General features: G+C 47.4%; 1 protein-coding gene and 1 pseudogene across 2 annotated transcripts; one reads left to right on the top strand and one right to left on the bottom strand.

Moving 5' to 3' along the window:
- The first annotated feature begins 21,590 nt into the window (after nucleotides 1-21,590).
- Nucleotides 21,591-66,854, top strand: LOC139268008 (netrin-G1-like). Of its 2 annotated transcripts, none has more exons than XM_070885973.1 (7): nucleotides 21,591-21,994; nucleotides 53,785-54,428; nucleotides 59,029-59,201; nucleotides 63,080-63,106; nucleotides 63,537-63,704; nucleotides 65,155-65,289; nucleotides 66,625-66,854. In XM_070885973.1, the coding sequence occupies exons 1-7, from the start codon at nucleotides 21,752-21,754 to the stop codon at nucleotides 66,852-66,854; spliced, it is 1,620 nt and encodes a 539-aa protein (XP_070742074.1). In that variant the 5' UTR covers nucleotides 21,591-21,751. The 2 variants fall into 2 exon arrangements, with proteins under 2 accessions (XP_070742074.1, XP_070742075.1); XM_070885974.1 differs by lacking the exon at nucleotides 63,080-63,106 and adding an exon at nucleotides 60,179-60,198 and having other exon boundaries at nucleotides 59,029-59,205.
- LOC139269897 (U2 spliceosomal RNA) lies at nucleotides 62,654-62,826 on the bottom strand (annotated as a pseudogene).
- Nucleotides 66,855-72,089: the final 5,235 nt, after the last annotated feature.

Genomic DNA, 72,089 nt, shown 5'->3' with positions numbered 1-72,089 from the left:
GCCCTGGGAGTGCTGATGGGACAGTGTAGAGGGAGCGTTACTCTGTATCTGACCACATGCTGTGCCTGCCCTGGGAGTGTTTGATGGGACAGTGTAGAGGGAGCTTTACCCTGTATCTAACCTATGCTGTACCTGCCCTGGGAGTGTGTGATGCTGACATTGGGTGATGACGTGGGGAAGTGTTCCTGTCCCAGCACCAACATCTACAACAACAACAACAACTTGTATTTATATAGCACCTTTAACGTAGTGAAATATTCCTAGGCGCTTCACAGGGGTATTATGAGACAAAAGGTTTGACACCGAACCACATAAGGAGAAATTAGCGCAGGTGACTAAAAGCTTGGTCAAAGAGGTAGGTTTTAAGGAGCGTCTTGAAGGAGGAAAGAGAGGTAGAGAGGCGGAGAGGTTTAGTCAGGGAGTTCCAGAGTTTAGGGCCCAGGCAACAGAGGCTCGGCTACCAATGGTTGAGCGATTATAGTCAGGGATGCTCAAGACAGCAGAATTGGAGGAGTGCAGACATCTCAGGGATGATGTGGGGCTGGAGGAGATTACTGAGATAGGGAGGGACAAGGGCATGAAGGGATTTGAAAACAAAGATGAGAATTTTTAAATCGAGGTGTTGCTTCGGAAGCCAATGTAGGTCAGCGAGCACAGTGGTGAGGGTGAGTGGGACTTGGTGTGATTTGGGACATGGGCAGTGAGTTTTGCATCTCCTCTAATTTACATAGGGTAGAATGTGGGAGGCGAGCCAGGAGTGCTTTAGAATAGTCAAGTCTAGAAGTCATCATCATCATAGACAGTCTCTCAAATCGAGGATGACTTACTTCCACGTAAAAAGTTCACAGGTGTTTTAGATAAGGACCTAAAATTCCAGCTCCCAAACTAAATCTTGAAGGGTGGAAGATGTCTGTGCATGGATTTTTTAAATGTGTGGTGGCCGTTGCACACCAGCCACCACACGGGCTTGACAGAGCTAGCTCTTGGTCCAGTGGCAAGGATTAACCAAGACGACTGGAGACCAGCTCTGCTGCATGGACGTAGTGCACACACAAATCGCAGTGTGGGCTGGCCAGTGCTGTCCCTGGGCCGTGCTTCTTCTGGGCCTGTAACTCACCCCTCCCCTGGGCCCCGATCACATCCCTCTACAATCTCTCGTCGCTCCTTCGCCTCGAGCTTGCCGCTCCTGCTGTACCTGCCCATGCTCCAATCACCGACCTGGATCTTGGTGATGTCCCTCTTCACTTCCGTTGCTCTCCTGCGCCAGCACGTGCTGCTCCCTGGAGTGGTATGCCACCACGCTTTTACTTCCACTCCCCGGCCTGTTCCGATGGTGCTCGCAGACCGGGGGCCGCTCAGCCTGCTGGGTAACAGGCATGGATGAGGGCTTCAGCAGCAGATGAGTTGAGACAAGGGTGGGGATGGGCGATGTTACAGAGGTGGAAATAGACAGTCTTAGTTATGCTGTGCAAATGTTCACCTTCACCTTTGGAGCACAAAAGGAATGAAAAAAGCTCCAGATTCTTGTCTGACAACAATGCAATGTGACTTTATTCAAATTTCCAGACCATAAATAATTCATTCCTTTATCCGCAAACATTCATTGCGTGAGAGCTCTGCTTGTGACTGGAGCTCTGCAGAATGATGGTAAACTGGTTACTCTCGGTCACTCTAATTACAGGGTGTCTGTGGGACACAGCCCAGTATCCCAGCACAGCACCCCATTCCCCTGTGGACACAGCTCAGGTTCTGTAAATATAGGGTTAATGTATACAGATATTAAAATTAGCACACACACACACATACTCACACACACACATGTCCACACACACACACACAGACACACATACAAAAATGCACACACGCCCACACACACACACACACATACACAGACACTCACATACACACACACACGCTCACACACACCCACACACACACAGCGTGTCTGTGGATCACAAGCCCATACTGCCGCCCTTGTGCCCACATACAGGACTCTGCCCCTCACTCATTCCCCTGTAACACTGCCGGGATCCAGCCTGAGGAAGGGGATTTGCAGGGAGAGTGAGAGCACTGTCTCAGGGTGAGTGCGGGGCTGCTCATTGATTGCAGGCTCCAGTTATTGATCACTGTGTATTGATCTCCCAGCCACCTGCCCACAGGCAGTGTGTGCAAAGCTTTCACAGGCCAGCATTGACACTGAATGAATGGGCTGCGCGGCTCCAATCTGCCCAGTGACCAGCTTCCCCTGTTGGCTCATTCAGTGCGGATTCTGCTATGGATCCGGGGCTGGACGTGTCGAGCTGTCGAGAGAAGGGAACCTTCGGCCGTTTCTAGTGAACACACGACTCTCAGAAACCAACCTCACTCAAACTGTGAGCTTTAAAGTGGGGCTGGGTCGGTGCAATAAGTCCCTGAAATAATTCGTGCAGGAAATAACCTTCAGAAATAGGCGGTGAGTGAGAGAGAAATCGGGGGCTCCGGGCAGGTGGGTCTAGATATTGTAGCTTAAAACCATCAATTTATTACAGTGTGTAAACAGAGTACAACCCACATCAACAACAACAACCTGCATTTGTATAGCGCCTTTAACTAGTATAACCTCCCAATGCGCTGCACAGGACACGGTAATTGTATATTGTTCCTTTGAGTAGAATTTCGAAGCTCTGTTTATATTTGGATCGATTTCTTTGTCCTCAGATATCTTTTAAATCTAATCTGAGGATCAGTTTACAGAACTCTTTCTAAATACCAATCAATGCCCAGTTATTGCTGGTGTTGTTCTGGGGTTTATCAAACGGACACGTTAATTGTTGAACATTGTTCCTTGGGAGCAGAGTGTGGAGCAGAGTTTGGGAGAGAATTCCTTTGGCCGTTTCTAACCGCACGGCCGAAGGTTTGATCGAGTCGATGGTCCAGCCAGCGATCTCAAGCAGCTGGATGTGGGCGTGTGGCGACGCTCTGATCCCGATTCACGGCCTGAGGATTTGCTGCTGCAACAATTGAGATGCCTGAAGGACAGAAGTTTATTGGGCGAGTCTCTGCGATCGGGGCACTGGGCGTGTTGGTCACTGAGGCTTCGGAGCGGCAAATGTGCGGATGGTCCCAGATTGGGAGGTGTGGGGAGTGGTTCAGGTCCTAGGGCCCGGCACAGGGACATTATGGGATGGCTAATGGGTGGGACAGGGACACAGGGACATTATGGGATGGCCAATGGGTGCGTCCGGCACAGGGACATTATGGGATGGGCAATGGGCTGGACAAGGGCACAGGAATATTATGGGATTGGGACTGGGACGGGGACAGAGGGAATTCAATGTCAGTCAGTATGAGGTGATATATTTGCGTTAAATTAACAAGAGCAGTGATTATACTGTGAATGGGAGTGGGCTCGGGGCTGGGGGAGCAATGGGATTTGGGGAACAGGGCCACAGGTCATTAAAGGCAGCACCTCAGGGGTTAATGCTGTGAAAAATGTCAATGGCATTCTAGGTTTTATCTCGAGGTATAGAATATAAAAGCCCAGAGGTAACAATGAGTTTGTCTAAAACCTCAATAACTCTCAGTTCGAGCACTGTGTGCAGTATTGGGCTCCACACTATAGGGAGAGTAGTGAGGCTTTACAGAGGGAACAGCACAGATTCACTCGGATGCTGCCTGGTGTGAGGGAATACAAATATGGAGCAAGACTTGGAAAATGGCTCTCTGTTTTTCTCTACCTGTGTCTCTGTCGGTCTCTCTGTACCTCTGTCTGTTTTCTCGCTCTCTCTCTTTGTCTGTTTCTGTATGTGTCTCTGTTTCTCAGTCTCACTATATCTGTCTCCGTTTCTCTGTTTCTGTATCCCTGTATCTGTATCTGTGCCTGTCTATCTATCTACTTCTCTCTATTTATCCCTTTCTCTTTCCCTCTCTCTCTCTATCTCTCTGGGGATGAATGAGATGGGATCTTACCGATCCCAGGTTAGTCCCCAGTCACTATGTGAAGTTAAGCGGTGACTGCTGGGACAAGGAGACACAGGGACAGACTGGGAAAAGGCAGGATCAGGACTGGTGTCAGGAGACACTGTACACTGACATGTGAAATGGGCCCGGGGCAGGGAGTGGGATTAAAACCTCTGGGGCAATTCACAAGGGTCAGTGGGAGGCTATAATGGGCGGGGCTGGGGGATTTGTAGCATTTCTGGGAAAATTGGGCTGGATGGGCTGAACGGCCTCCCTCTGCGTCTCTCTTAAAGCTGCCGGACTTGTCTTCATTTCTCGAGTTAAATGTTGCAGGCACGAAGGGTCCAAGAACCTCTCACCCCAAGGTTTATGTGTTTAATCCTTCCACAGAATCTCACAGCACAGAAGGAGGCCATTCGGCCCATCGTGCATGTGCCGGCTCTTTGAAAGAGCGATCCGATCAGTCCCCCTTCCTGCCCTTTCCCCAAAGCCCTGTATAGATGGAACATTAGTCAGCTCTCCCGGGAAGATTGTAAACAGAAACAGGATAGATCCCTGAAGCAGGACAGGACAGAACCTGATCTCTCCTCCCCTCCCCCATATTATTAAACCTGTAATTACCGCATTTCATTTGGGTTTTATATAAAAATAACAGCAGAACACTTTTCACCGCCCAAACCGTGCTGAATATCCGAGTCATTGTGATTGGGGCAGACGAGTGTTAAAGGAATGGGACAGTGTAACCGGACGGGCTTTAAGACCGCGCGGAATGCTGAGCTGGGACGTTCCAAGTCTGAGCCCCTCGATTGAGATTTCATTTTTCTCTCTGTGAATCTCGGGATCTCTATCTCTCTCTCTCTCTCTCTCTCGTTTTCTTTCCCCCTTTTCTCTTTCTCTATTTCTCTCTCTCTCCCAATCAAATTTTCTCTTTCTGTTTCTCATTCCCTTTACTCACTTCTATCCATTTCTCCTTTCTCTTTTGCTCTCTTCCCTCACTCCCTCTCCCTCCCTCTCAATCTTTCTCCCTCTCCCTCTCTGTCTCCCGCTCCCTCTCTCTCTTTCTCCCCATCTCTCCCCCTCCCTCTCTCTCTCTCTCCCTATCTCTCCCTCCCTCCTTCTCTCTCTCCCCCCCCCCCTCCCCCCTCTCTCACTCCCTCTCTCCCTACCTCCCCCGAATGCGGATTCTGGGCTAAACTCCTCGGGTCCATTGAAGAGGCTCCTGGACTTGTTGCTGAGCAATGCGGAGCTAGCTCCGGGATCTCGCCCCGTCCGGAGCTCGCTGATCTCCCCTAGAGTGAGTCAGACTCTGTCCCGAGATGAATTGTATAGGGAGGCTGTGAATTGTATAGGGGAGCTGTGACTTTTATAGGGGGCTGTATGCATTCTATAGAATGAGTGATCGCATTGTACTACAACTTGCATTTAACGTAAGTAAATCGTTCGAAGGAGCTTCACAGGAGCGTAAATCAGATACACTTTGACACCGAGCCACGTAAGGAGAGATTAGGACAGATGATCAAAAGCTCGGTCAAAGAGGGAGGTTTTATGGTGCGTCTTAAAAGAGGAGAGAGGTAGAGAGGTTTAGGGAGGGAATAGCAGAATTTAGTGCCCAGGCAGCTGAAGGCACGGCTGCCAATGGTGGAGTGGAGGAACTGGGGGAATGGACAAGAGGCCAGAATTGGAGGAGCGCAGAGATCTCGGTGGGTGTCGGGCTGGAGGGGAATCCAGTGATAGGGAGGGGCGAGGTCATGGAGGGATTTGAAAACAGGGAGCCAATGTGGGTCAGTGGCACAAGGGTGATGGGTGAATGGGACTTGGTGCGAGTTTTGGATGAGCTCATGTTTATGTCGGGTGGAGATGTGAGGCCAGCCAGGAGAACATTGGAATAGTCGAGTCTGGAGGTAACAAAGGCATGGATGGGGGTTTCAGCAGCAGATGAGCTGAGACAGGCGCGGAGACGGGCGATGTTACGGAGATGGAAGTATGCAGTCTTGTTATTGGCGAGTCTATGGGGTCGGAAGCTCTTCTCGGGGTAAAATACAACACCAAGGGTATGAACAGCCTGGTTCAGCATCAGACAGTTGGCAGGGAGAGGGATGGAGTCGGTGAATAGGGAACGGAGTTTGTGGCGGGGACCGAAGATAATGGATTTGGTCTTCTCAATATTTAGTTGGAGGAAATTTCTCCTCATTCATTTCTTGATGTTTGTAAAAGAGGATTACATGCATTGTAAAGGGGGCTGTGTGCATTGTATAGGGGGTATGTATTGTATAGGAGATGTTTGCATTGTATCGGGGACATGTACATTGTATAGGGGATTGTGCATTGTATAGGGGATGTGTGTATTGTATAGGAAATGTGTGCATTGTATATTGTGTGCGTTGTATAGGGGATGTGTGTATTGTATAGGCGATGTGTGCATTGTATAGGGGATGTGTGCATTGTACAGGGGATGTGTGCATTGTACAGGGGATATGTGTATTTTATAGGAGATGTGTGCATTTTATAGGGGATATATGCATTGTATATTGTGTGCATTGTATAGGCAGATGTGTGCATTGTATATGGGACGTATGCATTTTATAGGGGTGTGAGTGCATTGTATATGGGGCTGTGTACATTGTATAGGAGCTGTGTACATTGTATGGGGGAATGTGCGCATTGTATAGGGGATGTGTGCATTGTATCGGGGGATGTGTGCATTGTATGGGAAGCTGTGAGCAGTGCAGGGTGAGTTATACTGCTTCCTGCAATCTGCCAATCACCAACACTCCCAGAGTCACATTCCCATTCACCCTGGGATGGAGCGGCTGGAACACTGAACAGCGCCCCCTGCCACTCGGGCCCTGTCTCACACCCTGGACCACTCCCAGTGTTGGGGCCAATTGGCTCTCACTGAGCCTCTCCCCACTCACTCATTCCCACATTGTCAGACTTTCGAAACAATCAGAGATGCAGAAATAGCTTTCTTTGTTTCATGGTTAATGAAGAAATAATTTTGCACACACAAACACTGAGATTGGATGAGTCTTAAATCAGCGCTGATGGAAATGAATTTTTGATGAAGAGCCTGACCCTGAACTTGTTCTGTTTCCCCGCCATGTGTTTAATGCTCCTGTCTGGCATCAGATTCACTTTCCCCCACATTTCATTTAATGTCGAAATCAGAGAGTGTCCAGAGTGAGGGCATCACACCAGCCCACATCCCAGAACCACACACTGGACAAGATTCAAACTCCCCTCAGCTCTGAGCTCTCTATAAATTCAAACCCAACTGACCAGTTCCCAACGTGTCATTATTTATATTGATCTGCAGCTTGTGAAGATAATGTGATCACTGAAAATAATCTCCCCTCAACTAGGCAGAAAATATCACCATCTCATCAAACTCTAGTGATGTCTGACTGTGAGAACATCAGCCCTACAACCCCTCGAGATCTCTGCACTCCTCCAATTCTGGCCTCTTGTGCATCCCCCACTCCCTTCGCCCCACCATTGGCGGCTGTGCCTTCAGCTGCCTGCGCCCTAAACTCTGGAATTCCCTCCCTAAATCTCTCTCCTGTTCTTCAGACCCACCTTAAAACCTACCTCTTTCACTAAGAACATAAGAAATAGGAGCAGGAGTAGGCCATATGGCCCCTCAAGCTTGCTCCGCCATTTAATACAATCTTGGCTGATCTGATCATGGACTCAGGTCCACTTTCCTGCCCGCTCCCCCTAACCCCTTATTCCCGTCTCGGTTAAGAAACTGTCTATCTCTATCTTAAATTTATTCAATGTCCTAGCTTCCACAGCTCTCTGAGGCAGCGAATTCCACAGATTTACAACCCTCTGAGAAAAGAAATTTCTCCTCATCTCAGTTTTAAATGGGTAGCCCCTCATTCTAAGATTATGCTTCCTAGTTCTAGTCTCCCCCATCAGTGGAAACATTCTCTCTGCATCCACCATGTCAAGCCCCCTCATAATCTTATATGTTTTGTTAGGATCGCCTCTCAATCTTCTGAATTCCAATGAGTAGAGGCCCAACCTACTCAACCTTTTCTCATAAGTCAAACACCTTATCTCGGAATCAACCGAGTGAACCTTGTTTGAACTGCCGCCAAAGCAAGTATATCCTTTCGTAAATATGGAAACCAAACTGCATGCAGTATTCCAGGTGTGGCCTCACCAATACCCTGTCTAACTGTAGCAAGACTTCCCTGCTTTTATACTTCATCCCTTTGCAATAAAGGCCAAGATTCCATTGGCCGCCTTGATCACTTGCTGTAACTGCATACTCTTCTTTTGCATTTCATGCACAAGTACCCCCAGGTCCCGCTGTACTAGAGCACTTTACAATCATTCTCCATTTAAATAATAACTTGCTCTTTCATTTTTTTCTGCCAATGTGCATGACCGCACACTTTCCAACATTATACTCCATCTGCCAAATTTTTGCCCACTCACTTAGCCTGTCTATGCCCTTTTGTAAATTTTGTGTGTCCTTCTCACACATTGCTTCTCCTCTCATCTTTGTATTGTCAGCAAACTTGGCTACGTTACACTCGGTCCCTTCTTCCAAGTCGTTAATACAGATTGTTAATAGTTGGGTCCCAGCACTGATCCCTGCGGCACCCCACTAGTTACTCATTGCCAACGCGAGAATGAACCATTTATCCCGACTCTCTATTTTCTGTTCATTAACCAATCCTCTATCCATGCTAATATATTACCCCCAACCCCGTGAACTTTTAGCTTGTGCAGGAACATTTTATGTGGCACCTTGTCCAATGCCTCCTGCAAGTCCAAATACACCACATCCACTGGTTCCCCTTTATCCACCCTCTTCGTTACATCCTCAAAGAATTCCAACAAATTTGTCAAACTTGACTTCCCCTTCATAAATTCATGCTGACTCAGCCTGACTGAATTATGCTTTTCAAAATATCCTGCTACTGCTTCTTTAATAATGGACTCCAACATTTTCCCAACCACAGATGTTATGCTAACTGGTCTATAGTTTCCTGCTTTTAGTCTGCCTCCTTTTTTAAATAGGGGTGTTACATTTGCAGTTCCAATCTGCTGGGACCTCCCCAGAATCCAGGGAATTTTGGTAAATTACATCCAGTGCATCTATTATCCCTGCCACTACTTCTCTTAAGATCCTAGGATGCAAGCCATCAGGTCCAGAAATTTATCTGCCTTAGTCCCATTATCTTATGGATTATGACCTCTTTAGTGATTGTGATTGTGTTAAGTTCCTCCCCCCATAGCCCCTTGACTATCCACTGTTGGGATATTGTTAGTGTCCTCTACCATAAAGACTGATACAAAATATTTGTTCAGAGTTTCTGCCAGCTCCATGTTCACTTTTACTAATTCTCCGGTTTCGTCCTCTAAGGACCAACATTTACTTTTGCCACTCTTTTCATTTTTATATACCTATAGAAACTTTTTCTATCTGTTTTTATATTTTGTGCTAGTTTACTTTCGTAGTCTATCTTCCCTTTCTAAATCATCTTTTTAAATCATTCTTTGCTGGCTTTTAAAAGCTTCCCAATCTTCTGTCCTCCCACTAGTTTTGGCCACTTTGTATGCCCTTGTTTTTAATTGGATACCGTCCTTTATTTCTTTAGTTAACCAGGGATGGCTATCTTTTCTGTTACACTCTTTCTTCCTCACTGGAATATATTTTTCTTGAGAGTTGTGAAATATCTCCTTAAATGTACACTACTGTTCATCAACCGTCCTACACTTTAATCTATTTTCCCAGTCCACTTTAGCCAACTCTGCCCTCACACCTTCATAGTCTCCTTTATTTCAGCTTAGTATGCTGGTTCGAGATCCAACTTTCTCACCTTCTATCTGAATTTGAAATTCAATCATGCTATGATCACTCATTCCAAGTGGATCCTTTATTAGGAGATTGTTTATTAATCCTGTCTCATTACACAGGACCAGATCTAAGATAGCCTGCCCCCTGGTTCCATTTCATACTGCTCAAGGAACCCATCCCTTATGCACTCTATGACCTCTTCTAAAGGCTACCCTGACCAATTTGATTTGTCCAATCAATACAGGTCACCTGTCCTAATATCTCCAGACACGTCGCAGTGAAACATTTTATCAGATTTATGCGCCTGTGAAGCACCTTGGGGCGTGTTACTATGATAAAGGCGCTATATAAGGCAAGTTTTTGTTGGGTGCATGACTGGAGATGGTGACTGTGTGTTGGGGTGTGACTGGAGATGGTGAGTGTGTGTTGGTGAGACCGGCGATGGTGAATCCTATGATATATTCCTTACGACATCACAAACACATAAGACTCCAAAGATGGCTGTTAACTCAGGAACTTTTCAGGTGACCTAACACCTGATGTCTTTATTGCAATGGCTGCATTACCACAGTAGTCCACTAGGCGGAATTATGACCCTGAAATCCCGGTCTTCTGCTGCCCCCGGGCACTCGCCAGAAAATGGCTAAAAAGATCTGCATCTAGCTTTTCCTGCTGCACTCACCAGAGATCCCGGACTCAAGGCATCGTCCTCTTGCGCAACGGAGCGCATTCACTTTGGGACATCCGGAGGAGACATGTGGGCCTGGACACTCAGTCAGGTTACAATATTTTCTCATTCATATTAATCGAAGTTTTGTAAGTTTCGTAAGTACTGTGAACGAAAAACATCCCCCAAACATCCAAACACTACATAAAAAATTTTAAAACACTTTATCTAAATACATTATAGAAATTAAAGTTGAAAGAAATTGTCATGTATCTTACATTATTATATATAACTGTATCCTAACATGCTATACATGACTGTAATAAGATAGGACCTGTAACCACCAGCATACCTTACCACCAGGGGTGCACTTGCAAGAGACAGGTATATAAGGACAGGGCTCAGGCAAGTGCAGCATTCCAGAGCTGTGAAATAAAGGTGCAGGTCCAGAGTGACCTTGACTTCACTACATGCCTCGCGTGAATCTGTACTGAGGGGACAGAACTTTACAGAAATGTTTTTGAAAAAGATATATTTGCCGATTTTAAAAAACATTTTAATTATGGTTTAAAATAAACTTGCCTTCGTGGGCAGGGTTTTTAAACATTAAAATGTGTTTTAAAAATGTTATTTTTATATGTTTTTGGATGTTTTAAAACTCTTACGCTGGTAACAGTAGGCTTTGGGCCTGCTTTTTCCAGGCACAAGAGTTTTAAGAACATTCGCAGCGCAGGAAATGGGCAAATAGCCCAATCTCTGCCGTGTGAATGTTCTTCTCCCCGAGATGCATGCCATCTGTCCAGCCAGAAACTTGACAGATTGGAAAAGCCGGTTTTCGGCGCATGCGCATTGCATGCCGAAAACCAACTTTTGCGATGCCTTCCCGGTTCCATACACACTCCGTACGGACCCGGGGAGGCCAGAATTTCAAGGCCAATATATTACACTTCTCCCTCCTTAATGGAGAATTAATTATAACAAACAATCATCACACATAACTTGCATGGTTATATAAAACAAAATATATGGACATATTTTGCCATATTTAGTAATCATACTTAACCATTGGTTTTCTGTTTCAAAGAGGATACCATCATTCTCGAACAGAACTTTCCAAACAGGGTGTCGAACTTAGACTCATTCGAGGCTGATCCTGAGGAAAGTTTTCCTCCAAGGGATGCCCTTGATCTACATTTGAACTCTCTACAACTTCAGACTGTTTGTCTGCCTGACTCGGACTCAGATTAAACTCTGACTTTCTCTTGGACTTGTTTCTAGTACATTTGATGTAAGATTTGCTATTGGTACTTTAATTGTAATAAGACTATCTGGTGAGTCAGAAGTAATCGAATCATTCCAACTTTCAACTCCTTCCACATCTGTAGGTAAAATATGATCAATGTGAACAAACCTAACCAGTCCACGATCAAACATCTTGAGCAAATATGTATGAGGACCACATATCTTCACCACTTTTCCTGGTAACTACCTTAACCATTTATGGTGATGGTTCTTCACTTTCAACTTCTGATTTAATTTCACACTTCTCTCTCTTACTCTACCTCTATCATGGTTCCATTTAGATACTTCATAGTGGACTAACATGGTGCTCTCTATCAACTGGCTTTTACACTGCTTGAGTGCTGCATCACATTCTTCTGACCACTTCCAATGGATTTGATTTTTTCAACAGCTCATTCAGTGGATGTAACTCTGTAGCCAAATTTGGTAGGAACTTCTCATAATAGTTCAGAAGACAAAAAAAAGATCGAAGTTCAATGACATTCTTGAGAGTGGATGCATTTCTAATTGCATCCAGTTTTCCCTTGGTTGGATGTAAACCATCTTTGTCTACTCTGCCCTAAGTACTCCACTGAGTTTTGAAATAACTCACACTTGTGAGCAGTCACTCGTACTATGTGCTTCTCTAGCCATTTGAGCACTTCATTCAATATGTTATTATGGGTTTGCCTATTTGGTGCTGAAATTAGTATGTCATTTAAATAACATACTACACCTTCAATGCCTTGCAAAATCTGGTTCGTTACTCCTTGGAATATGGCAGGGGCGGAAGACACTCCAAATGGTAGCCCATTAAATTGATATAGGCCTAGATGAGTATTTATAGTCGAGCATGACTTGGACTTTTCATTTGGCTCCAATTGTAAGTCAGCATTTGTAAGATCTAACTTTGAGAAGACCTAACCACCTGTCAGTGTTGTGAACAAATCTTCTACATTTGGCAATGTATTGAGGAGATTACCCTCTAGAACCTGGTTTACAGTTACTTTATAATCACCACACAACCTTAGCTTACCATCGGACTTATGTACAACAAGAGTAGGTGCAGCTCAATTACATCGATCTATCTTAGAGATACTGTTCTCAGTCTCTAGTCTTTTGAGTTCTTGCTCAACTTTCTCCTTGAGTAAATATGCTATGGGACGTTGCTCGCAGTAAACTGGTCTAGAATCCTTCTGTACCCTGACATTCGCCTCGAAGCCTTGGATCGGACTATCTGTTTTGCAGAAAACCTTCGGATACTTCATGATGACATCATCCTTTGATGCAAATCTCATTTCAACACGAAAAATCTCGCTCCAATCCAGCTTCAGTGATCCCAACCAATTTCTACCTAGTAAGGCAGGCTTGTCTGCTGCCACTACTAAGAGAGGCAAACTCTGAAATTGAACCTTGTATTTCACCGGTATGGTAATACGACAAACCACAGGAATGTTCTCTCCTGAGTAGCCTCGCAGTTCTATCTTGGATTTCTCCAATGGGAAAATATGCAATTTGACGAGATATAGCGATTCTGGTACTACACTCACGGATGCACCAGTGTTGATTTCCATGGGTATCTTGGTTCCTGCAACATCTACTTGGATGGTGATGCATTTCGAATCGCTATCAGATAACTTCGTGATCCTGATGACATGTATCTCCTCGTCCTGTTGCTTTTCTTCCGTGCTATGTAGTCTCTGGGGATTTCTACTTAAAGCCTTGAAAGTTGGTTTACTCTTCAGTCGGCATGCCTTCGCAAGATGCCCAGTTTTCCTGCAGAAAAAACACTCTGCCTTCACATATGGGTAACTTTGAGCAATGTGTTGTCCCAGGCACCAATAGCATGACTTCAATATATTGTTACTTTGGACAGTTGCTGAGGCCTTGGGGCCCAACTGCCTTTTACTTTTAACCTGCAGACGATTCACTTCGGTTGTCTGACGACTGGAAATTATTGTGTTACTAACACAGATGAGGCTGCACACAGGGAAGTTAAAGTAACAGTGACCTCAGTCTTTAATAAGACACTCCAGAGTGAGGAACAGGCCTTAGGGGCCGGCTTATATATAGAGCTCACAAGGGATGCTGGGATCCCTTGGGACTTCAGGGGATGAGCTCTCTGGTGGCGGAACATGGGAGTGCATACTTTACAGATACACAACATCACTCACCCCCCAAATTCAAAGTGAAAACTATTTACAAGGTGAGGTGGTTGGGCGCCTCTTTCCCTGGTGGACCTCCTCGATACAAATGTCTGTTCTGGTGTGTTGGCTGTGCCCTCGCTGGGCTGGCGTGTTGTTGGCCCTGCAGGGCTGCTAGGTGAGCCTGGCCTTGCTGGGCTGTTGGGCATGATGGGTTCGATTTCCTGGTCCGGCGTGGTGTCGTTGATCCTTTGGGTGTGTGTTGTGGGCTCGAAAAAGGTGACGTCTGCTGTGGGTTGTTCAGGACAGTTTGTGAACCGCAGCCTCGTTTGGTCCAGGTGCTTTCTGCAAATTTGTCCATTGTCTAGTTTGACTACAAACACCCTACTCCCTTCTTTAGTTATCACCGTGCCCATGATCCACTTGGGACCATGTCCCTAGTTTAGCACATACAGATCAATTTCCCGTGACACAGTGGCGCGACCATCGTTTACATTTTGTTGCTGCCGCCTGCTCTCTACCTGATCATGCAGGTTCGGGTGAACCAGCGAGAGTCTGGTTTTAAGTGTCCTTTTCATGAGTAGCTCAGCCAGGGGCACCCCTGTGAGCAAGTGGGGTCTCGTGCGGTAGCTGAGCAGTACTCGGGACAGGTGGGTTTGGAGTGAGCCTTCTTTGACTCGTTTAAGGCTCTGTTTGATGGTTTGTACTACCCACTCTGCCTGCCCATTGGAGGCTGGTTTAAACGGGGCTGAGGTGACATGTTTGATCCCATTGCGGGTCATGAATTTTTTAAATTTGGCACTGGTGAAACATGGCCCCTTGTCACTGACCAGTATGTCAGACAGGCCGTGGGTGGCAAACATGGCCCTCAGGCTTTCAATGGTGGTGGTGGCGGTGCTTACTGATATTATTTCACATTCAATCCATTTTGAAAAAGAATCCACCATCACCAGGAACATTTTACCAAGAAACTGGCCCACATAGTCGACATGGATCATCGACCATGGTCTGGAGGGCCAGGACCACAAACTTAGTGGTGCCTCTCTGGGCGCGTTGCTCAACTGAGCACATACGCTGCATTGCCGTACACAGGACTCTAAGTCAGAGTCGGTACCAGGCCATCACACGTGGGATCTGGCTATCGCTTTCATCATTACTATACCCGGGTGTGTGCTGTGGAGATCCGAGATGAACGTCTCCCTGCCCTTTTTTTATCCCACAACAGGCAGTCTGCCTGAATGGACAGCTCGTCCTTTCGCCGCTGTAACGGCTTGATTAGCTCTTGCATTTCAACGGGGATGCTGGCCCAGATCCCATGCAGTACACAGTTTTTTACTAGGGACAGCAGACGATCTTGGCTGGTCCAAGTCCTAATCTGGCGGGCAGTGACAGGTGATTTATCATTTTCAAACACTTCCATGACCATTAACACGTCTGTGGGCTGCGTCACCATCAACAAGTTTGCAGGCTGCGCCATTTCCACCCCCTTGGTGGGCAATGGTAGCCGACCGAGAGCATCCGCACAGTTCTCGGTGCCTAACCTGTGGCGGATGGTATAGTTATACGCTGATAGCGCGAGTACCCACCTTTATATGTGGGCTGAGGCATTCGTATTTATCCCCTTGTTTTCAGCGAACAGGGATGTGAAGGGCTTGTGATCGGTTTCCAGCTCACATTTGAGGCCAAACAGGTACTGATGCATTTTCTTTACCCCGAACATATACGCTAATGCCTCTTTCTCAATCATGCTGTAGGCCCTCTCGGCTTTGGACAAGCTCCTGGAAGCACAGGCGAGAGGTTGCAACTTCCCTGCAACGTTAGCTTGTTGTAATATACACCCGACTCCGTACTACGACACGTCACTTGCTAGCACAAGTCTTTTACACGGGTTATATAATACAAGCAGTTTGTTGGACCATAAAATGTTTCTGGCTTTCTCAAAAGCAATTTCTTGGTTCTTTTCTCCACACCCAGTTCTCACCTTTGCGCAATAACTCTAAGAGGGTGCTTAACCCTGGTAGGAAATTACCTAAATAGTTGAGGAGTTCCAGGAACGACCGCAGCTCCGTGACGTTCTGTGTCCTGGGCGCATTCATGATAGCCTCTGTCTTGGCGTCTATGGGCCGAATGCCGTCAGCCGCGATCTTTCTTCCCAAAAACTCCATTCTGTTGCCATGAAGACGCATTTCGACCTCTTCAGCCACAGCCCTATGCGATCCAGTCGCTGGACGACCTCCTCCAGGTTTTGTAGGTGCTCGACGGTGTCGACCCATGACCAATATGTCGTCCTGAAAGACCACCGTGCATGGTACCGACTTGAGCATGCTCTCCATGTTTCTCTGGAAGATCGCTGCAGCCGACCAAATTCCAAACGGGCATCTGTTGTAGATGAACAGTCCCTTGTGCGTGTTGATGCAGGTGAGGCCCTTCAATGACACCTCCAGCTCCAGCGTCATGTAGGCCGAAGTCAGGTCAAGTTTGGTGAAATGTCTTGCCTCCTGCCAGCGTCGCAAATAGGTTGTCTGCCTTAGATAGCGGGTATTGGTCCTGTAGGGAGAAACGATTAATAGTTACTTTATAATCGCCGCAAATCCTGACCATGCCATCACTTTTGAGTACTGGAACAATCGGGCTGGCCCACTCGCTGATTTCCACTGGGGAGATGATGCCCTCGTGTTGCAGCCTGTCCAGCTCGATTTCCACTCTCTCCCTCATCATGTGAGGTACCGCTCGCGCCTTGTGGTGAATGGGTCGTGCCTCTTGGACCAAGTGGATCCGCAACTTCGCCCCAGAAAAGTTTCCAATGCCTGACTCAAAAAGGGAAGGAAATTTGTTAAGAACCTGGGTACATGAGGCCTCATCGACATGTGATAGCGCTCGAATGTCATCCCAGTTCCAGCGGATTTTGCCCAGCCAGCTCCTTCCAAGCAGTGTGGGGCCATCGCCTGGGTCAATCCAGAGTGGCAGTTCGTGCACCGTGCCCTCGTAGGTGATCTTGACCATGGTGCTGCCCAGGTCAGTGATAAACTCTTTGGTATACGTTCTCAGTTCCGTGTGGATAGGGCTCAGGGCTGGTCTGAATGCCTTGTTGCACCACAGTCTCTCAAACATCTTTTTACTCATGATGGATTGGCTAGCGCCAGTGTCCTGTTCCATGGCTACGGGTAAGCCATTCAGTTTTACGTTTAGCATTATATGTGGACATTTTGTCAAAAATGTGTGCACCCCGTGTACTTCAGCATCTGCCTTCTCTCTCTGGGGCTCAAAATTCCTTTGATCCACCATGGACCGATCTTGCTCTGCCAAGTGGTGGTTATTAGGTTTTGCAAAGCTTGCAGCTCGTTTGCAAGCTCGTTGGAGGTGCCCCATTATTCTACAGCTCTTGCAAACATACCCTTTGAAGCGGCATGAATAGGCTGAATGGAAGCCTCCACAACGCCAATAAGGTGTGAACTGCCTTGCATTCATCCTTTATTGGGGACTCTGAGTCATCTGGGTCATCTGAGGCCTGCTGGCAATTGCAGACTCGTAGTTTCTGCCCTATACATTTCTGCTCACGAGCACAGTTCCAGTTAATTTATGAACATTGCTAGCACTTGTGTGCTGAGAGATTTGTTTGGTGTTATCACTGGTGGATATAAATGCCTGTGCTATCGCAATAGCCTTACTGAGGGTCGGTGTCTCTACAGTCAAAAGTTTTCGTAGGATGGTCTCGTGGCCAATGCCCAGTACAAAAAAGTCTCTGAGCATTTGCTCCAGGTAGCCATCAAACTCACATTGTCCTGCAAGTCGCCTTAGCTCGGTGACGTAGCTCGCCACTTCCTGACCTTCAGATCGATGTTACGTGTGGAACTGATACCTCGCCATCAGCATTCTCTCCCTTGTGTTAAGATGCTCCTGAACCAGTGTACACAGCTCCTCATACGACTTATCTGTGGTTTTCACTGGAGTCAGAAGATTCTTCATGAGGCTGTAGGTCGGTGCCCCGCAGACTGTGAGAAGGACCGCTCTCCTTTTTGCAGTGCTTCCTTCTCCGTCCAGCTCATTGGCTACAAAATACTGGTCTAGCCATTCGACATAGGCTTCCCAGTCCTCACCCTCCGAGAACTTCTCCAGGATGCCCACAGTTTGCTGCATCTTTGCATTGGATTCGTATTCTCGTTGCCAGTTATTGTGTCCCTAACACAGATGAGGCTGCACACAGGGAGGTTAAAGTAACAGTGACCTCAGTCTTTAATAAGACACTCCAGTGTGAGGAAAAGGCCTGAGGGGCCGGCTTACATACAGTGCTCCCAAGGGATGCTGGGATCCCTTGGGTCTTCAGGGGATGAGCTCCCTGGTGGCGGAACATGGGAGTGCATGCTTTACAGATACACAACAGAAATGGTATGACATTCTCTGGAATATTGGTCAGCCTTTTCCATTGACATAACTATCTGACAAGCTAAATCAAAAGTCAAGTTAGGAGTTGTCAACAACTTTTTTCTGATTGTTTCATTTTTCATCCCACAAACAAAGTGGTCATGCAATGCTCGGTCCTGAAAGTTTATGAAATGACAGTGAATGGATAGCTTTTTTTAATGCTCCAATGTACTGACTGATATTTTAGTCAATTACCTGATCTCATGTTCGAAACTGATAAATTTCAGCAATTTCCAGGGCCTCAGGACTTTAATGCTGTTCTAACTTCCTTAGAATCTCCATAAGTGAGGTATCCTTTGGTTTGACGTGCACAAGCAACTTTTTAAGGGTTTCATACAACTCGGGGCCTTCTTCAGACAGGAAACTAGCCCGTTCTCTTTCCAACACCACCTGGCTATGGTTTTCATCATCGAGGACTTCAATGATACTATTCATAGTGAAAAACATTTCTAGCTGCTCCTCATACGCTCTGATAGTTTCATGGTCGCATTGAAACTCCCCCAAGTGCCCTATTATACCCATAGGCGTGGATATTTGGACGCTGGCAGTTCAGCCAAGTGTGCTTGTAATTTACCTTGGACATTCACCAACAAAAATATCAGCTAGGAAATCAAGAAATCCTATCGTTGTCGCCAATGTGATATATTCCTTACAATATCACAAACACTCAAAACTCCAAAGATGGCTGTTAACGCTGGAACTTGTCAGGTGACGTATTAGAATGGATAGAGGATTGGCTAACTAACAGAAAACAGAGAGTCACGATAAATGGTTCATTCTCTGGTTGGCAATCAGTAACTAGTGGGGTGCCGCAGGGATCAGTTCTGGGACCCCAACTATTTACAATCTATATTGATGACTTGGAAGAAGGAACTGAGTGCAATATAGCCAAGTTTGCTGACAATACAAAGATGGGAGGAGAAGCAATGTGTGAGGAGGACACACAAAATCTGCAAAAGGACATAGACAGGCTAAGTGAGTGGGCAAAAATTTGGCAGATGGAGTATAATGTTGGAAAGTGTGAGGTCATGCACTTTGGCAGAAATGATCAAAGAGCAAGTTATTATTTAAATGGAGAAAGATTGCAAAGTGCTGCAGTACAGCGGGACCTGGGGGTACTTGTGCATGAAACATAAAAGGATAGTATGCAGGTAGAGCAAGTGATCAGGAAAGCCAATGCAATCTTGGTCTTTATTGCAAAGGGGATGGAGTATAAAAGCAGGGAAGTCTTGCTGCAGTTATACAGGGTATTGTTGAGGCCACACCTGGAATACTGCGTGTAGTTTTGGTTTCCGTATTTACGAAAGGATATACTTGCTTTGGAGGCACTTCAGAGAAGGTTCACTAGGTTGATTCCGGTGATGAGGTGGTTGACTTATGAGGAAAGGTTGCGTAGGTTGGGCCTCTACTCAATGGAATTCAGAAGAGTGAATGGTGATCTTATTGAAACAGATAAGATTATGAGGGGGCTTGACAAGGTGGATGCACAGAGGATGTTTCCACTGATAGGGGAGACTAGAGCTAGGGGGCATAATCTTTGAATAAGGGGCCGCCCATTTAAAACTGAGATGAGGAGAAATTTCTTCTCTGAGGGTTGTAAATCTGTGGAATTCGCTGCCTCAGAGAGCTGTGGAAGCTGGGTCATTGAACATCTTTAAGACAGAAATAGACTGTTGCTTAAACGATAAGGCGATATGGGGAGCGGGCAGGGAGCTGGACCTGAGTCCATGATTGGACTGGCCATGATCGCAGGCTTGAGGGGCCGTATGGCCTACTCCTGCTCCTATTTCTTATGTTGTTATGTTCTTATGTCAATGTTGAATTTACAGCAATGGCTGCATTACCAGATATTACAAGTTTGTATTGGGGGTGTGATTGGTGATGATGAGTGTGTGTTGATGTGACTGGAGATGGTGAGTGTATGTTGGTGTGACTGGAGATGGTGAGTGTGTGTTGGGGGTGTGATTGGTGATGATGAGTGTGTGTTGATGTGACTGGAGATGGTGAGTGTATGCTGTGGGTGTGACTGGAGATGGTGAGTGTGTGTTGGTGTGACTGGAGATGGTGAGTGTGAGTTGGGGGTGTGACTGGAGATGGTGAGTGTGTGTTGGTGTGACTGAAGATGGTGAGTGTATGTTGAGGGTTTGAGCAGGAGGAGTGACGTCAGGTCCAGAAGGTGACTGTGGATTGTGATGCTCGAGCTGAAGGGGAACAGCATTGTAGCAGTTTGTAAAAGCCCGTGGTATTTATTACAGAAACTGGGTTATAAATATCCCCATTACTCGTCTGTATATCAGTCACAGCCCAGAGTAACATCTTGTGTCATAAAACAGGCCGTGGGAGAGTCACCAAACTCGGAGTGTATCAGTGTTTAAAGGGGAATTTTAAAAATCAATAATTACAATAATTTTGTTTTTCCAGTGTGAGTTATGGCTGAGATTGAGGTGAGATGATGGAGGAAGGAGAATAGATTTTGCTTTTGCAGTTCCTCCCCCTCCCCTGTAGGAGCTGACTCAATCCCACTCCAGAGACTCGAGCCTAGAATCCAGGGAGTGCTGCACTGTCAGAGGGGCAGTACTGAGGGAGTGCTACACTGTCGGAGGGTAAGTACTGAGGGAGTGGTGCACTGTCGGAGGGGCAGTACTGAGGGAGTGCTGCACTGTCGGAGGGTAAGTATTGAGGGAGTGCTGCACTGTCAGAGGGTAAGTACTGAGGGAGTGGTGCACTGTCGGAGGGGCAGTACTGAGGGAGCTCTACACTGTCTGAGGTGCCATCTTTTGCATGAGGCATTAAACTTAGGCTCCGTCTGCCCTCTCTGGTGGATGTAAAAGATCCCATGGCCCTATTTTGAAGAAGAACAGGGAATTTCTCCCCGGTGTTGGCCAATATTTGTCCCTCAACCAACGTCAATAAATATAGGATAATTGGCCATTTGTCTCTTTAGGGATCATAACGACTGTCAGTTAGCCGCTTCCTGTTGGCTGCTATGATTCTTAGCTGGCGATTATTCCTGCAGCCAATGGGAGTCAGAGTCTGAGATTGGGGATTGAAGGTCAAAGGTCAGGAGCAGCACCTGTTCTCAAATGCATTGATTTTATTTCTCCCCTAACAGGGAACTGATGCCAGAAGGAAGAGATGATCGATGGGAAACAGACTCTGGTCAGGAGACAGTCATCTCATTTGGTCCCAGTACTGACTGACCAACCAATCAGAACATCTATCTGACACAGTGAACAGCTGGGGAAAATAGCTGGAGTCCCAACACCCGGCACATCTGCACCGACACTGGGAAAATAGCTGGAATCCCAAGACCTCAAACATCTGCACCAACACTGGGAAAACAGTTGGAATCCCAACACCTGGAACACCTACAAGCACCGAGATGGCCTCTCTCTGAGCGGGGTCCAGTCGGAGTGGAGACTCCCTGGAATCACCCCCAGATGGACCGAGAACCCCCTCGCTGAGCGGGGTCCAGTCAGAGCGATGCGTCTGTCCGGTTTGTTGCCTCTTCAGGCCCTTTGGGCGGCTCTGTCTCTCGCCGCGCAGCACTTCCCGTCCTGGGGTCACTATGACCTGTGTAAGGCTCAGCTTCACTGGGACCAGGGGATGAGTTGGGATTACATGGCTTGCCAGCCCGAGGCCACCCTGCTCACCAGGTTCCTGAAGGTCAGCTTGGATCCCGCCGACAGTACATGTGGAGAGACTCCCGAGATGTACTGCTCGCTGGTGAGTAGAAGCCTTTCTGAGACAGCCTCTGTTGTGTGTGTGGTGCTGTGAATGGACGCTCACTGAACGGTCTTTATCAAAGTCAATTCCATCCAAACTCCTATATTTGCTTCATTAACAGAGGCATCGAGTTCAAAAGCAAGGGAGTTATGGTGAACCTTTACAAATCACTGGTTAGGCCCCAGCTGGAGTATTGTGTCCAATTCTGGGCAGCGCACTTTAGGAAGGATGTCAAGACCTTGGAGAGGGTGCAGAGAGGATTTACCAGAATGGTACCCAGGAAGTGAGACGTTAGTTATGTCGAGAGACTGGAGAAGCTGGGATTTTTCTCCTTCGAGCAGAGAAGGTTAGGGGGAGATTTAATAGAGGTGTTTAAAATCATGAAGAGATTTGATCGAGTAAATAAGGAGAAACTGTTTCCAGTGGCAGGAGGGTCGGTAACCAGAGGACACAGATTGAAGGTAATTGACAAAAAAGCCACGGGGGGAGATGAGAATTTTTTCAAGCAGCGAGTTTTTATGATCTGGAATGTGCTTAAAGGGAATTGTAAGCAGATTGAATAATAACAGTCACAAGGGAATTGGATAAATACTGGAAAAGGAGATGTTTGGAGAGCATTGGGGTAAGAGCAGGAGAGTGGGACTAATTGGATATTTCTGAGCTAGTGGCAGAGAGAGACGATATTAATGGGAGGAGGATACAGAGATTGGGATGTGTGTAGGGCTGGAGGGGGTTACAGGGATAGGGAGGGGAGTAGGGTGAGAGGGGGTTACAGGGATAGGGATGAGTGTAGGGTGGGAGGAGGTTACAGGGATATGGTGGAGTGTAGGGTGGGAGGGGTTTATAGCGATAGGGAGGGTTGTAGGGTGGGAGGAGTTACAGGGTTAGGGAGGGGTGTAGAGTGGGAGGGGTTACAGGGGTAGGGAGGGGTGTAGGGTGGGAGGGGTTACAGAGATAGGGAGGGGTATAGGATTGTAGGGGGTTACAGAGATAGGGAGAGGTATATGGCTGGATGGGGTTACAAAGATAGGGAGGGCTTTTGGGCTGGAGGGGGTTACAGAGTTAGGGAGGAGTTTAGGGCTGGAGAGGGTTACAGAGATAGGGAGGGGTGAGGCTATGCATTGATTTCAAAATGAGGATGAGAATTTTAGAATTGAAGCGTTGCTGGACTGGAGGCCAATGTCGGTCAGCGAGCACAGGGGTGATGGGTGAACGGGACTTGGTGTGTGTCAGGATATGGGCAGCAGAGTTTTGGATGAACGTACAGAGGGAACACGGTGGGACGCCGGCTGGGAGAGTGTTGGAATAGTCGGGTTGAGAGGTAACAAAGGCAAGGATGAGGGTTTAAGCAGCAGTTGAGGAAGGGGCAGAGATGGGCGATGTGACTGAGGTGTAAGTAGGTGGTCTTGGTGAAGGAGGAGATATGGGGATGGAATAACAGTCTGATAAGTTGCATTTAGTGGAACAGTGAGGAGATGCAACACTGCTGGACTGAACAGGAAAGGTCAGGACAGTTAAACCCCAAAACTCACTGCTTCCCAGTGTCGCACCGTAAGGGGGGCAGTGTTTGTAAAATTAGACACGGTAATAGATGTGAGGAGGGTGGTCCAATGTTTATAAACACCCCCGAGAGCCCCTGACCCTGTGTCTGAGCCCTGTCCCATATCCCCAGTTGGAAATATGTCATTGAGATGTAAATTCAGGCCTGTTTCTAAATGTTAATTATCCTCTTGGTGAGTTAATCGTCTCCTCAGGATAAATGGTTCCGACATCACTGTTAGAGGGAAAACTCCTTGTTTAATAACCAGCTGTATGTTTCAGCAATAATTGAAATGTATAATTTATTGCAGAACATGCAGTTTATCGGAGGGAATTATTCTCCAGCTCAATTAGTGATCTGTTATAAAAACTATCCAAGTCTTTGATGTAAACCTTCCAACTGTTGCATATTGCACTACGTGTGTGTGAAACACTGTCCGGACCCAGTGAGACCAGACTAGGTGTTACTGTGTCAATCTCACACCCCAGGACATCCCAAAGCTTCACAGCTAATGAGGGACTGTGTGAATTGGCAATCTTTTTCGTTCATCGATAAAAACGATCTGAATTTATGGGCCTTTATCCCGTGGTTTGCATAGTTTAATATGGAGCAGTTTTTGACACGTGTACTCGCTGCTTCTTTGCCAATCTGTTCCATCTCCGGAACTTCTATTCCCTGATTCTGTATTCACTGTGAGTGGGTGAGTGAGACGGAAAGACTCCAGGGTGAGAGTGGATTCAGACTGTGGCTGTAACCTTGGTGCAAAGACACGAACTCCTGCTCAGATGCTGCTGTGTCGAACGTACAGGGGTGTGGTGGGACAGCGCTTCATAGAAACAGAAAATTTACAGCGCGGAAGGAAGATATTTCGGCCCATCTTGTCCATGCCGGCCAACAAAGAGCTTTCCAACCAAATCCCACTTTCCAGCTCTTGGTCCGTAGCCCTGTAGGTTATGGCACTTCAAGTGCACTTCCAAATATTTTTAAATGTGGTGAGGTTTTCTGCCTCTATCACCCTTTCAGACAGTGAGTTCCAGATCCCCACCTCCATCTGGGTGAAAATTTGGCCCCTCAAATCCCCTCTAAATCTCCTACCAATTACTTTAAATCTATGTAAAAAAAGGGATGAGGTCCTACGAAACGAATTTAAGGAGCTAGGAGCTAAATTAAAAAGTAGGACCTCAAAAGTAGTAATCTCGGGATTGCTACCAGTGCCACGTGCTAGTCAGAGTAGGAATCGCAGGATAGCGCAGATGAATACATGGCTTGAGCAGTGGTGCAGCAGGGAGGGATTCAAATTCCTGGGGCATTGGAACCGGTTCTGGGGGAGGTGGGACCAGTACAAACCGAACGGTCTGCACCTGGGCAGGACCGGAACCAATGTCCTAGGGGGAGTGTTTGCTAGTGCTGTTGGGGAGGAGTTAAACTAATATGGCAGGGGGATGGGAACCAATGCAGGGAGACAGAGGGAGACAAAAAGGAGGCAAAAGCAAAAGACAGAAAGGAGATGAGGAAAAATGGAGGGCAGAGAAACCTAAGGCAAAGAACAAAAAGGGCCACTGTACAGCAAAATTTTAAACGGACAAAGGGTGTTAAAAAAATAAGCCTGAAGGCTTTATGTCTTAATGCAAGGAGTATCCGCAATAAGGTGGATGAATTAACTGTGCAAATAGACGTTAACAAATATGATGTGATTAGGATTACGGAGACGTGGCTCCATGATGATCAGGGCTGGGAACTCAACATCCAGGGGTATTCAACATTCAGGAAGGATAGAATAAAAGGAAAAGGAGGTGGGGTAGCATTGCTGGTTGAAGAGGAGATTAATGCAATAGTTAGGAAAGACATTAGATTGGATGATGTGGAATCTATATGGGTAGAGCTGCAGAATACCAAAGCGCAAAAAACGTTCGTGGGATTTGTGTACAGACCTCCAAACAGTAGTAGTGATGTTGGGGAGGGCATCAAACAGGAAGTTAGGGGTGCATGCAATAAAGGTGCAGCAGTTACAATGGGTGACTTTAATATGCACATAGATTGGGCTAGCCAAACTGGAAGCAATACGGTGGAGGAGGATTTCCTGGAGTGCATAAGGGATGGTTTTCTAGACCAATATATCGAGAAACCAACAAGGGGGGAGGCCATCTTAGACTGGGTGTTGTGTAATGAGAGAGGATTAATTAGCAATCTCATTGTGCGAGGCCCCTTGGGGAAGAGTGACCATAATATGGTGGAATTCTGCATTAGGATGGAGAATGAAACAGTTAATTCAGAGACCATGGTGCAGAACTTAAAGAAGGGTAACTTTGAAGGTATGAGGCGTGAATTGGCTAGGATAGATTGGCGAATGATACTTAAGGGGTTGACTGTGGATGGGCAATGGCAGACATTTAGAGACCGCATGGATGAATTACAACAAATATACATTCCTGTCTGGCGTAAAAATAAAAAAGGGAAGGTGGCTCAACCGTGGCTATCTAGGGAAATCAGGGATAGTATTAAAACCAAGGAAGTGGCATACAAATTGGCCAGAAATAGCAGCGAACCCGGGGACTGGGAGAAATTTAGAACTCAGCAGAGGAGGACAAAGGGTTTGATTAGGGCAGGAAAAATGGAGTACGAGAAGAAGCTTGCAGGGAACGTTAAGGCGGATTGCAAAAGTTTCTAAAGGTATGTAAAGAGAAAAAGGTTAGTAAAGACAAACGTAGGTCCCCAGCAGTCAGAATCAGGGAAAGTCATAACGGGGAACAAAGAAATGGCAGACCAATTGAACAAGTACTTTGGTTCGGTATTCACTAAGGAGGACACAAACAACCTTCCGGATATAAAAGGGGTCAGAGGGTCTAGTAAGGAGGAGGAACTGAGGGAAATCTTTATTAGTCGGGAAATTGTGTTGAAGGCCGATAAATCCCCAGGGCCTGATGGACTGCATCCCAGAGTACTTAAGGAGGTGGCCTTGGAAATAGCGGATGCATTGACAGTCATTTTCCAACATTCCATTGACTCTGGATCAGTTCCTATCGAGTGGAGGGTAGCCAATGTAACCCCACTTTTTAAAAAAGGAGGGAGAGAGAAAACAGGGAATTATAGACCGATCAGCCTGACCTCAGTAGTGGGTAAATTATGGAATCAATTATTAAGGATGTCATAGCAGCGCATTTGGAAAATGGTGACATGATAGGTCCAAGTCAGCATGGATTTGTGAAAGGGAAATCATGCTTGACAAATCTTCTGGAATTTTTTGAGGATGTTTCCAGTAAAGTGGACAAAGGAGAACCAGTTGATGTGGTATATTTGGACTTTCAGAAGGCTTTCGACAAGGTCCCACACAAGAAATTAATGTGCAATGTTAAAGCACATGGGATTGGGGGTAGTGTGCTGATGTGGATTGAGAACGGGTTGTCAGACAGGAAGCAAAGTGTCGGAGTAAATGGGTACTTTTCAGAATGGCAGGCGGTGACTAGTGGGGTACTGCAAGGTTCTGTGCTGGGGCCCCAGCTGTTTACATTGTACATTAATGATTTAGACGAGGGGATTAAATGTAGTATCTCCAAATTTGCGGATGACACTAAGTTGGGTGGCAGTGTGAGCTGCGAGGAGGATGCTATGAGGCTGCAGAGTGACTTGGATAGGTTAGGTGAGTGGGCAAATGCATGGCAGATGAACGATAATGTGGATAAATGTGAGGTTATCCACTTTGGTGGTAAAAACAGAGAGACAGACTATTATCTGACTGGTGACAGATTAGGAAAAGGGAAGGTGCAACAAGACCTGGGTGTCATGGTACATCAGTCATTGAAGGTTGGCATGCAGGTACAGCAGGCGGTTAAGAAAGCAAGTGGCATGTTGGCCTTCATAGCGAGGGAATTTGAGTACAGGGGCAGCGAGGTGTTGCTACAGTTGTACAGGGCCTTGGTGAGGCCACACCTGGAGTATTGTGTACAGTTTTGTTCTCCTAACTTGAGGAAGGACATTCTTGCTATTGAAGGAGTGCAGCGAAGATTCACCAGACTGATTCCCGGGATGGTGGGACTGACCTATCAAGAAAGACTGGATCAACTGGGCTTGTATTCACTGGAGTTCAGAAGAATGAGATGGGACCTCATAGAAACGTTTAAAATTCTGACGGGTTTAGACAGGTTAGATGCAGGAAGAATGTTCCCAATGTTGGGGAAGTCCAGAACCAGGGGTCACAGTCTGAGGATAAGGGGTAAGCCATTTAGGACCGAGATGAGGAGAAACCTCTTCACCCAGAGAGTGGTGAACCTGTGGAATTCTCTACCACAGAAAGTAGTTGAGGCCAATTCACTAAATATATTCAAAAGGGAGTTAGATGAAGTCCTTACTACTCGGGGGATCAAGGGGTATGGCGAGAAAGCAGGAAGGGGCTACTGAAGTTTCACGTTCAGCCATGAACTCATTGAATGACGGTGCAGGCTAGAAGGGCTGAATGGCCTGCTCCTGCACCTATTTTCTATGTTTCTATGTTTCTATGTAATCTACGTCCCCTGGTTGTTGACCCCCCTACTAAGAGAAATAGGTCCTTCCTATCCACCCAATGTAAGCTCCTCAATTTTATATACTTCAATAAGGTCTCCCCTCCACCTCCTCTGTTCCAAGGAAAACAACACCAGCTGATCCAATCTGTCCTCATGGCTAAAATTCTCCAGTCCATGCAACATTCTCGTAAAACTCCACTGTACCCTCACTAGTGCAGTCACAGCTTTCCTGTAATGTGCTGACCAGAACTGCACACAGTACTCTAGCTCGGTTTTAAGTGGCGTTTTATATAGTTCAGGCATAACCTCACTGCACTTGTATTCTAAGGGAATTATTCCGTATGCCTTCTCAAACACCTTATCTACCTGGCCTGCTACCTTCAGGATCTGTGGACATGCACTCCAAGGTTGCTTTGTTCCTCTACACTGCTCAGTGTCCTACCATTTAATGTGTATGCCCTTGCCTTTTTCGACCTCACACTTCTCCGGATTGAATTCTATTTAGAAACATAGAAACATAGAAAATAGGTGAAGGAGTAGGCAATTCGGCCCTTCGAGCCTGCACCACCATTCAATATGATCATGGCTGATCATTCACCTCAGTACTCCTTTCCCGCTTTCTCTCCATACCCCTTGATCCCTTTAGCCATAAGGGCCATATCTAACTCCCTCTTGAATATATCCAATGAACTGGCATCAACAACTCTCTGTGGCTGGGAATTCCACAGGTTAACAACTCTCTAAAAGTGAAGAAGTTTCTCCTCATCTCAATCCGAAATGGCCTACCAGTTATCCTCAGACTGTGTCCCCTAGTTCTGGACTTGCCCAACATACAGAACGTTCTTTCCGCATCTAACCTGTCCAGTCCTGTCAGAATCTTATACGTTTCTATGAGATCCCCTCTCATCCTTCGAAACTCCAGTGTATAAAGGCCCAGTTGATCCAGTCTCTCCAGCCATCCCTGGAATCAGTCTAGTGAACCTTCGCTGCACTCCCTCAACAGCAAAAACGTCCTTCCTCAGATTAGGAGACCAAAACTGAACACAATATTCCAGGTGAGGTCTCACCAAGGCCCTGTACAACTGCAGTAAGACCTCCCTGCTCCTATACTCAAATCCCCTAGCTATGAAGGCCAACATTCCATTTGCCTTCCTCACTGCCTGCTGTACCTGCATGCCAACTTTCAATGACTGATGAACCATGACACCCAGGTCTCGTTGCACCTCCCCTTTTCCTAATCTGCCGCAATTCAGATAATATTCTGTCTTCGTGTTTTTGCCCCCAAAGTGGATAACCTCACATTTATCCACATTATACTGCATCTGCCATGCATTTGCCCACTCACCTAACCTGTCCAAGTCACCCTGCAGCCTCTTAGTATCCTCCTCACAGCTCACACCGCCACCCAGTTTAGTGTCATCTACAAACTTGGAGATATTACACTCTATTCCTTCATCTAAATCATTCATGTATGTTTAAAGAGCTGGGGTCCCAGCACTGAGCCCTGCGGCACTTCACTAGTCACTGCCCGCCATTCTGAAAAGGACCCGTTTATCCCGACTCTCGGCCTCCTGTCTGCCAACCAGTTCTCTATCACCGCAGTAGATTACCCCCAACACCATGTGCTTTGATGTTGCACACCAATCTCTTGTGTGGGATCTTGTCAAAAGGCTTTTGAAAGTCCAAATACACCTCATCCACTGGTTCTCCCTTGTTCACCCTGCTAGTTACATCCTCAAAAATACTCCAGAAGATACGTCAAGCATGATTTCCCTTTCACACATTCATGCTGACTTGGACCGATCCTGTCACTGCTTTCCAAATGTGCTGCTATTTCATTCTTAATGATTGATTCCAACATTTTCCCCAGTACTGATGTCAGGCTAACTGGTCTATAATTACCTGTTTTCTCTCTCCCTCCTTTTTTAAAAAGTGCTGTTACATGTGCTACCCTCCAGTCCATAGGAACTGATCCAGAGTCGATAGACTGTTTAAAATGATCACTAATGCATCCACTATTTCTAGGGCCACTTCCTTAAGTACTCTGGGATGCAGGCTCTCAAGCCCCGGGGATTTATCGGCCTTCAATCCCATCAATTTCCCTAAAACAATTTCCCGCCTAATAAGGATATCCTTCAGTTCCTCCTTCTCACTACAACCTCGGTCCCCTAGTACCTCCGGAAGGTTATTTGTGTCTTCCGTCGTGAAGACAGAACCAAAGTATTTGTTCAATTGGTCTGCTATTTCTTTGTTCCCCATTATAATTGCACCTGAATCCGACTGCAAGGGATCTACGTTTGTCTTCACTAATCTTTTTCTCTCTACAGATCTATAGAAGCTTTTGCAGTCAGTTTTTATGTTCCCGGCAAGCTTCCCCTCGTATTCTTATTTTCCCCCTCTTAATTAAACCTTTATTCCTCCTCTGCTGAATTCTAAATTTCTCCCAGTCCTCAGGTTTGCTGCTTTTTCTGGCTTATTTATATGCCTCTTCCTTGGATTTAACACTATCCTTAATTTCCCTTGTTAGCCACGGTTGAGACGCCTTCCCCATTTTATTTTTACTCCAGACCGGGATGTACAATTGTTGAAGTTCAGCCATGTGATCTTTAAATGTTTGCCATTGGCTATCCACCGTCAACCTTTTAAGTATCATTTGCCTGTCTATTCTAGCCAATTCACGTCTCATACCATCCAAGTTACCTTTCCTTAAGTTCAGGACCCTAGTTTCCGAATTAACTGTGTCACTCACCATCTTGATAAAGAATTCTACCATATTATGGTCACTCTTCCCCAAGGGACCATGCACAACAAGATTGCTAATTAGTCCCATCTCATCACACATCACCCAGTCTAGGATGGCCAGTTCTCTAGTTGGTTCCTCGACAAATTGGTCTAGAAAACCATCCCTAATACACTCCAGGAAATCCTCCTCCACCGCATTGCTACCAGTTTGGTTAGCCCAATCAATATGTAGATTAAAGTCGCCCATGATAACTGCTGTACCTTTATTGCACACCTCCCTTATTTCTTGTTTGATGCTGTCCCCAACCTCACTACTACTGATTGGTGGCCTGTGCACAACTCCCACTAGCATTTTCTGCCCATTGGTATTCCGCAGCTCCACCCATACCGATTCCACATCATCCAAGCTAATGTCCCTCCTTACTATTGCATTAATTTCCTCGTTAACCAGCAACGCCACTTCGCTTCCTTTTCCTTTCTGTCTATCCTTCCTAAATGTTTGAATACCCTTGGATGTTGAGTTCCTAGCCTTGGTCACCCTGGAGCCATGTCTCCATGAGGCCAATTACATCATATCCGTTAACTGCTATCTGCGCAGTTAATTCGTCCACCGTATTCCGAATACTCCTCGTATTGAGGGACAGAGCCTTCCAGCTTGTCTTTTTAACATACTTTGCCCCTTTAGAATTTTGCTATAATGTGGCCCTTTTTGTTTTTTGCCTTGGGATTCCCTGCCCTCCAATTTTACTATTCTCCTTTCTAGCTTTTGCTTCTGCCTCCAGTTTATATCCCTCTATCTCCCTGCATGGGTTCCCATCCCCCTGCCATATTAGTTTAACTCCTCCCCAACAGCACGAGCAAACACTTCCCCTAGGACATTGGTTCTGGTCCTGCCCAGCTGCAGACTGTCCGGTTTGTACTGGTCCCACCTTCCCCAGAACCAATTCCAACGCCCCAGGAATTTGAATCCCTCCCTTCTGCACCACTCCTCAAGCCACTTATTTATCTGAGCTATCCTGCGATTCCTACTCTGACGAGCACGTGGCACTGGTAGCAATCCTGAGATTACTACTTTTGAGGTCCTACTGTTTAATTTAGCTCCGAGCTCCCTAAATTCGTCTCGTAGGACCTCATCCCGTTTTTTACCTATATCATTGGTACCAAAATGTACCACAACAACTGGCTGTTCACCCTCCCTTTTCAGAATGTCCTGCACCTTCTCCGAGACACGTGTGTGGGAAGCGTATCCGCCTGCAGCTCCTGACAGACCACGTTGTGGCCCTGGAGCTGCGGGTAGATGAACTCTGGAGCATCTATGATGCTGAGAATGACGTGTAGAGCACGTTTAGTAAGTTGGTCTTATCGCAGCTAAAGGGTACACAACCATATAGTAAATGGATGACCAACAGGAAGAGCAGTGCAAGGAAGGTAGTGCAGGGGTCCCCTGCGGACATCCCCCTGCAAAACAGATGCACTGCTTTGAGTACTGTTGAGAGGGATGACTCATCAGGGGAGGACAGCAACAGCCAAGTTCATGGCACCATGGGTGGCTCTGCTGCACAGGAGGGCAGGAAAAAGATTGGGAGAGTGATAGTGATAGGAGATTCAATTGTAAGGGGAATAGATAGGCATTTCTGCGGCCGCAACTGAGACTCCAGGATGGTATTTTGCCTCCCTGGTGCAAGGGTCAAGGATGTCTCGGAGCAGGTGCAGGACATTCTGAAAAGGGAGGGTGAACAGCCAGTTGTCGTGGTGCACATAGGTACCAACGATATAGGTAAAAAACGGGATGAGGTCCTACGAGATGAATTTAGGGAGCTGGGAGCTAAATTAAAAAGTAGGACCACAAAAGTAGTAATCTCAGGATTGCTACCAGTGCCACGTGATAGTCAGTCAGAGTAGGAATCGCAGGATAGCTCAGATGAATACGTGGCTTGAGGTGTGGTGCAGAAGGGAGGGATTCAAATTCCTGGGGCGTTGGAACCGGTTCTGGGGGAGGTGAGGCCAGGACAAACTGCACAGTCTGCACCTGGGCAGGACCGGAACCAATGTCTTAGGGGGAGTGTTTGCTAGTGCTGTTTGGGAGGAGTTAAACTAATATGACAGGGGGATGGAACCTATGCAGGGAGGCAGAGGGAAACAAGCGGGAGACAGAGGCAAAAGGTAGAAAGGAGAATAGTAAAAGTGGAGGGCAGAGAACCCCAAGGCAAAAAACAAAAAGGGCCACATTACAGCAAAATTCTAAAGGGGCAAGGTGTGTTAAAAAGACAAGCCTGAAGGCTCTGTGCCTCAATGCGACGAGTATTCGGAATAAGGTGGACGAATTAACTGCGCAGATAGCAGTTAATGGATATGATGTAATTGTCATCACAGAGACATGGCTCCAGGCCACCAAACAATAGTTGTGAGGTTGGGAACAGCATCAAACAAGAAATAAGGGATGTGTGCAATAAAGGTACAGCAATTATCATGGGCGACTTTAATTTACATATAGATTGGGCTAACCAAACTGGTAGCAATGCGGTGGAGGAGGATTTACTGGAGTGTATTAGGGATGGTTTTCTTGACTAATATGTCGAGGAACCAACTCGAGAGCTGGCCATCCTAGACTGGGTGATGTGTAATAAGAAGGGACTAACTAGCAATCTTGTTGTGCGAGGCCCCTTGGGGAAAAGTGACCATAATATGGTAGAATTCTTTATTAAGATGGAGAGTGACACAGTTAATTCAGAAACTACGGTCCTAAACTTAAGGAAAGCTAACTTCGACGGCATGAGGTGTGAATTGGCAAGAATAGACTGGCAAATGATAGTTAAAGGGTTGATGGTGGATAGGCAATGGCAAACATTTATAGATCACATGGATGAACTTCAACAGTTGTACATCCCTGTCTGGAGTAAAAATAAAACAGGGTAGGTGGCTCATCCGTGGCTAACAAGGGAAATTAAGGATAGTGTTAAATCCAAGGAAGAGGCATATAAATTGGCCAGAAAAAGCAGCAAACCTGAGGACTGGGAGAAATTTAGAATTCAGCAGAGGAGGACAAAGGGTTTAATTAGGAGCGGGAAAATAGAGTACGAGAGGAAGCTTGCCGGGAACATAAAAACTGACTGCAAAAGCTTCTATAGATACGTGAAGAGAAAGAGATTAGTTAAGATAAATGTAGGTCCCTTGCAGTCAGACTCAGGTGAATTAATAATGGGGAACAAAGAAATGGCAGACCAATTGAACAAATACTTTGGTTCTGTCTTCACGAAGGAAGACACAAATTACCTTCCGGATGTACTCGGGGACCGAGGGTGTAGTGAGAAGGAAGAACTGAAGTATATCCTTATTAGGTGGGAAATTGTGTTGTGGAAATTGATGGGATTGAAGGCCGATAAATCCCCGGGGCCTGATTGTCTGCTCCCAGAGTACTTAAGAAGGTGGCCCTAGAAATAATGGATGCATTGGTGATCATTTTCCAACAGTCTATTGATTCTGGATCAGTTCCTATGGACTGCAGGGTAGCACATGTAACAGCACTTTTTCAAAAAGGAGGGAGAGAGAAAACGGTTAATTATAGACCGGTTAGTCTGACATCAGTAGTGGAGAAAATGTTGGAATCAATTATTAAGGATGAAATAGCAACGCATTTGGAAAGCAGTGACAGCATCAGTCTAAGTCAGCATGGATTCATGAAAGGGAAATCATGCTTGACAAATCTTCTGGAATTTTTTGTGGATGAAATTAGTAGAGTGGACAAGGGAGAACCAGTGGATGAGGTGTATTTGGACTTTCAAAAGGTCTTTGAAAAGGTCGCACATAAGAGATTGTTGTGCAAAATCAGAGCACATGGTATTGGGGGTAATGTACTGGCATGGATAGAGAGGAAGCAGAGAGTCGGGATAAACGGGTCCTTTTCAAAATGGCAGGCAGTGACTAGTGGAGTGCCGCACAATATACATTACAATATACATTAATGATTTGGATGAAGGAATTGAGTGTAATGTCTCCAAGTTTGCAGATGACACTAAACTGGGTAGCGATGTGAGCTGTGAGGAGGATGCTAAGAGGCCGCAGGGTGATTTGGACAGGTTAGGTAAGTGGGCAAATGCATGGCAGATGCAGTATAATGTGGATAAATGTGAGGTGGAAAAGACACGAAGGCAGAATATTAACTGAATTGCGGCAGATTAGGAAAAGGGGAGGTGCAACGAGACCTGGGTGTCATGGTTCATCAGTCATTGAAAGTTGGCATGCAGGTACAGCAGGCGGTGAAGAAGGCAAATAGCATGTTGGCCTTCATAGCTAGGGGATTTGAGTATAGGAGCAGGGAGGTCTTACTGCAGTTGTACAGGGCCTTGGTGAAACCTCACCTGGAATATTGTGTTCAGTTTTGGTCTCCTAATCTGAGGAAGGACGTTCTTGCTATTGAAGGAGTGTAGCGAAGGTTGACTAGACTGATTCCAGGGATGGCTGGACTGACATATGAGGAGAGAGTGGATCAACTGGGCCTTTATACACTGGAGTTTCAAAGGATGAGAGGGGATTTCATAGAAACGTATAAGATTCTGACGGGACGGGACAGGTTAGATGCGGGAAGAATGTCCCCGAATTTGGGGAAGTCCAGAACCAGGGTACACAGTCTTAGGATATGGGGTAGGCCATTTAGGACTGAGATGAGGAGAAACTTCTTCACTCAGAATTGTTAACCTGTGTAATTCCCTGCCGCAGACAATTGTAGATGCCAGTACATTGGTTATATTCAAGAGAGAGTTAGATATGGCCCTTATGGCTGAAGGGATCAAGGGGTATGGAGAGAAAGCGGGAAAGGGGTACTGAGTGAATGATCAGCCATGTTCATATTGAATGGTGGTGCAGGCTCGAAGGGCCGAATTGCCTACTCCTGTACCTATTTTCTATGTTTCTATGTTTCTATGACATCCTTGACCGTTGCATCAGGGAGGCAACATACCATCCTGGAGTCTCGGTTGCGGCCGCAGAAACGCCTATCTATTTCCCTTACAATCGAATCCCCTATCACTATAGCTCTCCCACTATTTTTCCTGCTCTGCTGTGCAGCAGAGCCACCCACAATTTTATGAACTTGGCTGCTGCTGCTCTCCCATGATGAGTCATCCCCCTCAACAGTACCCAAAGCGGTGTATCTGTTTTGCAGGGGGATGACCGCAGGGGATTCCTGCACTACCTTCCTTGCACTGCTCTTCCTGTTGGTCACCCATTCCCTATCCGGCTGTGTACCCTTTACCTGCGTTAAGACCAACTCGCTAAATGTGCTATTCACGTGATCCTCAGTATCGTGGATGCTCCAGAGTAAATCCACCCACAGCTCCAGTGCCACAATGCGGCCTGTCAGGTGCTGCAGGCAGATGCACTTCCCGCATATGTAGTCGTCAGCGACACTGGAAGCGTCCCTGACTTCCCACATATTGCAGGAGGAGCAGATCACGTGTCCGAGCTCTCCTGCCATGACTTAACCCCTAGATTAACTTAATTTGCCAACAACAATGCTAAAGGTTACTTACTGATAAAGGAAAAGAAAAAGAAAAGCTACTCAACATTTACCAGCTGATCACTTACCCCTTGGCTGTGATATCATCTTTCGATTTCTTTCTGCTTTTTTGCCTTCTGCCCCTGTTGTAGCTGCACCAGCTAGCCTCCTCGACCACAAACTCCTGCTGGGCCTTTGATAGGCCTCCCCACGCTGCCTCCGACGACACTGCTGGAACTCCCCGCTTGCCTCCTCGACCACGAACTCCTGCTGGGCCTTTTAATAGGCCTCCCCACGCTATCTCCGACTACTCTGCCCGAACTCCCTGCGTTCCTAGTGTTCTGCCCACCTGACCAGTTCATTGATATCTTCCTGCAGTCTACAGCTTTCTTCTTCATTATCAACCACACAGCCGATTTTAGTATCATCTGCAAACTTCTTTATCATACCCACTCCATTCAAGTCTAAATCATTGATATATACCACAAAAAGCAAGGGACCTAGAACTGAGCCCTGCGGAACCCCACTGTAAACAGCCTTCCAGTCACAAAAACACCCATCAACAATTATACTTTGCTTCCTGCCTCTGAGCCAATTTTGAATCCATCTTGCCACTTTGCCCTGGATCCCATGGGCTTTTACTTTCGGGACCAGTCTGCCATGTGGGACCTAATTAAAAGCCTTGCTAAAATTCATATACACTACATCAAATGCAGCACCCTCATCGACCCTCTTTGTTACCTCTTCAAAAAATTCAATCAAGTGACCTTCCCTTAACAAATCCATGCTGACTGTCCTTGATTAATCCGTGTCTTTCTGAATGAAGATTTATCCTGTCCCTCAGAATTTTCTACAATAATTTTCTCACCAGAGGTTAGGCTGACTGGCCTGTAATTACTCGGTCTATACCTTTCTCCCTTTTGAAACAAAGGTACCATGTTCGCAGTCTTCCAGTCCTGTTCCTGGACCAGTAATCCAGAGAACGAGACTTCCAATCTCACCATGGGCTTTGAGACTGGGCAGAGGGAGATACTGCCGTTCCTGCTGGGAGACTCAGTCCCAGTCACATTCTTCATTTTTTAAACATTTGTTCACGGGATGTGGGCATCGCTGGTAAGACCGACATTTATTGCCCATCCTTAATTGCCCTCGAGGTGGTGGTGAGCCGACTTCTTGAACCACTGCAGTCCGTGTGGTGAAGGTACTCCCACAGTGCTGTTAGGGAGGGAGTTCCAGAATTCTGACCCAGCAATTATGAAGGAACAGCGATATACTTCCAGGTCAGGATAGTGTGTGACTTGGGGCGGAATCTGGATGCTGCTCCCATGCGCGTGCTGCCCTTGTCCTTCTCGGTGATAGAGATCACGGGTTTGGGAGGTGAAGACAAAGAAGCCTTGGTGAATTGTTGTAGTGTATCTTGGAGATGGTACATACTGCAGACACGGTACGTCCTTTGTGAGGGACTGAATGTTTAAGCTGCTGGGTGGGGTGCTAATCAAGTGGGCTACTTTGTGTTGGACAGTGTTGAGCTTTTTGAGTGTTGTTGGAGCTGCATTCATCCAGGCAAGTGGATGACTTGCACCCTGAAGATGGAGGAAATACTTTGGGGAGTCAGGAGGTGAGGCACTCGCCACTTTGGTGTTGCCGGACCGGGAGCCAACGTTGGTCAGTGAGCACAGGGGTGATGGGGGAACGGGACTTGGTGCGAGTTAGGATACGGAGAAGCTGAGTTTTGAATAAGCTGAAGGTTATGGAGGGTGGAAGGTGGGAGGCCGGCCAGGGGAACACTGGAATAGTCGAGTCTGGAGGTAATAAAGGTTTGGATGAGGATTTCAGCAGCAGATGAGCCAAGGGAGGGTGGAGACGGGTGATGTTACGGAGGTGGAAATGGGTGATCTTGGTGATGGAGCGGATATGATTGTTTTTTTAGTTTTTCCAGACCAAAGGTGTCAGTTAATCCTCATCGATCTCGTTGTGGGAAATAGAATCTCCCGCTGGCTCTGTAATCCTCAATTTGTTCATCTCTGGCACCAGCTCAAAGGATTTGCCTCCTATTCCACTTCAGTGCCGATTTGTTCATTCATTTGAGTGTTTCTCGTGCTGCAAAGCTACACTCACAGTGACTCTGCACAAACCGAGGGAGAGGCACATCTGGAATACTGCGGGCAGAGTGGGCTCCTCATTGTAGGATGGGCACAGTAACACAGTGTGACCGGGGGTGAGGAGGGGAGGGGAGAGAGAGATGGGACACAGGGCACAGTGACAGTGTGACCAAGGTTGAGGGGAGAGAGAGATGGGATATAGGGCACAGTGACAGTGTGACCAAGGTTGAGGGGAGAGAGAGATGGGACATAGGGCACAGTGACACAGTGTGACCGGGGGTGTGGGGGTGAGGGGAGAGAGAGATGGGACACGGGACACAGTGTGACCAGGGTTGAGGGGAGAGAAAGATGGGACACAGGGCACAGTGACACAGTGTGACCAGGGGTGTGGGGGTGCGGGGAGAAAGAGATGGGCCTTGGTGCACAGTGACACAGTGTGACCAGGGGTGAGGGGAGAGAGAGATGGGCCTTGGTGCACAGTGACACAGTGTGACCAGGGGTGAGGGGAGAGAGAGATGGGACACAGGGCACAGTGACACAGTGTGATCAGGGGTGAGGGGAGAGAGAGATGGGACACGGGGCACAGTGACACAGTGTGACCAGGGGTGAGGGGAGAGAGAGGTGGGACACGGAGCACAGTGACACAGTGTGACCAAGGGTGAGGGGAGAGAGAGGTGGGACATGGGGCACAGTGACACAGTGTGACCAGGGGTGTGGGGGTGGTGAGAAAGAGATGGGCCTTGGTGCACAGTGACACAATGTGACCAGGGGTGAGGGGAGAGAGAGATGGGACACGGGGCACAGTGACACAGACTGACCAGGGGAGAATGAATTTATAAAGTGACAGGATCACCTCACTATTTCGGTCCCTTTAAATTCAGTCACTCTCGATGAGTTTGAAGGATGATGTGGTTAACTAGAAATCCTCATCTCAGTGAATTCACTACATGTGTTGTGAGGTTTACTCGAACTGTCGAATTAAAAGGGAGGATCATTACTACTTCTATAGAAACACAGTCTGGGCCTTGCTCGGCTAATATGCTGACAGCCAATTATTTCTGAATCCGAGCACCAATTATGGAAATCCCAGTGAGTCGTGACAGCTGGTGAATGTAAATATGGAGTTTCTGCTTCTTAACTTTAAAATAAAGACTTGTATTTCTATATCACCTTTCATGGCATCACAATGTCCCATTGTGTGATTGATGGGACAGTGTAGAGGGAGCTTTACTCTGTATCTAACCCGTGCTGTACCTGCCCTGGGAGTGTTTTTTGGGACAGTGTAGGGTGAGTGTTACTCTATTTCCAACCCATGCTGTACCTGCCCAGACCACAGCGTGAGCAGTGAATACAGTATACTAAATTGAAAGAAGTACAAGTAAATCACTGTTTCACCTGGAAGGAGTATTTGGGGTCCTGGACAGTGGGAAGGGAGGCGGTACAAGGGCAGGTGTTGCATCTCCTGCACATGCACGGGATAGTGCTGTGGGAAGGGGAGGGGGTGCTGGGGGTGACTGCGGAATGGACCAGGATGTCGCAGAGGGAGCGGTCCCTTCAGAATGATGAGGGGGAGGGGAGGGGAAGATGGGATTGGTGGTGGGATCACGCTGGAAGTGGCAGAAATGGTGGAGGAAGATCTGTCCAGATTAACCTTTTTATAACTTCTGCCATTGCCATTTCAATTTGGTCCATCATCCCATTTGTCTCTCTAATCTCTCCTGCCTTCCACCCTATCACCGACCTTCCCTTTTGTTCTTTCTTCCCCTCCACCTTTCAGTGCTCCTTAAGAATCTGTTCTTTTCGAACATTCGCCAGTTCTGACGACGGGTCATCGACCTGAAACGTTAACTCTGTTTTCCTCTCCACAGATGCTGCCTGACCCGCTGAGTATTTCCAGCATTTTCTGTTTTTATTTCATGTTCCAGCATCTGCAGTATTTTGCTTTTATATTATGTAGAAGTACGGAGTTGTAGCAGTTTTGGTCTCCTTATTTAAGGAGGGATACACTTGCATTGGAGGCAGTTCAGAGTAGGTTCACGAGGTTGATTCCTGACATGAAGGGGTTACCTTATGAAGAAAGGTTGAGAAGTGAGTCAAAGGTTATGCGGAGCGGGCAGGGAAGTGGATTTGATGCCGAGATCAGATCAGCCATGATCTATTGAATGACAGAGCAGATTTGAGGGGCCAAATGGCCTACTCCTGCTCCCATTACTTATGTTTTTATTTTCTGTGCTGTGAGATTCTGTGATATTTCCCCTGTTTTCAGGGAGTTTATTTTAAGCAGGTTGGAAAAGCAGACGGGATGTCAGTCTGAACGAGCCAAACATTCGTCTGAAATATCGCAGTCCGTTCTATTGGGTCTGGGACTAAATCTTTAATATTCAGACGGGAAATCGAGGGCCCGGGAGAGGCGACAGTAAGTGGATTAAACCAGAGGCATGAATCCTGTCCCTGACCAATATCTCACTCACTGCCCACTGTCCCCAGTAAACCAGCTGCACATTAAACTTTCCCAGTCTCTTTATTCCTGGATCAGAGCTCCCTCACTGCGCTGCTGTCTCTGACAATGTTCTGCTCACTTTAGCAGCTCAGACAGGAGAATGTTTGAAGAATGATTTACTGTTGTTGTGGCGAAGGCTGACTGACCCCTGACCCTGTCACCAGTGGATGGATTTTTCTACCGAGCAATTTGAATGATGAGGAGTCTCGGTTCCGTCTCCTGTTATTCTCTGTTTCCCGTTCTCTGTATTGCCCACGCGCAAATTTAATCATAAACACAGATAGAGGCAGACAGGCAAGGTCGAGGGTTCAAGTCCCACTCCAGAGACTTGAGTACATAATCCAGGCCGACACTCCCAGTGCAGTACTGAGGGACTGCTGCACTGTCGGAGGGGTAGTACTGAGGGAGTGCTGCACTGTTGGAGGGTCAGTACTGTGGGAGTGCTGCATTATCAGAAGGACAGGACAGAGGGAGTGCTGCACTGTCATAGGGGCAGTACTGAGGGAGTGCTGCACACTTGGAGGGTCAGTACTTAGGGAGCGCTGCACTGTCGGAGGGGCAGTGCTGAGGGTGCGCTGCATTGTCGGAGGGGCAGTGCTGAGGGAGCGCTGCACAGTCCGAGGGGCAGTACTGAGATTGTGAATGGCGCTTTAGAATTCATTCTTCACTCTCCCCCTCCCTCCCACATTGCGTGGGCTCATTCACCAGAAACCCTGTGTATTTTGTGGGTGGAGTTTAATTCTCACTGCCAGCTCCTATTTGATTCACCGCCCCCCAGTAACCTGCTCACTGACGGAGCTGAAATGAGCCTGGGATTACAGTTTGTGTTTAAATCTGGTTTGTCAGACATTCGGTGGGTTCCCTGCTCACAGCCCTGAGTCCCCGTGAGGCTGGGGCACTGGGGACATTAGTTTGGGGAAAAGGCCCTTTATTGGCGACCTTCCATTAGCAGGAGGTCACCCATTGGGGACGGACGGTTTACAATTGGAAGCTCAGTGTTTAATGAACGATGGCTGTGGTCTATAAGGACCGATCGACACAGGCCTGTCAGTAATGTGGGATTACACCACAGCCTGTTGAAGCTTTGCTGGAGATTCTCATTCTTTCCCCAGTCTGGTTTCCGTTCTCTGAAACCTCCCTCTGGGCTTCTCATTGCTGAAATGTTTAGACACAAACACCAGGTGCAGAGATCTGGGTTTCATTAACTTGAGCAAACATTCATTTCTGCCAGCTCACATTCTTTATAATTAAATTCAAAAGCTTTGAATCCCATCGAGCTCCCTGGGAAGAGGTTGACTTAAAACCGCCGTTCCTTTATTAAATTCATTCTGGGGATGTGGGTGTCGCTGGTATGGCCGGCATTTATTGCCCATCCCAGTTGCACGGAGAAGGTGGGCATCGGCCGCCTTCTTGAACTTGGAGTGCTGGCCTGGATTACGTGCTCAAGTCTCTGGAGTGGGTCTCGAACCTTCGACCTTCTGACTGGGAGGTGAGAGTGTAGGGTCAGCGTCTCGTGATGGGGAGACTGACGATGGTCTCCCAGGTGTCAGTGGTGATGTCGCACTTTATTAGGGAGGCTTTGAGTGTATCCTTGTAATGCTTCCGCTGCCCACCTTAGGCTCATTTACCATGAAGGAGCTCCGCATAAAGCATTTGCTTCGGCAGTCTCGTATCTGGCATGCGAACTATGTGGCCTGCGAAGCTGATCGAGTGTGGTCAGTGCTTCAATACTGGGGATGTTAGCCTGGATGAGGACACTGGTGTTGGTGTGCCTGTCCTCCCAGGGGATTTGCAGGATCTTGCGGAGACATCATTGGTGGTATATCTCCAGCGACTTGAGGTGCCTTCTGTACATCGTCCATGCCTCAGACCCATACAGGAGGGTGGATATTACTACAGCCCTGTAGACCATGAACTTGGTGGTAGATTTGAGGGTCTGGTCTTCAAACACTCTTTTCCTCAGATGACCGAAGGCTGCACTGGCGCAATGGAGGCGTGGTGAATCTTCACATCAATGTCTGCCTTTGTTGCTAAGAGGCTCCCGAGATATGGGAAATGGTCCACGTTGTCAAGGGCCGCGCCGTGAATCTTGATGATTGGAGGGCAGTGCTGTGCGGTGGGGACAGGCTGCTGGAGGACCTTTGTCTTACCGATGTTAAGCGTAAGGCCCATGCTTTCATATGCCTCAGTGAATGCATTCACTATATCCCGGAGTTCAGCCTCAGAATGTGCGCAGACGCAAGCATCGTCCATGTACTGCAGCTCAACGACAGACGTTGGGGTGATCTTGGACCTGGCCTGGAGGCGGCGTAGGTTAAAAAGCTTCCCACTGGTTCTGTAGTTTAGTTCCACTCCAGCGGGGAGCTTGTTGATTGTAAGGTGGAGCATGGCGGTGAGGAAGATTGAGAAGAGGGTTGGAGCGATGATGCAGCCTTGTTTGACCCCGATCCGGATGTGAATTGCGTCTGTAGTGGATCCGTTGGTAAGGATCACGGCCTGCATGATGTTGGCGAAGGATGTTGACAAAGTTTTGGAGGCATCCGAAATGGAGGAGGACGCTCCATAGACCCTCACGGTTGATAGTGTCAAAGGTCTTTGTAAGATCGAAAAAGGCCATGTATAAAGGCTGCCTCTGCTCCCTTCATTTTTCCTGCAGCTGTCGTGCTGCAAAGATCATGTCCATTGTGCCCCGTAGAGGATGAAATCTGCACTGTGATTCCTGGAGGAGCTCCTCGGCCACAGGGAGAAGACAGTTGAGGAGAACTCTAGCGACAACCTTCCCAGTGGCTGATAGCAGAGAGATTCTCCTGTAGTTGCCGCAGTAGGACTTTTCCCCTTTTTAAAGATATGGTCACAATCACTGCATCTTGAGATCTTCCGGCATGCTCTCCTCCCTCCAGATGAGAGCGATGAGGTCATGTATCCATGCCAACAGCGCTTCTCCACCATACTTTAGTGCCTCAGCATGGATTCCATCCGCACCCGTAGCCTTGTTATTCTTGAGCTGTTTTATGGCTTTGCCTACCTCGTGCAATGTTGGAATTTCACTGAGTTGATGGTGAGTCGCATGCTACGGGATGGAGTCGAGAACACTCGAGTCAAAGGCAGAGTCTCGATTGAGGAGATCTTCAATTTGCTCCTTCCATCGGGCCCTGACTGCCTCGGTGTCCTTGATGTGTGTTTCCCCGTTCTTGGCCAGGAGTGGGGTGGGGCCTCGGGAGTTTGGACCGTAGGTGGCCTCGACTGCAATGAAGAATCCTCGCATATCGTGGCTGTCGGCCAGTTGTTGTGTCTCCTGTGCTTTCTCCATCCACCACGTGTTCTTTAGGTCCCGGGTTTTTTATTGGATCTTGTGATATATTCACAGAGCCCAGCACACACAGCTTCTAACAGCTCGGTCGGAAGCTTCCGGAACATGGCTGGTTCTGTTTATTATTAACTCTGTAGTTGCAGTACAAAATACATCCACATCCACAGTGTGGAGCCACAAACATTACAAGTTTACAGACATTACACTTCTCCCTCCTTAATGAAGAAGTTATTATAACAACATCATACATAACTTGCATGTTTATACATAACACAGGATATAGACTTTTTTTCCCTATTTACAAATTTAACTTAACCACTTGTTTTCTGTTTCGAAGAGGATACCTTCGCTCTCGAACAGAACCTTCCATACATGGTGTCGAATTTACTCTCATTCGAGGCTCATCCTGAGGAACATTTTCCTCCACAGAATTTCCTTGATTTTCATTTGAACGCACTCTAACTTCAGGCTGTTTGTTTTCCTGACTTGGACTCAGACTTACATTCGGATTTTCTCTTGGATTTTTTTCCAGTACATTAGAGGTAGGATATGCTATTGGTATATCAAAACTATTTGATGAGTCAGAAATAATTGAATCATTCTCACTTTCAACTCCTTCTACGTCTGTAGGTAAAATATGATCAATATGAACAAACCCAACCAGTCCATGATCAAACATTTTGACCAAATATGTGCGAGGACCACATATCTTCACCACTCTTCCTGGTAGCCACTTTAACCATTTATGGTGATGGTTCTTCACTCTCACCTTCTGGTTTAATTTCACACTTCTCTCTTTTACTCTACCTTTATCATGATTCTCTTTCTGTCTTAATTGTGTCTCTTCTACGGACTGTGCCAAATTTGGTTTTAACAACGAGAATCTGGTTCATGGCTGTCGTTTGAGAAACAACTCTGCTGGTGTTCTACCAGTAGTTAGGTGAGGAGTATTACGATATGTTATCAAAAAATTAGCCAATTTGTGATCCAATGACAAATGTTGTTTCTTTGGATTTGGATCTAACATTTGTTTTATGAGGGCATGTTTTACAATTTGTACAGTGCGCTCTGCTGCACCATTCAAAGTAGGGTGATACGATGGAATCTTGGTATGTTTCACACCATTTTTGCTTGTGAACTGTACAAATTCTTTTGAACAAAATTGTGGTCCATTATCTGAAACAATTTCTTCAGGGAGGCCAAATGAAGAAAATAAATTTCGCAAAATGTCCAGTGTTTTACTTGTTATTTTCCACATTGGAAACACGTCAACCCACTTCGAATGGCTATCAATCACAATGAACAATTGTTGCCCTTCTAACTCAGCAAAATCAATATGTAGCCTTTGCCATACTCTGGGAGGCTATTTCCATGGCTGTAATAGTATTGATGGTGGTTGCTTGCTTACAAATTGACATGTCGTACATTGACTCACGATGTACTCTACATCTTTATCAAGACCTGGCCACCATAAATATCTGCATGCAAAACTCTTGGTCAAGAACATTTCCAGGTGCTGGTCATGGAGGTCTCCTAATAATTTGGACCTAAATTTATTTGGTATAACCACATTTGCACCCAACATGATACAATCTTTATCGACTGATCATCCATTTTTAATTCGTCGGAATGAATTATGGATGAATAGCTTTGTCTGATACCTGGTTTGGCCATCCATTTGCAATAAAATCATACACCTTTGACATCACTGGGTCACGTTTGGTTGCTCTACCAATCTCTTCAGCCTTAACTGGCAGTTCATCAATGTATGAAAAATAAAACACTTCTTCCCTATCAGGTGTAACTTGTGATCGGGAAGGCAATCTAGACATTGCATCAGCATTACTGTGATCGTCTGTACTCAATGTCATATGCATATGCTGACAAAATCAAAGCCCATCTCTGCATTCAGGCTGCAGCTAATGTTGGAACTAGGGACTTTGGATGGAGGATTGCTGTCAGGGGATTATGGTCCATAACGATGGTGAACTTATGACCATACAAGTATTTGTGAAACTTCTTGACCCCAAAAATAAATGCCAAAGCTTCCCTTTCAATTTGCACATAATTATTCTCACTGACACTGAGAATGCGTGAAGCAAAAGCAATTGGTCTCTCCTCCCAACTACATGGTACATCAGAGATCACTGTCCCAACTCCATAATGAGAGGCATCACATGTTAGCTTAATCTCCTTAGATATGTCATAGTGAACTGACATGGTGCTCTCTACCAATTTGCTTTTACACTCCTTGAATGCTGTATCACATTCTTTCACTTCCAATGGACCTGTTTTTTCAATAGGTCATTCAGTGGATGTAATACTGTAGCCAAATTTGGTAGGAACTTCCCATAATAGTTCAAAAGACCCAAGAATGAACGAAGTTCAGTGACATTCATGGGAGTGGGTGCATTTCTAATTGCATCCAGCTTTCCCATGGTTGGATGTAAACCATCTTTGTCTACTCTGTACCCCATGTATTCTACTGAGTTTTTAAATAACTCACACTGACGAGCAGACACTCGTATTCTGTGCTTCTCTAGCCGTTTGAGGACTTCATTCAATGTTATTATGAATTTGCCTATTTGGTGCTGAAATTAGTATGTCATCCAAATAACATACTACTCCTTCAATACCTTGCAAAATCTGGTTCATAACCCTTGGAATATGGCAGGGGCGGAAGACGCTCCAAACGGTAGCCTATTAAATTGATATAGGCCTACATGAGTATTTATAGTCAAACATGACTTGGACTCCTCATCTAGTTCAAGCTGTAAGTAGGCATTTGTAAGATCTAGTTTTGCAAAGATCTGACACCTGTCAGTGTTGTGAACAAAACTTCTATATTTAGCAATGTATTGGGGACATTACCCTCTAGAACCTGGTTTACGGTTATCTTATAATCACCACACAATCTTACCTTACTATCGGACTTAGGTACAACAATGGGTGTAGCCCAATTACATTGATCTATCTTACAAATAATGTTCTCAGTCTCTAGTCTTTTGAGTTTTTGCTCAACTTTCTCCTTGACTGAAAATGGTAAGGAACGTGGCTTGTAGTAAACCGATCTAATGTCCTTCTCTACCCTGACACTTGCCTTGAAGCCTTGGATCAGACTGCCCGTTTCGCAGAACACCTTCGGATACTTTTTGATATCATCCGTTGATGCAAATCTCGCTTCCACATGGAAAATCTCACTCCAATCCAGCTTCAGTGATCTCAACCAATTTCTTCCTAGTAAGGCAGGCTTGGCTCATTTCACTACTATTACAGGCAAGTTCTGAAATTGATCCTTCTATTTCACCGGTACGGTGATACGACCTACCACATGAATTTTCTGTCCCGAGTAGCCTCGCAGCTTTATCTTGGCTTTCTCCAATAGGAAATCCCACAATTTGTCGAGGTATAACGACTCCGGTACTACACTCACAGATGCACCAGTGTCGATGTCCATTGGTATCTTGAATGCTGCAACATCTATGTGGATTTTGATACTTTCTGAATCGCTGTCCATTAACCTCGTGCTCCTGATGATGTGTAACTCTAACATCTCCATGTACTGTTGTTGTTCTTCTGCGCTATGTAGTCTCAAGGGATTTTTACTCATAGCTTTTAACGCTGGACTCATAGCTTTGAAAGCTGGTTTAACCTTCAGTCGACATGCCTTCGCAAGATGCCCAATCTTTCTTCAGAAACACTCTGCCTTCACATATAGACAACTTTGAGCAAGGTGTTGTCACAGGTACCTATAGCATGACTTCGACACTCTATTCGAATTTCCAGTTTCTGAGACTTTGGGCCCCCACCGCTTTTACTTGAATCTGCAGGCGATTCACCTCGGTTGACTGACGACCGTAATTATTATGAAATTCTCGGGAATATTGATCGGCTATGCCCATCGACCTCACTGTCTGACAAGCAATCACAAAAGTCAAGTCATCCGTCGTCAATAATTTTCTTCTGATCGCATCATTTTTCACCCTACAAACAAAACGATCCTGCAATGCTCGGTTTTGAAAGTCTCTGAAATTACAGTGAATAGATAGCTTTTTTAATGCTACAATGTAATCACTGACACTTTCATCAGCCTTTTGATTTTGTATACCAAAACGATAGCTTTCAGCAATTTCTAACGGTTTGGGTTTGTAGTGCTGTTCCAGCTTCGTTAAAATCTCTAAGCGTTGTATCCTTTGGCTCATCAGGCACAAGCAGATTTAACAGGGTTTCATACAATTCAGGTCCAGCTGCAGATAAGAAGAGTGCTTGCTTCCATTCCAATATCGCCTGATTCTGGACTGCATTCTCTGGAACTTCAATTATGTTATTTGCAGTGAAATACATTCCTAGCCGGTCCACATATGCTTTAAAACATTCCCGGTCATGTCTATATTCACCCAAATGTCCCATTACACCTGCGTCTGCTGCCATTTTAATTTCTAGCTGTTCACACAATGTGCTGGATTTTACCTCGGATTTTGTACCTTTTTCCAAAGACAGAAGGTTCCAACATCTCTCTGTCGACTGGCTGAATCCTTCACCAACAAAATTTCAGCTTTAAATCATCCGAAAAATCCCATCTCGCCGCCAAATGTGATATATTCACAGAACACAGCACACACAGCTTCTAACATGGCAGGCAGCTCTGTCGGAAGCTTCCGTCATGCCTGGTTCTGTTTATTATTAACTCTAGTTGCAGTACACAATATGTCCACATCCACAGTGTGGAGCTACAAACATTACAAGCTGACAGACATTACAGACCTGAGCCTTGAGCTGTCTATAATGTAGTTTTGCAGTTCCTGAGTGCTTGAGGCTCAGAAATGCTTTGCGCTTGCGATCTATTAGTTCTTCGATCTCCTGATGATTTTAATCAAACCAGTCCTGCTGTTTTCTGATTGAGTGACCAAGTGTCTCTTCACAGGCACTGGTTATAGAGGCCTGGAGGGCAGACCAAGCGTGATGGGGATTCAGCATCTCAGGGCCATCAAGGCACACCAGATTGGCTGTGAGGCGCTGGCTGCATAGGGCTCTCTTAGCTGAGTCTCTCAGTGCCCCGGCATTAACTTTTTTGCGGCACTGCTTCTGCTGTCCCCTCTGCTTTGGGGCTATGATAACGATCATCATGGATCGGATTAGGCGGTGGTCCGTCCAGCAGTCGTCAACTCCTGTCATGGCGCGGGTGATGCGCACATCCTTGTGATCCCTGGCTCGGATGATGACATAGTCGAGCAGGTGCCAGTGTTTGGAGCGAGGGTGTTGCCACGATGCCATGTATTTGTCCCTCTGGCGGAACAGGGTGTTGGTAATGAGGAGTTCATGTTCCAGACATTTTGTCAGGAGTAGGGTACCGCTGGAATTCCCTTTCCCTACCCCCTCTCTGCCAATCACGCCTCCCCAGAGGGCTGTGTCTTTGCCAACCCTGGCATTAAAATCACCCAGGTGGATCAATTTGTCACCCGTGGGGATGCGGGACAAGGATGTCTCGAGGTTGGAATAAAAATCCTCTTTAGCCTCATCCATTACATCGAGTATAGGGGCGTACGCAATGATGACTGAGGCGCATTGGTTCCGGGATGGGGTGAGACGAATAGTCACGAGGCTTTGGTTAACCCCACAGGGGGAGTCTTTGAGGCAGTCGACCAGCTCATTCTTGACGGCAAAGCCGACTCCATGACGGCGGCGTTCTTCCTCTGGTTTTCCTTTCCAGAAAAAGGTATAACCTCCACCATGTTCCTTCAACTGTCCTTCCCCTGCCCGCCGGGTCTCGCTTAGGGCGGCGATGTCAATGTCAAAACGTCTGAGTTCCCGGGGTGTGTGATGGGTTGTTGGGAGGAGCTTTGTGCAGTGTGTTCAATCACCGACTTCTGTTCCCTCATTAATTCCCACCGCCTGTCGACAGCAGCTCCGGAATCCTGTGCTGTCAGCCCCGCTCCCTCTGCCTTGTCCCCATGAGCTGCCGGCTGCTTCACTGATTTGTGTGATGGAGAATGGGAGCAGAAACGTCACCATTCCATGGACAGTTTTGTTAATATTTCTCCATCACAGACAGAGTCCCAGAAACCAAACAATGCAGATAAATGTCAGGGCGGCTCCAGCACACGAGGGAAGATATTCTGGAGCGTCACTAACAGGGGAGCTCGCCCAGCATTTATCTCACAGGCTGCTGACGTGTCAGATCCATCTGCTAATGTTGCTGTGTATGCTGGCAGTGCTGGGCAGACCAATTGGCTCTGAAATTGGCACTGACAGCAAGCAGTGCGAATCTGGGAATCACAGGATCCGATCTGTTAATGATCACCTCCGAGATTGGGAGCGAATCAGTTTTACCTAAGATCCCACGGATTATTATGTCCCCAGCTACCTGGGCCTCAAGCTCTGGAATTCCATCCCAAAACCTCTCTGCCTTTCCTCCTAAAAGACACTCCTTAAAACGTTCCTCTTTGCCGTGGGGAGATGAACCTTCTCCCTGACCCACTGTGGGCCATGGGGAGATGGACCTTCTCCCTGACCCACGGTGGACCGTGGGGAGATGGACCTTCTCCCTGACCCACTGTGGACCGTGGGGAGATGGAGCTTCTCCCTGACCCACTGTGGGCCATGGGGAGATGGACCTTCTCCCTGACCCACTGTGGCCATGGGGAGATGGACCTTCTCCCTGACCCACTGTGGGCCATGGGGAGATGGATCTTCTCCCTGACCCACGGTGGGCCGTGGGGAGATGGACCTTCTCCCTGACCCACTGTGGCCATGGGGAGATGGACCTTCTCCCTGACCCACTGTAGGCCGTGGGGAGATGGACCTTCTCCCTGACCCACTGTGGGCTGTGGGGAGATGGACCTTCTCCCTGACCCACTGTGGCCATGGGGAGATGGACCTTCTCCCTGACCCACTGTGGGCCGTGGGGAGATGGACCTTCTCCCTGACCCACTGTGGCCATGGGGAGATGGACCTTCTCCCTGACCCACGTAATTGATGACTGATTCCTGGGATGAGGAGATTGTCCTCTGAGGAGAGATTAAGGAGACTAGGACTATTCCATAGTATTTAGAGAAATGAGAGGCCACCTCTTTGAAACATACACAATTATTATAGGGCTTTACAGAGTAGATGCAGGGAGGATGTTTCCCCTGGCTGGGGAGTCTAGAACCAGGGGTCACAGTCTCAGAATAAGGGGTCAGCCATTTAGGACTGAGATGAGGAGAAATGTCTTCACTCAAAGGGTTGTGAATATTTGGAATTCTGTACCCCAGAGAGCTGTGGCGGCTCAGTCATTGAGTACATTAAAGACAGAGATCGATAGATTTTTGGAGACTAAGAGAATTAAGGGATATGGGGATAGTGTTGAGGTGGATGATCAGCTCTGATCTTATTGAATGGCGGAGCAGGCTCGATGGGCCGAATGGCCTACTCCTGCTCTTATTTCTTATGTTTTTATGTAAACAAACCATCACACAAAATAGTGGAGTTGATGATAAAAGTCAATGATCTGTCACAATAATGAGCAGGATGTCCATGTGCTGTTGGGATTTGTCAATGAGTTGGTGTAAAAGTCTCGGGGTTTGGAGCTGATTTATTGTCTCTTTAACCCTCAGACAGTATCAAGTATCGGGGTGAATCTCTGACCCCTTTTATCATCTCGCTGCCTCTGTCTTGTCGCCATTCCTGGAGAACCTTTCAGCTCAGCACTGGCCCACTAAATGCTGCTTATTGTATTCTTGGCCCAATCATTCACCTCCTAACTGAGCAACTCTGCTCGACAATTAACCCCAACAAAGGGCCTGATTACTGGGTGATGGGAAGTGACAGCAGCCTGAGGGGTTGTACTTTATGGAGCTACTATCTTCCGTACTCAATAATACACTGATTCACATCATTAACCAGGGACTGAACCGTGCTGATAGTGAGGGCTTTAGTTAGTGATAACACCAGGCACTTAGTCACACCACACAGTGTTAATCCCCGATAGCAACACTTAAAGCCCGGAAATAAATGTCAAGTGCTGAGTGGATTTGTCGAAGTAACAATGATTCATAAGATGCTCTGTTACACTCCAGTGTCACGGGAGCAGTTTCTGTAATATATGATCCTTATATTGAAATATCTTCCCTTCCCGCGTTGATGCAGCCACACACAGCAGGAGCCTGTTGTGTGTCTCTCTCTCTCTCTCTCTCCCTGGGCTGTATGGTGATGTTTCATTACTGCTTCAACAACAACAACTGCCATTTATATAGCGCCTTTAAAGTAGTAAATCCTCCCAAATCTTTTCAAAGGAGCAAAATTCAGACAATAATTGGCACTGAGCCACATAATCACTGTTCCATTATTCATTCTTACTTTACACAGCTTTCGGATTCTGTTACTAATGTTCACTCAATTCTTTCTACATAGAGAATTAACAATAATCTATTCCATTATGCGGCTTTAGTCAATGCCTTTCATCAATGCTGTGCTAATTGTAGATTCATTAATCTCGATGATCTCTGTATTTTGCCGCGTTCTCCATCTTTATCACACGCATTAGTTTTGTTGATTGCTGCAACAACCACTTGCTGGAGATTGGGGTCTAACAGGCGAGCTGTCTGATCATTGGGAAAAGGATGTTGGGCTGATTCTGTGCCGATGTCAGATAGAGTCATAGTGTGTCTGATCCACAGGATCCACTGCAGCAACTCACCAAGGCTTCTTCGGCTGCACCTCCCAAACCTGACACCTCCACCACCTAGAAGGTCAAGGGCAGCAGGTGCCTGGGAACACCATCAGCTCCAAGATCCCCTCCAAGTCACACACCATCCTGAGATAGAATCACTGAATCATCGAATGATATGGCACAGAAAGAGGCCATTCGACCCATCGTTCCTGTGCCGGTTCTGTGAAAGAGCGATCCAATTAGTCCCACTCTCTGGCTCTTTCCCTACAGCCCTGTAAATCTTTCCTTTTCAAGTATTTATCCAAATCACTATTGAATCTGCCCTTTCAGATTCACAAGGATGATTCCAGAACTGAGAGGTTATAACTATTGGGAAAGGCTGAGCAGGCTGGGATATTTCAGTGGCATGAAGCTATTTTTAGTTCGACAGCGAACATCGTTCTTTGACACTCCAGCGATATAATTACCCAGCTGTCTAACTGTCCAGCACACAGTGCAGTGCAATGGAGCGTGTACAGCTTTATTATCATCCTTGAGAAACGTAGAATGCGTGGAAATTCCTGGATTCCAGGAGAATGTCTTGGGAGCTTTACTCTGTATCTAACCCGTGCTGTACCTGCCCTGGGTGTGTTTGCTGGGACACTGTTGAGGGAGCTTTACTCTGTATCTAACCCCGTGCTGTACCTGCCCTGGGTGTGTTTGATGGGACAGTGTAGAGGGAGCTTTACTACGTATCTAACCCGTGCTGTACCTGCCCTGGGAGTGTTTCATGGGACAGTGTAGAGGGAGCTTTACTACGTATCTAACCCGTGCTGTACCTGCCCTGGGCGTGTTTGATGGGACAGTGTAGATGGAGCTTTACTCTGTATCTAACCCGTGCTGTACCTGCTCTGGGAGTGTAGAGGGAGCTTTACTCAGTATCTAATCCATGTTGTTCCTGTCTCGGTTTCCAGGACAACCCATACATGTGCAACAACGAGTGTGACGCACACACGCCCGAGCTCGCACACCCGCCCGAGCTGATGCTGGATGCTGAGGGGAGGATTCCCAACACCTTTTGGCAAAGCGTCTCCTGGAGGAGTTTCCCCGAGCCCCTCCTAATCAACATCACTCTGTCCTGGGGCAAGACCATTGAGCTGACCGAGGACATGGTCATCACCTTCGAGTCAGGCCGGCCGGAGCAGATGGTCCTGGAGAAGTCTCTGGACCACGGCCGGACGTGGCAGCCCTACCAGTTCTACGCGGCCGACTGCCTCTCCTCCTTTGGGATGGAGCCGAGAAGGGCCCGGGATCTGAGCCCGGCCTCAGTGCTGGACATCATCTGCACAGAGGAGTACTCCAGGGGCTACGTGTGGAAGGTGGACAAGATGGTGCGCTTGGAGATCCAGGAGCGTTTCGCCCTGTTCGGGGGGCCCCGTCTCCGCGATATGGCCTCACTGTACGGCCAGCTGGACACCACCAAGGACCTGAGGGACTTCTTCACCCTGACCGACCTGCGGGTCAGGCTGCTCCGGCCGGCCACTGGGGCCACCAGTGTTGACCAGCACAACCTCTCCAAATACTTCTATGCCATCTCCAACCTGGACATTCGTGGCCGGTGAGAGCTCCTCGCCCCTTCTGGTCAGAGTCGCTGATCCCACACTTCGCACCCAGGGACAGCCGTGTCTGGCCAACATCTGGGGGGCACTCACAGGGCAACATCTGGGGGCACTCACAGGGCAACATCTGGGGGCACTCACAGGGCCAACATCTGGGGGCACTCACAGGGCCAACATCTGGGGGGGCACTCACATGGCCAACATCTGGGGGGCACTCACATGGCCAACATCTGGGGGGCACTCACATGGCAAACATCTGGGGGGCACTCACATGGCAAACATCTGGGGGGCACTCACAGGACAACATCTGGGGCATTCACAGCACCAACATCTGTGGCCAGTCACAGGGCAACATCTGGGGCATTCACAGCACCAACATCTGGGGCCACTCACAGGGCCAACATCTGGGGCCACTCAGGGCCAACATCTGGGGTCACTCACAGGGCCAACATCTGGGGCATTCACATGGCAACATCTGGGGGTACTCACAGGGCAACATCTGGGGGCACTCACAGGGCAACATCTGGGGGCACTCACAGGGCAACATCTGGGGGCACTCACAGGGCAACATCTGAAGAGCACTCACAGGGCAACATCTGAAGAGCACTCACAGAACCAACAGCTGGGGGCACTCACAGAACCAACAGCTGGGGGCACTCACAGAACCAACAGCTGGGGGCACTCACAAGGAAACATCTGGGGCACTCACAGGGCCAACATCTGGGGAGGCAATCACATGGCCAACATTCTTGGGCACTCTCGGGACATTCTATCAGTGCTACATCAGGAGGTATTAAACCAGGACCAACATCCGGGGAATACTATCATTTTATCATCTTGGCAATCTTCCAACAAGGCAAACATCTGGGGGAATACTCTCAGGGATAACATCTGCAATGACACTCTATCAGTTATCATCTGGAGGGTACTTTATAGGAGTTAATAGCTGGCGTGACAATCTCAATTAATATCTGAAGGGCAGTCTATCACGCTCAACATCTAATTACGAGGAAAGATTACAAAATCTAGGATTGTATTCACTGGAATTTAGAAGTTGTTTGATCGAAGGTTTCAATTTATTAAAGGGAACTGAAAGGGTAGATAGAGAGAAACCATTTCCACTAATTCCACTGGTTGGTTACTCTGGGACTCGGGGCAAAATCTGAAAATTAGAGCCAGTCCTGTCAGGAGTGATGTTGGGAAACAGTTTTACACAAAGAGTGGTAGAAGTTTGGAATTCTCTACCGCAAACGGCAGTTGATGCTAGATCAATTGTTAATTTTAAATCTGAGATTGATAGATTTTAATAACCAGAGGTATTAATGGATATGGGGCAAAGGCGGGTATATGGAGTTAGGTCACAGATCAGCCATGATCACATTGAATGGCAGAGCAGGCTCGAGGGGCTGAATGGCCTCCTCCTGTTCCTATGTGAGCGCTGGGTAACTGGGAGGTTTTACAGCGATAGATGGGGATCCCTCCCCCGGCCCACTCGGCATGGTCAGCTGCCCCTGTGTCGGGTGTTTGAGCTTCCCTGAATGGCTGTATGACAGTGTGCACAGACCAGCACTGTGCCAGCTCCCCCTGCCCCTGGTGATGGGCTCAGTAGCGAGCTTTCACAGTCCTGCTGGCTGGCTGGCGATGAGTCAGCGAGTTCCTGCTCAGTGTTCAGCCAATCGAGCAGCACGGAGCGAGCAAAATCTGTCCCTTTACTCTCAACACTGCCGAGCTCCAGCCTCATCAGGAGTCAGAGACTCCGAGAATCAGACCGCACAGGAGGAGGCCATTCTGCCCATCAGGCCTGTGCTGGCTCTGTGAAAGGTCTCTCCAATTAGTCCCACTCCCCGCTCTTTCCCCATAGCCCTGCAAATCTTTCCCTTCAAGTATTTATCCAATTCCTTATCCAACTCGCTGTGTAAATAAACGCTCCTCATCTCCCTCTGGTCCTTTTGCCAATGACCTTCATTCTGTGCCCTCTGGTTCCCGACCCTCCTGCCACGGGAAACAGTGTCTCTCTATTTACTCTACCAAAGCCCTTCCTGGTTTGATGAATAATTGTGACTGAACGCTCCCTTCGTGTTCAATCTATATTCAGTCTGGCTCAGTGAGTTCCCATTGGCCCATCACCACAATCTCCTGGGCTCCGAATTATTCTGCACTCAGCTTCTGGGAGGCTCGCTCCAGCTTTTAGTCCCGGAGAATCTTCAGACACTAATTGGAGACCAGGAGCAGTAAAATGTTTACGCTGCCATTAATGTGACTCCAAGGAACTGTCTGGGTTTCTGCTTAGTTCAGCAAACAGAGCCCAGAACTGCCAATTTGCTGAATGTGCAACGTACAATGTGCGGATTGTGAAGCTTCACCTTCGCAGTAAGTTAAACAGCAGCTCGATGCTGTTAGCACAGAGTCACCGAGACCAGCGTTCTCACGCTTCACGGCAGCGAGACCGTCACAGCATGTTGGGCCTTTCCAAATCGCATTTACAGAAAAACAACAACTGGCATTTATATAGTACCTTTTAACATAGTGAAACGGCCCAAGGTGCTTCACAGGAGCATAAATCAGACACAATTAAGAGCCACAGAAGGAGATATTAGGAAAGGAGACCAAAAGCTTGCTCAAGGATGTTGGTTTAAGGAGCGTCTTAGAGGAGGGAGAGGCGGAGAGATTTAGGGAGGGAAATATTGCAGATTGTGGGAGCTTGCTGTGCGCACATTGGCTGCTGAGTTTCCAACATTACAACAGAGACTACACGCCAAAATTGCTTCATTGGCTGTGAAACGCTTTGGGACGTCCTGAGGAGGTGAAATGCTCTGTAGAAATACAAGTTCAAACTGTTTTAGAATGATGAAATGTGAGATTGATGAGCGGGCAGGAGAAAGGTCTTCACACAGAGCGTGGTGAGGCTGTGGGATTCACTCCCAGGGTCAGAGGGTGAGGAGTTGGCGATTGGGGGAGGGGGGGGGGAACCGGGGCAGAGTTCCTGCTGTGTGGGGTGGGGGTAAATCCATTATTTCATTTTTTGGAATGTGGGACTGTACAGGAGTAAAGTCGATCAGCGAATCTATCCACTGATCCCAAATCTCACACTGTGCTTCCTCTTTATATCCTGAATCACTGAGATCTGCTTCTGTCAGTTTTCCTGTCCCGTTTCCTGAGGATTTGTGTGGAAAAGGCGAGTAATTTATTGTGTAAGCCATTCATTCTCTCGCTGAATGTTGCTCCTTCACCTGATCTGAACCTGTAGCTCACGGTGAACTAACACTGGAACCACGACAGGGAATTAAATCTTCTAATGAACGAATGAGAGTTTATAAACAGCCAGCAAAAGAGGTGGTCCGTATTGGTTGAGTGTTTAGTGTAAGAGAATTAATATTGAATGATTCCTCAATCATCAATGACGGGACATTTACACCTGGAATCCCAGCTGCTCCTCGCCCAGCGGGGATCGAATGGTTGCACTTTAAACCTTGAAAGAGATTCCCAGGTTTAACCCTTTCTGAGCAAACCCTGGGGACAATCCGGCCGCTTTTGTGTTTGGGTGAAAATGGGGAAAGTGTGGACTGAGCCAGGAGAAGAGGGAAGGTGGAGATTATTAGTCTTTCAGTCTCTGCTCCGAGTGTCTCCTCCTCATGTGTCCCAGTCTCAAATTCTGCTTGATTTAGGCTGCTGTGAAGCACCTTGGGACGTTTTACTGTGTCAAAGGTGCTATATAAAGGCAAGTTGTTGTAGTTGTCATTTGTTGTTGTTGCTGACCTACATTGGTGCCTGGCCCGCAAACGCCTCGATTTTAAAATTTTCGTCCTTATCTTCAAATCTCTCCATGGCCTGCCCCTCCCTGTCTCTGTAACTTTCTCCAGTCCTACACCACTCCGAGATCTCCACGCTCATCCAATTCTGGCCTCCTGTACGTCGCCGATTTCCATCACCCCACCATTGGCGGCTGTGATTTCAGCTGCCTGAGCTCCAAACTCCAGAATTCTCTCCCTAAATCTCTCCGCTTCTCTCTCCTCCTTTAAGACACTCCTTAAAACCTACCTCTTTGACAAAGCTTTTGGTCACCTGCTCAAATATCTCCATATGTGTTGGGGTGTCACTTTTTGTCTGAGTTATGTTCCTGTGAAGCACCTTGGGGTGTTTTACTATGTTAAAGGTGCTATATAAATGAAGGTTGTTATTGGTTGTTTTTTTTGTTAAGAAATGTAAGAATGTACTTACATTTCTATAGCACCTTTCACGTCCTCAGGACGTCCCAAGGTGCTTTACAGCCAATGATCTATTTTGCTGGGAGATGCTGAGGGTTTTGAGAGGCGCTACATAAATGCAAACTCTTTATTTGAGGGACCTGGAACGTTGGAGCTGATCAGAAACTCTCTCCTAACTTATTCTTGTTGCTGCCCAGAATCTGATCGTCAATCAGCGGAAACACACCCAGAAACTGTCCTGCCGCCTGGTTTGAAATGCAATAATTGGGAGAAAAATGTTGGTGTTTGCAGAGCGAAGCTGGGAAAGGGAGAGCGGACTCCCGGAGCGGGCAGTCCCCAGTCTAACCCAGCTGCTCAGCTTATTTGAAACCAGCTTGCCCTTGTTTTTTGCCAGGTGTAAGTGCAATCTTCACGCCAACAACTGTATCTGGGAGAAGGGGAAGCTGAGTTGCGAGTGCGAGCACAACACGACGGGGCCGGACTGCGGGAGATGCAAGAAAGGCTTTCAAGGCCGAGTGTGGAGAGCGGGCTCGTACCTCCCAATCCCCAAAGGGACGGCCAATGTCTGTGAGTAACCAGAGCTGCTCCGGCCCGGCCCAGTACCGGCGCTAGATTCCCTTCCCATTTCATTCTCAGCCCAACTCCCGACAACACATCGACTCCAAAATACAGCCCCATGGGTGTCTGTGATTGTGTTAATGTGGGAACAGAGGCTCACAACGGGAGATTGGACAAAGCCAGGGACAGAAATAGAGTCCGTGTCCACAGCTCCACACTGAGCAGGGGGTGGGGGGGGGGGGTGCAGACAGGGAGAAAGGGAGAGAGACGGGGAGAGAGAGAGAGAGAGATGGAAGGAGGGGGGGGGCGAGAAGTGAGGGGAAAAAGAGTGAGAGATAAAGAAAATGAGAACAAAGGAAAATAAAGAAAGTGGGAGACAAAGAAATAAAGTGAGAGAGAGAGAAGAGAAAGAAAGTGAGAGAGAGAGAAGAGAAAGAAAGTAAGAATGAGAGAATGGAAGAGATATAGAGAAGGAAAGAAAGAACAAAGAATGATCCAATTAGTCCCACTTCCTGTTCTTTCCCCACAGCCTTTTGAAAGTTACGATTGAATCTGCTCCCACCGCCCTTTCAGGCAGCACATTCCAGATCACAACAACTTGCTGCGTAAATAAACTCTCCTCACCTCCCGTCTGGTCCTTTTGCCAATCACCTTCAATCTGTGACCTCTGGTTCCCGACCCTCCTGCCACTGGAAACAGATTCTCATTACTCTATCGAAACTCTTCCTGATTTTGAAGCCCTCTATCAATGTAATGTCGGGGTCAGTGAGTGAGGGGGAATCACTGGCATTATGTAGAGGGTGAGGTTAGAATAGCCGCAGTGGTTCAATTTGATGGAAGCTCACTCCGGACACACCTACAGATACAGAGCCAGCACTGAGGTGTAGACTGATGTGAGAATGGAATGTTAATGGCTGGATGAACATCTGGGGAACAGCTGGGGAGGGTGAGAGGAGAATAAGCCTCTGTGTAATCAATATCTGAAGCAGATCAGGAAGTGAAGGTTGTGAGGGACATCTGTGGCCACTGCTGTGTGTGGAATGTCCTGAGATCAATATCCAGATAGTGACATGACTGGGCAGTGGGAGAGGGGTCTCTGTGATGACTGACGCCCTTACGTATTAACCCTGCGTACTTACACACTATTCGCACATAGTGGGAGCGTACCCACGCACTAACCGCATGCTCACCTTATGGGAGCACTTCAGTAACTCTACCTGGTCTCACATAGGGCTGGTGTGAGTGCTCAGAGGATGCAGCCCGATGAGGTCTTTGTTCGTGAGTTTGAGTGATGTCGATCTCATGAACACTCCGTGTGTTGTATTAGTATATTTATCGATAAAGATTGTTAATCAGACGTCTTTCTAACTCTCATTGTTTCCATTTCCCTCTCCAGGCCACCCTGACACCGTTGTGATTGGCCGTAAGTAGGATCTATGCTCTCTGACCTGTGACCTGTGACCTGCTGACCCAGAGCCCATTTCTGCATCAGGAACAAACCGCTCCCCTCAAACCTCCCTCATCGCCCACTGATCGAGGGACAGGTGTAGGTGTGAGCAGTGTCTGAGTGTGAACAGGTGTAGATGTGAACAGGGTCTGAGCGTGAACGGGTGTGGGTGTGAGCAGGGCTGGGATCAGGAGGCCGTGTGTCCGGTATCTATGGGGTAAAGTATAATCTCCTCAAGCGGGGAAGAAGATATGAAGCAGGGAAGATGTAATATATACGACGCACATCTTAGCTGAGAGGAAAGTGCTTCTTAACTCTGTCTCAGTGAGAACGTTCAGTGGGAAGTGGAGGGAAGATTTGTAGAAAGCCGATTGGTTGCTGAGGCCGAGATCAATGGGGACCTGTTATAATCCCGTTATCCCAGATACATAAATGGGAACTGGGTAAGTGTCTCGGTCTCAATCTGTTCCCCTTTGTTCCCAGATTTTGCATCAACTTGTTCCCGTTTATTTAACCCTTTGCATGCTGTCCGTGTCATTCCAAACCATTCTCCACATTGAACTCCCAAACCAACACCCAGAGTGACTGGGGGCAGGGTGACCTTAACTCCCCATACTGACCGGGAGTGATCATAACTCCCCATACTGACCGGGAGTGACCATAACTGCCCATACTGACCGGGAGTGACCATAACTCCCCATACTGACCGGGAGTGACCATAACTCCCCACAGAGACTGTGATTGGGGGTCTGGGGCACCCCGGGCTTCTATGAAACATTACACTTTGACCCCAATCCTGCCCCTTTCCTGCCCAGGTACAGCCAGAACCTACAGTGGAAACAGACACTCAAAACTTTTATCACCGACACAAGCTGAACTGACGATAAACAAGTTCTAATGCCTGGCAATGAATCTCCATGTTGCACTGAATTACTGAGTGTCTTGTTGCTGGATTCAGTCATGCTGAATAATAATTCAGTCACATCCTGCATTGCACAGTTTGCCTTTCACACCCTCAACCTACTCAAATGTACCCAAATCCCACAATAACCTGTCACCGTCCTCACCCCATTAAACCCTCGCTCCGCGGACCAGATTACCGCTAATTAGCGACCGATCCACTTTGAGCGACGGCCCTGGCAGTGAGCAGAACCAGAGAAGCGATTGATTGAGCCGACATTGGCTCCTGGTCCAGCAACATCTCCAATTTATAATTCTCATCCTCGCGTTCAAATCCCTCTGTGGTCTCAGCCCTCCATATATCTGTAACTCCCTCCCACCCTGAACCCCTCCCTATCTCTGTAACCCCCTCCCACCCTACACCTCTCCCTAACTCTGTAACCTACTCCCACCCTACACCCCTAGCTATCTCTGTAACCTCCTCCCGCCCTACACCCCTCCCTATCCCTATAACCTCCTCAAGCCCTACAATCCTCCCTAAATCTGTAATCTCCTCCTACCCTACACCCCTCCCTATCTCTGTAACCTACTCCCAACATACACCCCTCCCTATCCCTGTAACCTCCTCAAGCCCTACAATCCTCCCTAACTTTGTAATCTCCTCCTGCCCTACTCTGCATTCCTCCGATTCTGGCCCTTGAGCATCTCTCACTCCTATCGCCCATCATTGACGGCCGTGCCTTCAGCTGTCGAGCCCTCAGCTCTGGAATTCCTTCCCTAATCCTCTCTACCTCTCTCTCCTCCTTTAAGAAACTCCTTAAAACCTACCTAATTGACCAAGCTTTTGGTCACCTGTCCCAATATCTCCTCCCATGTCTCGGTATCAGTCTCTGTCTGAATGGTGGTGAGATGGAGATGGAAATGTCTGCATGCTTGTCTCTCGGACCCTCTTGCAGTCCCGGACAGTCTCCCCTCGATGTGTGCACATTACAGATGTTCTGTTCAAATTTTCGTTGCCAATCTTTCCAATTCTTTGTCAAATCACAAACGCCAGAGGTCACCTTGCACACATCAAGGATCACTCTGCACCAATGCTCTTAGCCAAAAGGCCTAGAGCCACTGCACCGTTCCTGGAAGTACTGCAATACCAGGTTCGTGCCATGGAGGTGGATGGGTCAGGCCCCCCACACACCTCCGTGGAGGTGGATGGGTCAAGCCACCCCACCCACCTCCTACTGATATGAACAGATACTACACTTGATCTTAGCCAAAAGGCCGAGAAGCCCGCGCGTTGTTCTTCAGCTGGGATCAATAATTGCTGATTTTCCCTGACACATGCAGCTGACCCAAAGCTCCATCTCACACGGCCACGAATCTCATCACTAGAGGTCGTGAACCCAGAGTAAGGTAGGAGCTTGCAAACAAAGTGACTGGCTCAGAGCAGGAAGAGAAAGCAAGGATTGCATTTATATAATGGTCCCTCAGAACTGCCCCTCCGACAGTGCAGCAATCCCTCAGTAATGCCCCACCAACAGAGCAGCACTCCCTCAGTACTGCCCCTCCGACAGTGCAGCACTCCCTCAGTACTGCACTTTGAGTGCCAGTCTGGATTATGGGTTCAAGTCTGTGGAGTTGGATTTGAACCCACGACCTTCTGACTCCGAGGCGAGACTGCTGTCCACTGAGCCACAATTGAAAGGCCCCTAACTTGGCAGTACAGTATAAACCCTGGCACAGGATTCTACAAACCTGGGATTGGGACCATCCATTGCCATTTGCCTGATTGAATGCAAACCGTAATTAGCCGGAGTTTGCTGTTCTCCCCTCACTGCTAAACGCCTCAGTGTTCTGTCTCTCCCATTCCAGCCATTTCCTCCCAACCTCTCATTGTTGCAGCATGTGACCCTCTCACTGTCTGCGTCCCGTCTGTGTCCCATCTGCATCCCATCTGTGTCCCGACTACATCCCGTCTACACTCTCTGTCTTTCCCTTGCCAGCCTGCGAATGCTACGGCCACTCGAACCGGTGCAGTTACCTCGAGCTGCTCACCACCGCTATTTGCGTAAGCTGTCAGCACAACACTCGAGGCCGGCACTGCCAGTTATGCCGGTTAGGCTACCACCGAAACCCTTCAGCACAGCTGGACCACCACAACGTTTGTCTAGGTCAGTTCCTGTTACATTCTCTGCTCTCACCTCCTTCCTTCACCCTTCTGCGTTCAGTCCAATACAAGATAAACAAACAAAGAAAATACCTTCAATAGGGCTGAGCAAAGGGGTGTCAGAAATCAGCTCCCCTTTCCCCAGCGACTAGGCCCTGACCCAACCTTACCCCAGTGACTGGGCCTTGACCCAACCTTACCCCAGTGACTGGGCCCTGACCCAACGTTACCCCAGTGACTAGACCCCGACCCAATCTTTCCTTAGCGATGAGGCATGGTCCAACCTTTCCCCAGCGATGAGGCCTAGTCCAGGCTTCCCCTAGTGAAGAGGCCTGGCCCTTGCTTTGTCGAGGTAAATTGAAAGTGCTGTGTTTTGACGATATAATCATTGCCTCCCTGGCTCCAGTGTTTTTCAGGAATGTGTATGTTGTTTGTACTCTCAGTAAACAACCATCCTGCATCGTAACAGTGTCGCTCGCCTCTGCTCAATGTTGCCCCTCCCCACCCCAGTATCCACCAACAATCCTCTCTCTCCATTTCCTCATCTCCTCACATTTTCCACACACACAATTCCACAGAATGTACGGCACAGAAACGGGCCATTCGGACCAACAGGTCCATGTGGTGTTTATGCTCCACTCGAGCCTCCTCCCACCCCTCTTTATCTCACCCTATCACTATATCCTTCTATTCCTTTCTCCCTCATGTGTTTATCCAGCTTCCCCTTAAATGTATCTCTGCTATTCGCCTCAACCACTCCCGATGGTAGCAAGTTCCACATTCTCACCGCTCTCTGGGTAAAGAAGTTTCTCCTGAATTCCCTGTTGGATTTATTAATGAATATCTTATATTTATGGTCCCTAGTTCTGGTCTCTCCCATACAAGTGGAAACATCTCCTCTACGTCTCCCCTATCAAAACCTTTCATGATCTTAAAGACCTGTATTCGGTCACCCGTCAATATCAATTTCCCAGAGAAAAGAGCCCCAGCCTGTTCAGCCTTTCCTGACAGGTATAACCTCTCAGTTCTGGTACCATCCTTGTAAATATTTCTTTGCACCTTCTCCAGTGCCTCTATATCTTTCTTATAGTATGGAGACCAAAACTGTGCACAGTGCTCCAAGTGCAGTCTAACCAAGATTCGATACAAGTTTAACCATCAGTTCTGTGCTTGTCAATTCTATTGTGTAGTGATGAAGCAGTGCTGGGTTTGCTTTTTCTGGCCTTGTTAACCTGCATTAATTCTGTGCAGTTGCCCCAGGGAGTGGAACACAGGCCGTGTGCAGTCAGTATGTGGAGGATTGAAACTGTTTGTAAAGTGTTGGAGACTTGTTCCACCCCCACAGTCTGAGCCTCCCTTGTCCTGGCTCGCACTCATTCCTGTCGCTGAGGTTGTGTCGCTGTGTTTTATTGGGAACAGCCATGTGCAATGTGTGTCTTGTCTTGTTTCTGCAGACTGTGAGTGTCACCCTGATGGCTCGCTCCACCATCGCTGTAATGACACGGGATATTGTGAGTGCAAGAAGGGGGTGACGGGGCCCAAGTGTGACAAGTGCCTGCCCGGATATTACTGGCACGGAGGCTGTCGAGGTAAGTAACCATTCCAGCACCAGCCCCTCCCCTCACTCGGCCCCGGCTTCTGTGTGTCAGGGTCAGCAGAGTATCCGATAGCAGAGATACCGTGGGGGGAAACACAGAGGCTTTTAGCGAGTGAACCCTCCTGGACTCTCCCATCATCTGCCACACAATTAGTGGCACTGTTCCTCACAAAGGGAAGTCTGGAGTTCAGTGAGGGGAGTTTCATAGAATCACACAGCACAGGAGGAGGCCAGTCGGCCCATTATGTCCATGCTGGCTTTGTGAAAGATCTATCCAATTAGTCCCACTCCCCGCTCTTTCCCCATAGCTCTGCTAATTTTTTCCTCTCAGGTATTTATCCAATTCCCTTTTGAAAGTTACTATTGAATCTGCTCCCACCGCCCTTTCAGGCAACGAATTTCAGATCACAACAACGCGCTGCGTAAACAAAATTCCAAATATATTATATTTACTACATTACCTTTATCGACTCTTTCTGGTTCTTCTTCATAGAATTGAATAAGGTTGGCCAAGCATGACCTTCCCTTTTGGAATCCGTACTGACTATTCTTTATTATATTTTCAGTGTCTAGATGTTTTTCTATCACATCTTTGAGTAAAGATTCCATTATCTTTCCTACCACCGAAGTTAAGCTAATTGGTCTATAGTTCCCTGGACTTGTTCTATCTCCTTTTTTATATATAGGAAGCACATTAACTGTCCACCAGTCCTCAGGCACTATCCCTTTTCTAATGAATCTTTATATATCTGCTATCTCTTCCCCAACTTCTTTTTAAAATGCGCAGATACAATCCATCTGGACCAGGGGTTTTATCGTCTCTAAGTTTGATCAGTTTATCATTTATCTCACCCTTTCTATCTTAAATCTCTTTATAACTTTTTGATCTCTTCTTCTAATGTCATGTCCACCATGTTAGTGTCACTGGTAAATGCTGAGGCAAAGTAATTATTGAATATTTCTGCAATTTCGCTGTCATTACCTGTGAGTTTATCGTGTGTGTCCCTCAGTGGCCCTCTCCCGATCCTCATTCCCATTTTGTTATTTATGTGTCTGTCGAATACTTTACTGTTGCTTTTGATATTCTGTGATCATTGAATTCTCTACTTCCTCTTTCCTAATTGTTTCTTCACTTCTTTCCTCACCTCTTAATTTTCCCTTTTGGAACCCGGGCTGACTATTCTTTGTTATATTCTCGGTTTCTGGATGTTTCTCTAATAAAATGTTACTGTGACAGTGCGAGCCTGGGAGCGGCGACGGTTGGAACAATCTGTAACCTGGGGAGATTTTCAATGAGCTGACCTTTCTTTTCTCTGGCCTCTTGCAGCGGGCGTGTGCGATAACTTGCTGACGCGGTGTGAGAACGGAGGAGTGTGTGAGGACAATGGGAGGTGTGTGTGCCCCGCTCCCTACACTGGGCTCCTGTGTGAGAAAGGCCAGTGTGGGGAGGGAGTGGGAGGGTGTGTCTCCCAATCCCCGCGGGACCCCACCTTACACCAGGTGCTGCTGTCACTGACTGTGCTGCTAACTGCCGCTAACGGCCGCCCGCCACTCTGACCGGCCTCCAGCGCCATGGTCTCTCACGGGAAGCTGAGAAGACTGCAGGAGAATCCAGCGTTTACTGCGTCGCCGGTAAAACACGCTCTCCTCCCCCACCCCCGCCCCCCGGGAAAGGCAAACTGGAACCGAGGCCGGAGCCCACCCAGCCCGACTGGATCTGAGAGCCCGGAAGGAATGGGCAGTCAGTGGGGACTGAACTCTCGCACTCCCCGCGGGGCCGAGGCAGCTGCTAATATTCATTCTGTAATCGCCAGCCGCTCGGCCCATGTCCAGCTTTGGGACAAAGACAGAAAGAAAGGACTTGCATTTCTACAGCGCCTGTCACCACCTCAGGACGGCCCAAAGCGCCTCACAGACAATGGAGGACTTTTTCAACAAACAGCGATGTGATAATGGCCAGACAATCTGTTCTAGTGATGTTAGTGCAGGATAAATATTGGCCAGGACACCGGGGAGAACTCAACTGCTCTTCTTCGAATAGTGAAATGGGATCTTTTACACCACCTGAGAGGGGTCTCAGTTTAACGTCTCATCCGAAAGATGACATCTCCGACAGTGCAGCACTCACTCACTCCCTCCCTCACTCACTCACATCCTCTCCCGCCCTCCCTATCTAACTCCCTCGCTCACTCCCACCCTCCCTCTCCCCTTCCCTCCCTCACACTCTCCCTTCCTATCCCCCTCACTCTCTCCTTCCATTCCCTCTCCCTCCTCCTCGCCCTCTGTCCCTCACTCACTCCCTCCATCCCTCCCTCCCACTCTCCCTCACTCACTTTGTCCCTCTCTCACTCTCTATCTCCCTCCCCTCACTCTCTCCCTTCCCTCACTCTCTCTCTCTCTCCCTGCGAGGGTTGCTGAATGGGGACCAGGCCTCTCTCTCGGTGCACTGTGACCTGAGTGAATGTGAGGAGGACTTCGAGCGGCCTACAGCCTGGGCTTCAGTGAGTGTTGCTGTGTGATCCTGGTCACTGGGTTTTTGTGTAATCGCTTCCCCCGATCCCCTCCTCCTGAAATCTCGCTCCTATCCTGGTCTATCCATGGGGGCCGCATCAGTCCCATGTGGGAATAATCCTGAGCAGCGATCGGAGCGTCAGTACGTTTATTGATTCTTTTGTATGAAGATTAAGTTATTTTCTTGCAATGCCACAACTTGCGATGTAGTTTGTGTATGAATCGCAGTTTGTGTTGGTGAATATATCTGTCACTGTGAAACTCCCAGCGATGGAAGCAATGAGACCATTTTCTGGGTCTGATTTTTCTGGGCACAGATTTCTCTGTAACTGCAATTTGCTGCATCAAAGAATCGGAGTTTCCGGCTCGGGAAAGTGTCCTAAGATCCAGCAAAGGAATCGTCCCTTTCCATTGGGCAACAATAAATGCTCCTGCAGCAAGTGTCCTGGGTCAGGGCCGTTTGGGGGAGGGGGGAGGGGAGGGGGAGGTAGGAGAGGGTGTGAAGAAGGGTGGAGGGAGGAGGGCAAGGGCTTCAAGGGTATGTGTGGGGCATTCAGAGAGAAGAGGGGATTCAAGCAGGAAGTACTGCCCCCCCAACAGTGTAGCCCTGCCTCAGTACTGCTCCTCAGACAGTGTAGCACTCCCTCAGTACTGCCCCCCCGACAGAGTAGCGCTCCCTCTGTACTGCCCCTATGACAGTGTAGCCCTGCCTCAGTACTGCCCCCCCGACAGTGCACCACTCCCTCAGTACTGCCCCCCCCCCCCCCGACTGTGCACCACTTCCAGAGTACTACCTCAGTATGGCTCAGAGACATGGACCATGTACAGTAGGCACCTCAAGTCATTGGAGAAATACCACCAACGATGTCTCCGCAAGATCCTAAATATTTCCTGGGAGGACAGATGCACCAACATTAGCATCCTCGACCAGGCCAACATCCCCAGCATTGAAGCACTGACCACACTTGATCAGTTCCACTGGACAGGCCACATTGTTCGCATGCCAGATGCGAGACTCCCAAAGCAAGCGCTCTACTCGGAACTCCTTCACGGCAAACGAGCCAAAGGTGGGAAGAGGAAACGTTACAGAGACACTCTCAAAGCCTCCCTGATAAATTGCAACATCCTCACTGACACCTGGGAGTTCCTGGCCAAAGACCGCCCAAAGTGGAGGAAGTGCATCCAGGAGGGCGCTGAGCATCTCGAGTCTCATCGCCGAGAGCATGCAGAAATCAAGCGCAGACAGCGGAAAGAGCGTGCAGCAAACCAGTCCCATCTGTTACAGAGACTGTGGTTCTCGTATTGGACTGTTCGTATTGGCCACCCAAGAACTCATTTTAAGAGTAGAAGCAAGTCTTTCTCGATTCCGAGGGACTGCCTATGATGATGATGACTCCTTCAGTACTGCCCCTTCAACAGTGCAGCGCTCCAGCCTCAGTACTGCACTGGGAGTGTCAGCTGGGATTATGGGCTAATGTCTCGAGTGGGAGTTGAACCTATGATCTTCTGACCCAGAGGGGAGAGTGCTGCCCACTGACCCATGACTCACACCTGACAATAGGGGTGAGAAAAGGGGGCATTCTAAATATATGTGAAGCATGAAATAAGGTGAAAGTGCTGTTGAAGTCTGACCTGTGACCTTGACTGACCACAGCTGAGAAATGATCCACTTTGCTCGGAGTTTATTTTACATCGAGGGTTCGAAGCTTTTACAATAAAATAGAAGAGAGATTGTGTCCTGACAATATTTCAGTCAATGGTGCTATAGACAGGGACATTAATCATCATTTATTTCTTGTTCCAGAGAATCTCTTCTTGACCTCTCGGGAACTCCTGCAGAATATTTCCTAGTTTCTAGGAATTCCCATCAAAGCCCCTTTATCTGACATTTCAGATATTACATTGTAAAAAGTCACTCGCCGGGTTCAGAATGGCTCCACTGGGCCCTTTTATCTCAGTTTAACGTTTGGCACTTGCTCAACAGCTTGTTGAAGATTTATTGGCAGATTTAAAATTTGCTTGTTGCTGATTACAGACAATGATTTGCTCTTTAGATTCGAGCCATTCCACATGGACTGGAATTGGAGCCCAGTGTTTGGGGACATTATTTCCCTTTTGTTTATGACTTTGAATACTCTCAGACATTGCAGCACTCCCTCAGTACTGCCCCTCCGAAAGTGCAGCGCTCCCTCAGTACTGCCCCTCCGAAAGTTCAGCGCTCCCTCAGTACTGCCCCTCCGACTGTGCGGCGCTCCCTCAGCACTGATCCTCTGACAATGCGGCGCTCCCTCAGTACTGCCTCTCCGACAATATGCGCTCTCTCAGTAGTGAACTGGGAGTGTTTGCCTGGATTATGTGCTGGAGTGTGTGGAGAGAATGAGAGTGTTCCCACTGAGCCAAGGCTGACACCTCGAGCCTGCCTGCTGAAATGGGTTGTCCATAAGCAAATGTGCCCTTGATGCTGTTCCCACTCTGGATAAAGCTGCCCGAGCCTCCCTTTCTCTCTCAGTCACTCGGTCACTGCCCCATTGGGTCGCTGCGCTGAACAATTGTCGGGGACAATGTGAGGGGCTGGGAGCGAGAGAGTGATGGGCAAGTGCAGATTAGTGTAGACTCCCAGCTGAGGCTCTCAGTCACAGGCTCCTTCTCACTGGGACAAAGCCCAGTTACTGAGCCTCCCGAGAAAGCTCCAGGCTGACCGTGCAACCACTGGCCTCCCGAATGCTGCCGAGATGGAGCAGCATTTCATGTCAAGCTTCGAGCTCAGGCTCTGGGATTGAGAGGAGCCACTGGGCACATTGCAAACTGGCTCCTTCCTGCTTCTGTCTGCATCCACTTGGGGAGCAGCTCTGGAGGGCTTGTGGCCATTCTCAGCATTCTGATACCCAGTGAGCTGACTTTGCTCCATCTCCAAATGGACATGATATTGGATGCTGAGATTAGTAATGAGATAATTACATTTAAAATAAATAGAGGGGCTACATTAAATAAACTTAGCAAACTCAGAGGAAAGACCCCGGTCCAGATGGATTACATCCACGCATTTTAAAGAATCCAGGGATGAGATAGCAGTGACCTTACTACACATATTTAATAATTCGATGGAAAGAGGTGTCGTGCCAGAGGGCTGGTGGATTGATAAGTAATACCTATATTTAAGAAGGGAGATATAACATGTCCAGGGAACTATAGACCAGTCAACTTAACATCGGTGGTAGGAAAAATAATGGAATCCCCACTAAAGGAGAAAATATAGCAAAATCTTGAAGCCAAATATATAATAATGAATAGTCAGCATGGATTTTCAGAGGGAACGTCTTGCTTGACCAACCTCATTTATTTTTTTGAAGAGGTAATGAGAGAATAGACAAGGGTAATTGAGCAGATGTAAATTATCTAGATTTTCAAAAGGCCTTCGATAATGTAGGCTAATGAATAAGGTCAGAGAATGTGGAGTCAGGGGACAAGTAGCAGAATGGTTCGCTAGCTGGCTTCAAGAAAGAAAGCAGAGAGTAGGGTAAAAGGTAACTATTCACAGTTCATCAAGGATCAGTACTGGGACCACTGTTGTTCATAATTTATATTAACGATTTAGACTTTGGAATCAAAACACAATTTCTAAATTTGCGGACGCCATCAAATTGGAGGGGGTGGGTGAGATGTGGGGAGATAGTTAATTCTGAGGAGGACTGCAACAAATTACAGGAAGACATTAATACACATGCAGAATGGGAATATAATTAGCAAATCAAATTCAACACAGATAAACGTGACGTATTACAATTTAGTAAGAAGAATAGGGAGGTCACTTATTACTTGGAGGGCAATAGTTTGGATGGTGTAGAGGAACAAAAGGATCTCGGAGTACAAATACATCAATCACTATAAGCTGCGACACATTTTAACAAGGCCATTTAAAAAAACAGGTATTAGGGTCTATTTCTCGAGGGATAGAATAGAAAAGTAGTAAATTTATGCTAAACTTGTATCGAACCTTGGCTGGACCATACTTGGAGCACTGCGTACTGTTCTAGTCGCCATATTATAAAAAAGGATAGAGAGGCATGGGAGAGGGTGCAGAGAAGATTTACAAGGATAAAATGCGAGGATACACCAATCAGGAAAAGATGAACAGGTTGCGTCTCTTTTTGCTTGAAAATATAAGGCTAGGGGTGACCTAATAGAGGTCATTAAAATGATGACAGGTTTTGATATAGAAACAGAGAGAGCGTTTCCAATTGTGTGGAAGAGCATAACTATGGGACTGGGGCTTTAACCCAC

Source organism: Pristiophorus japonicus, chromosome 8 (assembly GCF_044704955.1).
Source record: "Pristiophorus japonicus isolate sPriJap1 chromosome 8, sPriJap1.hap1, whole genome shotgun sequence".
Taxonomy (NCBI): domain Eukaryota; kingdom Metazoa; phylum Chordata; class Chondrichthyes; family Pristiophoridae; genus Pristiophorus; species Pristiophorus japonicus.
The sequence above is the reverse complement of the archived record's forward strand: the minus strand, read 5'-3'. Positions and strand labels throughout refer to the sequence as shown.

Coding starts and splice junctions, on each gene's coding strand:
- LOC139268008 (XM_070885973.1), top strand. CDS start 21,752: ATGCGTCTGTCCGGTTTGTTGCCTCTTCAGGCCCTTTGGGCGGCTCTG. Junction 63,705..65,154: donor CCACCACAACGTTTGTCTAG/GTCAGTTCCTGT, acceptor TTGTTTCTGCAG/ACTGTGAGTGTCACCCTGAT. Junction 65,290..66,624: donor CTGGCACGGAGGCTGTCGAG/GTAAGTAACCAT, acceptor GGCCTCTTGCAG/CGGGCGTGTGCGATAACTTG.